This window comes from Trachypithecus francoisi, unplaced genomic scaffold, assembly GCF_009764315.1.
Source record: "Trachypithecus francoisi isolate TF-2019V2 unplaced genomic scaffold, Tfra_2.0 Lachesis_group6, whole genome shotgun sequence".
NCBI lineage: Eukaryota > Metazoa > Chordata > Mammalia > Primates > Cercopithecidae > Trachypithecus > Trachypithecus francoisi.
In genome coordinates, this window is record NW_022681471.1 from 121,394,084 (window position 1) to 121,466,172 (window position 72,089).

The 72,089-nt window shown below is 42.1% G+C and overlaps 1 protein-coding gene across 5 annotated transcripts; it reads left to right on the forward strand.

Annotated features, from left to right (window-relative positions):
* The first annotated feature begins 3,471 nt into the window (after window positions 1–3,471).
* Window positions 3,472–24,463, forward strand: GEMIN8 (gem nuclear organelle associated protein 8). 5 transcript variants are annotated; one of them, XM_033201149.1, is made up of 5 exons: window positions 3,472–3,618; window positions 7,172–7,345; window positions 11,678–11,725; window positions 12,348–12,804; window positions 23,925–24,463. In XM_033201149.1, exons 3-5 carry the CDS (start codon window positions 11,711–11,713, stop codon window positions 24,179–24,181), a joined length of 729 nt encoding a protein of 242 aa, XP_033057040.1. In that variant the 5' UTR covers window positions 3,472–3,618; window positions 7,172–7,345; window positions 11,678–11,710; the 3' UTR covers window positions 24,182–24,463. The 5 variants fall into 5 exon arrangements, with proteins under 5 accessions (XP_033057040.1, XP_033057039.1, XP_033057042.1 ...); XM_033201148.1 differs by having other exon boundaries at window positions 7,172–7,342; XM_033201151.1 differs by having other exon boundaries at window positions 7,172–7,254; window positions 12,303–12,804.
* The last annotated feature ends 47,626 nt before the right edge of the window (window positions 24,464–72,089 follow it).

Here is a 72,089-nt window from a genome sequence, read left to right on the forward strand (position 1 = left end):
TGGTTCCCAAGCTGTTTCTTCACAACACTTAGGTGGCAGATGGGTCCCAGCTGGGGAACAGGGGAGGATCCAAAAAGCCCCATGAGATTAGCTATGGCTTCCCATGGCTGGCAGGATTTTCACACCTGACACCTGAACTTTGGGTCCCCAGTACCTGAGTTTGAGATTCGTCTGTGCTACTTCCTGTGTTAGGTAATAACCTCTATATATTTCCTTACCATAGATCCTTTAAAGAAACTACATCCTCTAGCCATGCCTTTTGGCTTCTCTCCCTCAATCTCTACTTGGTTGAGATAAACAGGAGCGAAATTCTCCAAAGTGTAAACCAGAGGACATGTCGTGCTGCATCTGGTGCCGTTTTCTCCCAGCACTGCCTCCTCATACTTTCCAGACACACCAGGATACACTGATAGGGGTCTACTATGCCTTAACAGGCACTAGGATTTTAGATGCCTTGTTTCAAGGAGTGGTTCTCAACCAGAAGCCATTCCCCACACTCTCACCCTAGGGACATTTGTCAATGGCTGGAAACATTTTTGGTTGTCATAAATGGAGGCAGGGAGAGACATCCAGTGGGCAGAGGCCAAGAACGCTTCTAAATATCCTACAATGCACAGAATAGCCCCCATAATGAATTATGCAGCCCAAATGCCAATAGTGCCGAAAGTGAGAGATCATGTTTAGAGTTCCTCATCTGACAGGATTCTTTAAAGTTTTGCTATAATCCGTTTAAAATTTGAAGCGTGTGCCTGAGAAAAATTAAAGAAAATACCGAGGAATTGCCATTTGTAAATTTCCACCAGATGGCGCTAAACGACAAGTGAAAATCGAACCTCCGCTAGCCTCCATTTCAAAATTCACTTTCTCTCCCTGGTCAACCCCCTGGAGTAACAATCCCCATTCTTTTCAAATAGGATTGTCGTTCCTTAGGTGCTTAGTGTTCCTCACCACCAGTATTTTTATGCAAGTGAGTTAAAGTGAGTAATGACTAAAACTCAGACTTAAAGATGAAAAGAACAGGACTACCTCCTCAATCAGCTACAGAATTTCCCTTCCCTGTAGCAACAAGGGTATGGGAGAATCAGCTAGTTTCTTTTCTTCTTTAGTCAACTTTTAGCTGGGCACTTGGCCATCTGAAAAAGACAATTCCAAGCTCCTTTACCCTTAGGAGGGCTAAGTAATGAAGTTCAGGCCATTAGTAGGAAGTGATCAGAAGTGCTGTGGGCCACCTCTGGGTAGTACTCTTAAAGCAGTGGTTCTCAACTAGGGGTGACTTTGCCCCCCAACGCCAGCCCAGGAGACATCTGGCAATGTCTGAGAACATTTTTGCCTGTCACAACTGGGAGACAGTACTGGCATCTTGTGAGTAGAGACCAGAAATGCTACTAAAACTCCTACAATGCACAGGACAACCCCGAAAACACAGAATTATCCAACCCCAAATGTGAATAGTGCCAAGGTGGAGAAACCCTTAGAGGTAAAGGGCATGCCTCTGGCTTTCCCTTTCCCACTGGCTGAAAGGTGCAGTGGTGCACCATCTTGGACCACGTGGGCCAAGGCAAGAAACCAGGGAGAGTGGAGCTATGAGACAGGTAGAGCTGCCATACTCTGGACTCCTTACACCCAGACTGCCATTAGATAGAAATACACTTCTCAACAGTTTGAGCCACTCCTCTTCTGGGTCTCTGTGACAGCAGCCAACTAATATTCTATCTAATGCCATAGTATACCACATATATTGTATTTTTTCATTCATAGAACCAGGAATTGCTCTACCTGAACTATATCCACTCTAGGCCTGCATCCTTCTGCCTTTCCAGGAACCCCCTGAGCTCTTTCTCCCTATCTTACCCCTCTCCATCTTTCTTTCCTTCCTCTCTAGATGCTGACTTCTTCCTTCAGGTAGAGATTCCACCAGGCCCCAACTGACTTATCTCTCTCAATCCACACCTGACTTTTCCCACAAGACATCGCCCTCCTACCATCTCCTGCTACTATCCATCGATATCTCATTTCCTCCCACATCCATTTTCTGAGGTAGAGGAATCATCTTTTCTAAAATAATCCCCCTCTATATGCACATACTTTCTGGCCCTTACCCTGCTATACTGTCCTCATATAACTCACCACAACATACAATTCTATTTATCTACTTATTGTCTATGTTCTACACAAAAGATTTAATTTTATGAGCCCCAAAACTGTATTGTTTACTACTGTGTATCCAGTAAACAGAATATCACGGTACAATAGAAATACAAAGCATGCCACATATACAATTTTAAATGTTCTAGTAGCCACACTAATAAAGCAAAAATATAAAGATGAAATTTTAGTATTTAACCTCAATAGTCCTTCTCTAAGATGTTATCACTACAAAGAAATTGAGATATTTTACATTCTTTTTCTCATTCTTCTTCAAAATCTGTAGTGTAATTTATCTCAGTTCCGACTACTACAATTCAGGTTCTCACGGCCACATGTAGGGGTTACAACGGACAGTGCTAACACAGAATACTTGGCACATAATAGGCATCCAGTAAATATTTGTTCAAGTTAATGTTCTTCCATACCATTTAATTCTTTTATACTATAGGAATAATATAGTAATGTCACGTCATTAATATCACCCAATTGACTTAGCCATTTTCTTGTTGGGCATTTAAGTCATTTCCAATTTTCACTTTTTAAAATAATTCTGTAATAAACACCTGGTTCGTACCTGTTTTTCCTTGGAATAAATTCCCAGAAACTATTAAATATGGTTAATTGCCCCAGAAATGATATGTCACGTAAGACTTCTAATTGTTTATGCTTGGTTCTTATTAATGACTCTTGTGTTGTTAACAGGGTAGGTATTGCTGTGGTTATAATTACAAACATATTAGTAAGTACTAATGTTTTGTCTGCTGCAATGCATCAGGCACTGTGCATTAGGTTATGCATATGTTATTGACGAGAAACACGAGGCTTGGGGAGGTTTTACCTAGCACTGGAATCGCACTCAAACAGATCTGGGTTAATCTATTTTCAAAGCTTGGGTGTTTTCCCCTGGACAAATTAAAGAAAGAAACTAAAACTCTGTTTTAGTTACGAAAGAAAACAGAAAGGAAGAAAGAGAAGGCTAAGTAAAGACAAGGGAAGGAAAACGAAGAAAGCTGAGGAAAGGACAAAAAGTTAAAGGCTTGAGATCCAGGCCATGCAGAAGCGACCCTCATCTTCCCATCCCAACACACCCGCCGGTGGAGACAGCACCGTCCGACCCCCGGCGCGGCTGCCCGCCGCGGTCCCAGTGCCCTGCCGGGTGCAGAACCCTCTCCCCCAGCCCCGCCACCCGCACCCATTCCACGCCTGCCGCTCAGGCGATCCACTCTGGGTAGCCGATCAGCAGGCAGCTTCCGGCCTCCAGCACAGCACCGCCTGCGGTGCGAACGTGGCGTCCGCGACGCAGGGGGGACTTCCGGCGCGCCGCGCCACGTGTAGCGCACCGGAAGCGCGCTTCCAGTCGCCCCGGCAACAGCCGCCCCTCTCGTGTCCCCATTCCCCCTCCGTGTCTCCAAGGAAAACTAGGCCGCTGCTCGGCCAACGCCCAGGATCCGCAAGCTGCGCGCCCACGAGGTGACTTCGGGGACGGCTGGGTTTCCTTTGGGGAGTGAGGGAGGAGCTTAGAGGCCCCGGGCCCTGACTTCTTCTGATGCGCGGAGAGCCGAGGTCTTGGACATCACATTGCTATCATAATTATCTTAACCCCGCGACAAAAGGTGGGGCCAGAGGCCCATGAGATTCCTAAATCATTGCAGGTTAATTGTGAGAGGGGACCAGTCCAGAGGCTCTCAGCTCTACAGTGCTTCCGAATCACTGGACGACTCTTTTAAGAATTCTGATCCCCGGGCCCCCATCCCGGACCAATTAAATCCGAATCTCTAATAGTGGGGCCCTGGCCTCGGTGGTTTTTAAAGCTGCCCAGGTGATTCTGGCGTGCCGAGAACCACCGTGTTAAGGTCTGTAGGTGAATTTGGATTTTGCCCATCCAGCCCAGTATCTGAATCTAATTGCCCAGGACAGCCACATACTTGGAGTATGTCTAGGATATTGGCCTGTCTGCTCAAAAATTCGAGATTTCTTTCTTTTCTCTTGCACTTTAACCTCTACAGGAGGTCAGAGCTTTTGGTGGGAGTTATCATGAGACATCTGGCGCCTACAGTTTATGGGCTTTGTGTCTCTGCCCACTTATCAGTAATGAGCTGTAGTTGAACCAGTGGCCAATGAAGTGCATTTTAGCTCTGATATCTTGATGTTCCCTTAGTACAGATCAGATGGTTCTGAACACTTTTATTTTTTTCAGGAATGATGTTTTTAAACTCGTTTGACAGTCTAGGCTGTGTATTCAGCTGTTTTCATCTCAAATCAGAACAACATTACTTGAAAAATCTAGACTAAAGATTAGTAATGCAACACTTCTGGGATTATGTATGCTCACAGCTCCCATGAATTGTGGGATGAAAGCTACCTTTTAAAAATACTATTTTTGCTAGCATAATTTATCAGAATAACAGTCTCTTTGGAATTTCAGTGTGAACAGAAACCATATATTTTTAAAGACTGCTGGTTAGTAACTTTGAAAAAGCATAACTGAAATCAAGTTCACAGGTGTATAAATCCCCTCTGTGTTCATTGCTGTGCTGAGGAAGTATGCAAACTAAAGTTCCAGAGAGAAATGTTCATTCTGAAACTGTTCTATAGATGGTGATTAATCATTATGGGGTTTTTTTTAAAGGATAGGATGAGATGAGAATGATGGGGGAAAGTTTTGAACAATTAAGGCTAGAGTGTAAATTGGAGAGTTTGCAAAGTAGGTGCAGAACTTTTTTTGAACAACTTCTCTACAAGAGGAAATTCAGCCACGGAACAGCTGGACAAGTGAAAAAAGAATGTAGTTGATCAAATGTCAGATGAATTGAAAAGATCCTTGAAAACATAATGTACTTAAATATTTGCTTGCTGAAAAGATTTGGTGCTTTATAGTCAGTTTGTGAGTTACTAGGTCCTCAGTGATTTTGGGGAGTAGATGTAGCAGGAGAGAACATTATCAGGAAACAACAGACAAGCTCATCAACAATTTCAACAGCATCTAAGAGCGTGAAATATTAGCTCTTATTTTTATGCTCGAAGGAAAATAGGAAACTTAAAAGGAGTAGATTGTAGAATCCATGCCTACAGGTAATTGAGTAAGTGCCCAAGTGAACGAGGCATAGTGAGTGCCTGTAAATTCAGAAAAGAGAGATTAACGTGGAATTATCATGAATATGTTTATAGAAAAAAGTAAATTTGAAATAAGACTCCTGAAATGTACTGGTGATCTTAACTACTTTAAACTAGCTATGGTTTTTGCTGTTATGCTCTTAATTTGTAGTGACTGCCTATTTAACCCTATTCCCTTATGGTCACACTAGGTTTTGCTTATGAAGGACATGCTTGCTGTGAAACAAACTTATCTGTTTCTTCTTTTGAACTGTGTTATCATTATGTCATTCTCAGTCACCCCATTGCTTGTTGTGTTCCTGAGTCAGAGGGTAACTTTGTTCCTGGCCTCATATTTCACTTTTGATTCTGATATTAGTCACATGGGGATTCAGAGAACTTGCAAATAAATCCATTCACAAATTCATCACACTTGCTGACAAATTAAACAATGCCCTTCTGTGGGTGGAATGTCATTTATATGAAAAAAAGAATTGTTAACTACGTCCTTTCAGTCTTATTCCTTCCCCTTGCTATGCCTTCTTTGTGACAGTACTTATTACAACATCCAGAAGAGGGTAAATTGGGGTTGGGGATTGAGGGAATGAAAATAAAATAAAACTCAATTTTTTGACTCCCTTGCCCATCAGTTTTAACTGTAGCTATTATAGACGGGGAGGTGCAGGCTTTCTGAACACAGTGGCATGTGCCCTTGAATAGGCCTGTGTCCTGCCCGAGATGGAGCTTGGATGCCTGCAGGTGAAAGAAGTCCATTTGGACTTGAGCCATCTTTGATGTCCAAATCACTAAGCAGGGACCATGCAAAGACACAGGAGGGAGCCCATGAGGGCATCAAGCCAGATGAGCTTGCCAGCCTCAGCAACCAGCCAGGGATGGGGGCAGGGCTGCCCAAGTAGGTGGGGCAGGAAGCCCGGCCCTCAACAAAACCCTATTATATTCTTTGTCTTAGTGAGGAAGTTCTTACTGTTGTGTGTATTAGTGGAAGACATCTTCTGTGATAGGGTTATTATTGCACGTCCAGAGAGATTCCTTAGAACCGCATGTGACTCAATGTGTCTCACTCAGATTTCTCACCATACCTTCACTTATTTTGCTGCAGTGTCCAGCAGATCTCCTTGAAACAGTGTGTACTGAAGATCTGACTAAATCCTCCAAATTACCTGGTTGGCTCAGAGAACCAAATCACTGGAGCTTTGTAGGAAAGGTTTGACTTTCAGGGCTTTAGCCAGAGTAACTTATTTAATGATTGACTTTAATGCGTTTCTGTGCAAAGATCAAAGCAGATGAATTTTCATGTATTTTTAGAATTCTAGTAGAAAAGGAAGATAGGAAAATCTAGTTCAAGTATACACTCTAGTTTTTAGGGGAATTTGTGTTTTTATTTTACTTTTTTGGTTGCTACGATGTGTCCTATATTCTATATTTATAAGAACATAAATATGTAATTAAAAGAAAATATTTGATGGCACTACCTGTCAACAAAGCCACTTATTTGTGAAATTTTTTGGTAACTTGATGGAAATAGTCACATTTTATCCATTGAAAACTACAAAGTTCTTATCTATTGTTCTTTATGTATATTTATGCATTAAAAATACATCTTTCAGGGTAAGCGGATGTACTGAAGTATAAATCCATTTTTTACAAGAGGCTATATGGAAAAATATATCATTCAAGACTCAGTCTCTGCCTTGCCTGTAGGCCTCGTCAATGTTTAGTGAATGACCTCAACCCTGTTTTTTTCCTTCCTTCTTTGGTGATTGCGGACAGACAATGAATGGTCTCTGTACTTGCCTGGGCTCAGCTGGGTGGTGGCCATTATGCCATTGTACTCACTGGAGAGGGCTGCTGGGTTTGTAGAGCTGCGGATCCCGGCCTTCCCTGACATTGCCAATCTCTTTTCTTTCAGCTCCACCAGCCCATTCGGAGAAAAGTTACTGTTCAGTCCCTGAAGGCTTGTGCCATAAAAGAGTGGGAGACATTCCCAGGGAGGTGAGGAATGAAAGATCGAATTAAAGACCATCAAAGACCGAAGGGCATCTAAATCTGCAGCAACCATCAGCTCTCTTTTCTTTAAGAGATAGTAGTCTCTGAAGGTGTTGCTATAATGTCTATAATTATTTAAAAGTTGGCTTTCCAGAAACTCAGGCATTCTTCTTAGCTCCTTAAGTTCTCCATGTGTGAAGAAAATAACCAGCTTAAAAAAGCTAATCGGACCCATCTTTAGAAGAGGACCTCTTCTTCCCTTGGGAGCTAACTGATACGAACTGACTAACTGATTGCTTAGCAGAAAAGAATATATATTCCTTCCAGGGAATAGAGATTCAGAACTCTGTCTTGTTTGCTTTCTAAGCCCTGCCGATTGATACGGTTTTGCAGAATTTTTATTGTTGTTTTTAGTTAAGTCTTTAATGTTTATATGGATATTTAAGAAAAGATCCAATTTCCTTATTTAGTCATGGAGAGTGTTCTTTTGTCCCACATATTAGCAACCGGTCAACATGATTGCTATTGGTCATAGTCAGTTTTCTTGCCTCCACTAGTCTTTCTCCAAACCTAATCATTTATGAAACGTGGGAATCATGAAGTTCCTCTACTGATTCCCAAGTGGAAAATGAGGAACAATTAGGATGCTCAGTATATTCAGAGAGAATCTATACAACTTCAAAATGTGTTAACATAAAACAGGGGTGGACAAAATAAAAGCCCACAGCCTGTTTTTTGTACTTCCAGAAAGCTAAGAATTGCTTTTACATTTTTAAAGAGTTGTTTGGTGTGTTTTTTTGGTGTTTTTTTTTTTCTTTTAAAGGCAAAGAATATGAAGACTATGTGACAAAGACTGTATGTGGCCCACAAGCCTAAAATATTTATCTCGCCCTTTACTGAAAAAAATTGCTGGCATAAAGTGATAATACTGGAAAGACCTAGCTAAAAATAATTATAAAGCTCTATGCAAGTTGCTATTCCTTTAGACATGTTTTTCTATGCCTTATTTGACTTTTGAGAGACTAATGTGTAATTCTTCAAGTCAATTATTCAAATTGGTTAATTTGAATACAGGATTTTAGGAATCTTAAAAAGACTTAAAATGTAAAAGGATATTACAAGTACAAGTAGGTTTTGGGATTTAGGGAGAGAAAATAATAAAGCCAAGAATGAGATGAGCACAGTCTACATACAGCCTCAGGACTTTAAATTTGCTGGAAGATGGCAGCAAGTTTGATTACAAATATCCCAGTGGTCAAAACTGTGAGGAAAGCACAATCAAAGCAAAGCAAAATTGCCTACAGAGTTGCTTGCACTCCATCATTGACATAAATTCATCCTTTAATAATGTCCTGGGTCTTAAGAGTCTAGCCCCTTAGCTGATGAATTAATATATTTAATTAATGTAGATAGTGAGCACTCTGGGCTTATTCTGAACTGCCTCTAGTTCAGAAGCTGGAACTGGCTTTCTTCAGTCATCTCAGCTGATTCTCTTGGCTTCTTTCTTACGTAAGTGCTCAGGATGTACCTGGGTGATCTCTGAGGCTTTCTAACGTAGCAGCCCTTCTACCAGATGATTTGTTGGATCAGAGTTACCTCTCCTCAAACTAGTGCTCCTCCCTCTTCTTCTTTTTTTTTTTTTTTTTTTTTTTTTCCAGACTGAGTCTCTCTCTGTCACTCAGGCTGGAGTGCGGTAGCATGATCTCAGATCACTGCAACCTCCACTTCCCAGGTTCAAGCAATTCTTGTGCCTCAGCCTCCCAAGTAGCTGGGATTACAGATGTGCGCCACCAGACCCAGCTAATTTTTGTATTTTTAGTAGACATGGGATTTCACCATGTTGGCCAGGCTGGTCTTGAACTCCTGACCTCGGGTGATCCACCCACCTCAGACTCCCAAAGTGCTGGGATTATAGGCATGAGCCACAGTGTCTGGCCCCTCCCTCTAAATCACAGCCATTGACATTTGAGCAGCCTGGAGAACATCATCAATTACCCTTGAACTCCTTAAATGGTAGTCTACTTTATCCCACATGCCTAAACTTCCAGCTTTGCAAAATGGAGCCTCTCTTAGCCATCTGGTGGATTTTCAGAATATTGGTGCTACAACCTTTAATGCCACACTGGATTTTCCCAATTATAACTAAAAACAAGATTTTGTCTAAGTAGTGTTTGATCTCAATGGTGTTTATTCCATATTTGAGGCTGTCACACTTCCCAATTTGGAATAATTGATATTTTAGTTGACCTGGTTCTAAATGCCTTATGATGCGTAGAAAGAAGTGTAGATTCAAAACACTTAATTTCCAGAACACATGCAGATGTCTCCTAGACTTTTCTAATTTAATTCCTGTGCTGCTTGTTAATCTATGAAACAAATTTGATTAAGATACACAGCAGTTTGCGTTAATGTCATTATGTCCTGCAGGCTCTCAGAAAATTATTCAGATTTTAGTGATAGAAATATAAAACCTGGGCTGGACACAGTGGCTCACGCCTATAATTCCAGCACTTTGGGAGGCCAAGGCGGGCAGATCACGAGGTCAGGAGTTTGAGACCAGCCTGGCCAATATAGTGAAACCCCGTCTCAACTAAAAATACAAAAATTAACCAGGCATGGTGCCATGTGCCTGTAGTCCCAGCTACTCGGGAGGCTGAGGCAGGAAAGTTGATTGAACCCAGGAGGTGGAGGCTGCAGTGAGCCGAGATCACCCCCTGCACACCAGCCTGGGCGACGATGTGAGACGTCGGCTCAAAAAAAAGGAAGTATAAAACCTGGTTCTAGTGAATTAGCCACCTAAAGGCTGCACCTTACAGTTTTGCTCTTAAGTACATACTGATTTCTACATAATTTCGTTTATGTTTTACTTCTCTGAGTGGTAAGCCACCTAAGTATTAACTTTCATATTTCTTCAGTGGCCTGTAAAACACATAGCAGTTAGCTAGGTTTTCAGGTACTTGTTCATGTTTTAAACCTTTAAAACATTAAAATTATAGATTAAAAGTAATGTGAACTTAATTTACACTGCATTTGTTAACTTTTTCAGTTTATATTTGTTGCATGTATACATAGTATTGAATTTCAGACAAGGAACAGGAACTATGGACTGTGTTTAAGATAAATGTATGAAGGTTATGTCAGCCTCTTAGAAGTACCCTATTTGAAAATTATTATATTTAAAAAGAATGTGAATGATTCTCTTTCAGCTAAATCTTCAAATATAGAAGTGGTTGATTTAGCATCTCAGTTCTTAAAATAACCATAGCAAAACATCTGATAGAGATTATAAAACAAGTAAAGTTTGTTTCTTAAGAGTTGGGGAATTTTTTAATTCTACCCTGTAGTTAAGTGAAAAGGAAAAATAAGACTCCTTTGGTATCTGATTTCCAAAGTTTCAAAACTTAAGTAGTTGTTTGCTCAACATTACATTGTGTTAGTGGTTTTGTCTCACAGAAACTTAAATTCTCGTACATTTTTGGATATTTTTGTTTAACTTTTTTAAAAGTACATTCTGGTGTAGCTCTGAACCTCTGAATAGAAAAAAAACATTGAAAGTCTATTTTAAATAGATTGAAAAAGGTACAGCTGCAGATTAGCCATTACTTTTGGGCATTTCATGCGGCAAATCAGCAAATCACAACAGGTGGGTAGAGAGAAAAGGAGTAAATCTCAGCAGAGCAATGCTATTTGCCAAGGGCAGTCTATGTGGTGCCTCAGTAGAGACTCCATGGAGTGGTTTCTTCTCCTGTGAAGAGACAGGGTGGTTAGGCAAGGAGAATGTGATGTCACATGCTGGCTGAGAAATGCATATTGCAATCAAAATGAAAACAAAGCCCATTTGGGGAACTTAAAGCCCAGGACACAGCTGAGGCTGGAGAGATGTCTTATTCTTCAAGTCCCAGACCTAAGGCAAGACCCAACAGAGGTTTCTGGTCATTTGGAAAGATGTGTTCCACTCAAGCCTCAGGAAGACCAGGGTTAATTTAAGTAAGCATTAGCATGAGTTAAGGATTAGTAAATAAAGTAATAACTGTAAATTTTAGTTCATATTTTATATATTGTGTGTATATGTAGTGTGTATACACATACATATACACACACATATATGTACATATATATATACACACATATACACTAACTACTAAATATTTATATGGTCATTTTCATAGACTTTACTTCCTATAGGGAAACAAGTAATTGAACTATGCAGGATCTTTTGACTCACTTAATCATACCTAAGGGGATCCCTCCTTTTCAGACCACAAAGTCATAGCCCAGGAACCAACGTCTTACAGATAGGTTATATGAAATCAGGCATGGTCCTGGGAAGAGGCAGCTCCCAAGGAGCTGCCTCACAAACGACAAAATAGCCACAAATATCACACAGCCATACTGATCAGACATTTGCACTGTGATTCTTCTTTCCTAGTTTCGGCATCCATTTAGACTTCCACAATCAGAGATGGCAGCGGTGAAGGTAAGATTTTTATTTTTTAATTTTTTTGAGCTCGTAAGTAAAAAAGGTAAATTTTAGTCTTTAAAGTTTGGTATTCTCATTCCACGATGGAGAAGACCTAAGAAATAAAAAAGTATTGGGTACATTCCTGGACATCTCTTGCCCCAGGCATTTAGGGGTGGCCCAGGCCAGCAAGTTAGTTTAGGGGGGCAGAAGGGGAAAAACTAAAGTCTGTCATGCTCGTCAGTCTAGTGTGGTTCTTAGCAGGCCGTTGCTCACTTGGCACTAGACATTTAATTACAGTGGGTAGAGAGGGCCAAGATGATTAACATCCAGTCTTCTCTCTCCTTGCATCTCATCTAGAAACGATCACTAGCCTTCATCCCCACATTATAATGCTCCATACCTTTAATTGGCTTGTGCATACCTCATGTACATGGACTTAGCAAGTGTGCATACACTTGGTGTCCATTGTGGGCCTGGACCTGTCTCACACAATTTTGGGCCCAGTAGCTTCCTCATGTAGAGTAGGTACTTAGCAAATACTAAGTAAATACCTGTTGGGTAGCAGATTAAACATTTGAAGATTTCTCTTGAGGGTAAACACTTTGGTGTCCACCCTCCACCTCCTTTCATTTGATAGGCATCAACATCGAAAGCTACCAGGCCTTGGTATTCTCATCCGGTATATGCAAGATACTGGCAACATTATCATCAAGCAATGGCTTGGATGCAAAGCCATCACAATGCCTACAGGAAGGCCGTGGAATCCTGTTTCAGTCTTCCATGGTACTTCCCTCCTGCACTTCTTCCCCAAAGCTCTTACGATAACCAGGCTGCATATCCTCAGTCCTTCTATGACCATCATCTGGCCTGGCAGGACTACCCCTGCAGTTCTTCACATTTCGGAAGGTCTGGGCAGCATCCACATTACAGCAGTAGGATCCAGGCATCCACAAGGGAAGACCAAGCTTTGTCCAAAGAGGAAGAGATGGAGACCGAGTCAGATGCAGAGGTAGAATGTGACTTGAGCAATATGGAAATCACCGAAGAGCTCCGCCAATACTTTGCAGAGACTGAGAGGCACAGAGAAGAACGACGTAAGTTCAGGCCTCTGTCTCTTCATGCTTCCTTTCCTTGCCTTGCCTTTTACATTTTTTGTCTCTAATATATAAAGTAATTTTATAATTCTTCATTGGCTACAGGTAATATTCCAAATCCAGTCCTAAGCCTGGGAAAGCTATGGGGGATGCTGCACCTCGCTTATGTTAGTTTCTGGAGTTGTTTTACTATAAGACTTTTTTTTGTTCTAGAGCAAAGCTTATCCTAACATCGTTCTATTTATTAACCATTAGACACTCTACCAAATGGAGCGTGTATGTGTGCATGCTTGTGTGTGTGCATGCCCTAATCTACACAGCAGTCCCTCAGAGTATTAAACTCATTTTATATATGACAAAAGTGAACCTTAAAAAGGTTAACTGACTTGTTCCGTGGTACATAACTAGTAATTTGCTGTTGGGATCCAATCCAAATCTGCCTGACTCTACTTCCTGTACTGCTTTCTCTACACCAGGACTTGTCCCTGAGACTGCTAGGTTCCTAAAATACTTTTACCATTTCTGTGGGACACATCTTGGAGACGTCCTTGGTGCCAGAGGTCCCAGATCTTAAATAACATGAACCTAAACAGAATAACGAAATGCCTGGCACTTACAATTTTCCTGTTGTTTCTATGTTGAGGCCCTGTCCATGGGGTCAGAGAATTATGATAAAGGTCTTATATCTTCAGTCAAAAACAGGAATTTTCTTTTTTAAATTTCTTACCACCTTACTAGAAAGAACTAGAACAGATTTTGTGCTCTCCTATTGAAATTCACCAGACCATTTCTAAGTACCTCTAACTGAGATACAAATGCTTCTCCCCCATTATAACCAGTATTCAGTCCCAATTTTGTTTTAAGTGAGGCCTAATTGTATGACATTTTACCTATAATTTTCCAATGACACAGAAGCATAGAAACCTGGGAATGGGAGTTTCTTTCCTGTCTGTCATTGTCAGCATTTTCCTAATGGTGAATTAGCTTTTATTGATCCCCACTGGATGCCAAGAACTGAGCACTGGACTTTGTATAAAATATTATATCCTTTAGTATCTTTGTCTGTGATTCTTCACTAAACTACCTGTTCAGGTTTTTTTTACTTCCTTTCTTTGATTAAACTGTGTACTTCTTTAAGCATATTAGATATTAGTATATCCAGCCAGGTGTGGTGGCACATGCCTGTAGTCCCAGCAACTCGGGAGGATAGCTTGAGCCCAGGAGTTTGAGGCTGCAGTGAGCCATGATCACACCACTGTACTCCAGCCTGGGCGACAGAGCGAGACCCTGTCTCAAAAAAAAAAAAAAAGAAAGAAAAGAAAAGAAAGAAATATATCCAAACAAATACTTTTAAGACAGTACTTCCTATTACACATAGATACTTTTCCTTGATCTCCAGAAATAAATTTTACCCTTTTAAAAATATAGATATGAAACAACCATTAGTCTAATCTATACAACAAATGAGAGCAGACATTGGAGCGTGTCCACGTTTGGTTGCAATGCTGTTTGTTACAGCTTTTGACAGAGAAAATGGGATGGAGATCAGGTTTATTACTCTCGTCCTTACCAGAAAGTAGAATAACATGTTTTGCCCACTAGAGGTTGATACTTTTATGATGGAAATTGTAATTATGGATGGAAGCAAATCTCAGTCATCTAAAAGGTGACTTTGAATTATCTGCTGATTTGAAATAAACTTGAGTTAGTCAACAAAAAGTGGATATGAATAAAATAAAGAGAAAACAATGAAATGTGTCCTTGCACCAAACAAAAAAAAAAGGGGAACAGTTCTGTTACAGATATGGTTAACAACCATCCCTATTCCTCCCTCTTGCCATTGTTAGGTAGAACTCTAGGTAGGTAAACAAAGTCGTGAAAATCACCTGCTAAGTCATACTTGCCACTTAATATTATTTTGAATGAATAATTGAAGTCTTTCATTGTGAATTAGAAACCTTAAATCAGAGGTTGGCAAATCTTACCCATAGAGTGCTACACTTGCAGTGATTCTGTGGGACATTTTCCAGAATGAGCTGGGCCTTGTGTGCATTATAAACTTGATAAGCTTCATCTCTATGTTTCATATTATTTCCAAATCTGTCTAGGTTACTTTACGGCTTCAAACTGCACTTTCATCATCTGGGTTGAACTGTGTCTCCCCAAGAAAGATATAGTGGAGTCCTAACCCCCAGTTCCTCAGAATGTGACCTTATTTGAAGACAGGGTCTTTCCAGAGGTAATTGAGGTTAAATGAGGTCATTACGGGGGTCCTAATCCTATATGACTCAGGTCCTTATAAAAAGGGTAAAATCTGGGCCAGGTACTGTGGCTCACGCCTGTAACCCAGCACTTTGGGAGGCCGAGGCAGGCAGATCACAAGGTCAGGAGATCGAGACCATCCTGGCTAATGTGGTGAAACCCCGTCTCTACTAAAAACACAAAAAATTAGCCGGGCGTGGTGGCGGGCACCTATAGTCCCAGCTACTCGGGAGGCTGAGGCAAGAGAATGGCATGAACCCAGGGGGTGGAGCTTGCAGTGAGCCGAGATCACGCCACTGCACTCCAGCCTGGGCGACAGAGCAAGACTCCATCTCAAAAAAAAAAAAAAAAAAAAGGGTAAAATCTGGACACAGAGACAGACACACATGCAGTGAAAACACCATGTGAAGATTGACATTGTGTCGCCACAAGCCAAGGAACATCCAGAAGCTGGGAGAGGCCTGGAACAGATCCTTCCCTAGCACCTTTAGAGGGTTTATGGCCCTGCCAACACCTCGATTGCAGACTTCTGACCTCCAGATCCATGAGACAATACATTTCTGTTGTTTTAAACCACCCAGTGTATGGTACTTTGTTATGGCAGCCCTAGGAAAGGAGTACAATCACCCTGGGAGAATTTTCTTTGTTGCTAAATGCAATCTGTGACTGGGACATAAAGTAAACCCACAGTTCTTGTCATTGTCTGAAAAAACTATTACTTATTTGTTTTACCGTGATCTAGATAGCAAACCATCATAAAAGGAATTTTATGAAAACTCTTGCAACCTCCGTCTTGAGCCTCATTTTCCAGTATTCATATTATTGCTGGCAACAGCGTACGGAGGCAGCTGTGGCGGAACTGCTTGAATCACAGGGGTCCATCCTCACTCTACCACTCGCTGATTAGAGGTTCTCTTCCTCCTGTAAGCCCCCTGCCTTCACCATTCTGTGCCTCAGTTGCCTCGCCTGTGAAATAGGATCCTAATTAATGGGTAGTAATTATGAAGAATCCTTAATGGGTAGTAATTATGAAGAATCCATGAGATAATACGAGAAAAGTTATAGAATGGTGCTTGGTACCAAGTCGGTGCCCAATAAATGTTAGTTACAGTTAGTTGCTAGTAACCCATCCTTTAACATGGATTATTAACCATAAATTGGTCTTGCTCTGATACCATTTGCCTTGATTAGTGCTTGATTGAAATTCTGTACATATATATATATATATGTAGAGAGAGAGAGAGAGAGACAGAGTCTTACTCTGTCACCCAGACTAGAGTGCAGTGGCACCATCTCAGCTCCTGCAACCTATGCCTCCCGGATTCAAGCAATTCTCCTGCCTCGGCCTCCCAAGTAGCTGGAATTTCAGGCGCCAACCACTACATCCAGCTAGTTTTTGTATTATTAGTAGAGATGGGGTTTCACCATGTTGTCCAGGGTGGTCTTAAACTCCTGACCTCAGGTGATCCACCTGCCTCGGCCTCCCAAAGTGCTGGGATTGTAGGCATGAGCCACCGCGCCTGGCCAAGATTCTGCATATTTTTAATAAGGTGTTCTGTGACTTCAGAAAGGTCATATTTCTGCTCTGGGTGGCACCTTTCAGACTTTTAAACTGATTTAGAATATTAAAGACATGAAAGAATGAAAGTTTTGGTGTCAGATTTAGTCATTAACACAGTTTTTAGTTCTGTTTCAAGGATATTCTTGCTTGATAAAATTTAATACAGTAAAGTACATGGACTGGGAAAATGAACCCACTTCAGTATTACTAATAATGTCACTAAACAAGCTTTCAATTCTTTGTACTTTTAAAATGTGTAGTTATAGCATGATTCAAAACTACTTGTCTTAGCGTCTCTGTCATGCTCCTGCAGCCTTCCCTGAATGCATTAGCTGGTCCCAGGGAGATGTGGGAATTGTCTGGCGAGGGTGAGAACAGACTTTGGTATCAGACTGGAATCTAAAGACTTGGTCTGTATTAGAAGAAGCTGCCAGGGCCCGATCTTGCACCAGTAAGAAAATAATGGGAAACAGATCACTAGCATATTTTTTTCAACAGCACTTTTGGTGGGGACAGGATGAACAAGTGTTCCTTCAAGCGGTAATGAATGATGGAATTCATATGTAAGTAATCTGAGCGCCCATGGCGCTTTCCAATCATTACCTTCACTGGAAATTTTCGTGGAAGGTTAGTTACATACACTGTTGAAAAAAGCTTTAATAAGAGGTAAGGGACCTGGGTAGTATGAATAATTGGCTCAAGTTTTTTGTTTCATTTTGCTCTCGGAACCACTAGAAGCTACTTGTTCAATAAAGACATTTTCAGCTTTGAACATGAATGCTTTGAAGAACACAGGATTTTAGAAAATGTTACTAGCAAGAGAAAATGTCACTAAATTTGAAAGATTTAACTTTTCAGTATCATTCACTTCCACAGGAACATACAAGTTATGCAATTCATCATCGCCTGAGTCTTGTTTAATATTTTCTTAGGATAAAGGCCTTCAGATTGGACAGTATGTTCTTGTTTGTGATTGCTACTCAGATTCCAGATAGTGTCTACTTTAACATATTTCAAGGATAAAAACACCAAAAGCTTGACTAGGATAAGAACTCCTTTTGTACAGTGGGAACATGCATGCTTTTGATTATGTCTGTCATCATTTCCTAACAAGGTATTTCCGTTACTTAAAGCTTCAGTGGAAAATAACTTCTGAGAAAGTATACAGTTATGAAGTTTTGAAGGTCAGCTGTGTTTTCAGTTATTTCTTAGGAAAAATGTTTATTATTAGATTAAGAAAAATACCATTTTGTAGTCGTAAGTGACCACCAGTCGAGACTGCAAGGTTATATTGCTAATACTTAGAGGGAAAATGAGTGGAAGTCACCCTCAAAAGAGAGTAAGGCCCTCTGAAACAAACACCACCACTGTTTTCTCGGGTCTGAGCCAATCAGGTATTCATGACCTATGTTTTGAGGGTGTTGGATCAAAACAGGGACATATGCTAAAAGCTTAAACCCCATTGGGAAGAGGAGACAAAATCAAATGTAAAGTGACACATAGAAGAAGAGTATCTATGGTGTGGTTCATGGTTATACGTGCACATGAGGGGTAAAGCCAGTGACCCAGGCAGTCAAAGGAGGAGCACCCCGGGGCTGCTGTCAAGAAGCAGGGTATGCACTAGGCCAATTTGAGGGATAGGGTCAATTTGGAATGAGAGAAAAAAGGGCTTAGTTCACTCCCGGCTTAGACACTCAAAGTGCTGTTCTTACCAGAGGGCCCAGATGTGGTTTTCATACATTTGAAGGGAGACATCCGTTCCATTACGCTGTGTCCATCTGAGTGGGAAGGCTGAGACTGTAGTTTTCATAGTGAGCCTTTAGTCAGTCAAACCTAGAGAACCCGGCGAAGTGTATGGCCCAGTATTTAGCGAGCTGTTTTGCTTTAGTCAGTGAGGTTGAAGGATGAAATTGCAGTGATTGAGCACAATCCTGACATGCGTGTGTGTTTCATCTGGTGCAGATATTCACAAGTGCACAAAACCAATCAGTGAGATGATACGTGTTAATGGCTGTAGAAAAGTGGAAAGGAGCATGAAAATGCACTTCTATTGTAAAAGTTAAAATGGCGATTGTCCAGTAACTTCAGGATTACATTTGTCATGGGGCAAGGGATGTGCGATGAAGACAGACCAGTCTGAAATGGCTCCAGTTCTGCTGGCATGTACGTGTGTTCTGGGTGGTAGCTGACAAGCCAGAAATGGCATACACAAGTTTGTGCTTTCCCTCGGTTGTGCTACAATCATTAATTTTGTCAAAATAGCAGAAAATATAATCAGAAAGACGTACTAGTCCTAGGAAGTGAGGGAAAAAAATATTCTTTGCCACTTGCTGCCTCCATGCTTTATCCTCTAACATGTTCTGCTTTGGGCTCTGTGTGTGGGATAATCTTGGATGAATGGTTTCCTGCTATATAAGATTCTCTGAAGTCCTGGTAACTTTCCATGATTTTTTTTTTCCTTTATGGACTATTATTGATGTGACATTGGTCACATCATGTAGACAAATAGATTGATGTGAAAAATACCAGGATTATGTATCCTGAACCCAGATAGAATCCAGTAAAGTTCTTCCTTAATAATATATGACTATTGTTCTTGTTTTAACCTATATGCATATTAACCCTGTAATAGCCTCCCAGTGCTGCTGTGACAAATTAACACAACCTGGGTGGATTTTTTAAAAAAACATTTATTCTCTCACAGTTCTCAAATCAAGCCATCAAAAGGACCACATACCCTCTGAAGGCTGTAGTGCCTCACCTCTTCCAACTTCTGGTGTCTCCTGGCATTCCTTGGCTTGTGGCAGCATCATTCCATCTCTGCCTCCATCTTCACATGGCCTTTCCCCTGTGTCTCTGTGTCCTTTTCTGTCTCATACAAGGACTTTGTCATTGGAGTTAGGGTCTACCCTAATCCAGTATGATCTCATCTTGATCCTTTAATTACATCTACAAAGCCCTATTTCCAAATAAGGTCACATTCTGTGGTTCCAGGTGGACGTGGATTTGGGGTGACACTATTCAAGCCAGATAGAATCAAAAAGGTTTCTGATTCATATTAAAACAAATTATCTTGCCAAAATACCCTATAAAAGTGTATGGTAACATTGAGTCCTACAGCTGTTTCCGGTAAAAACGACCAAACCCTCCATGACAAGGCAGCTGTTCGGTGGCATCTAAAGTGTGATGTCCATACTGCTCTGCTTTGGTCAGATGATTTTCCATCTGGCTGACTGAGCCCTCACCTTGTTTTGACAGCAAGGAAAACTGCCAGTGATTGAGAGTCTTTTTTTTCATTGGAAGGAAGGAAGGAAACAATAAATAGAAAACAGAATGAGTGGATGCCTTCAAACTCTGATACTCCATTCTGAGGTTTACTTGGTCCCCTAAGTAAGTACACGCTAAAGTATTTTCATATGCTGGCTGTGACCATCAGTGCACTGCCTGTCTGCGGGTATTTGGTTTTAAACTGACTGGTTTTCAACTTATAGCCTAGCCTTAGAACTTTTTTAAAAATTGTGTGAGTAAGTAGAGGCAAAGCAACTCGATTGTAAGAGAACAGGGTCCGACCCCAACTCATTGGTGCCCCTCCCCTCTAGCCCCTGTGCCTGGGAAGCTCTGAGGAACCCACAGGGAAGGGAGTTCTGCCCAGCACCTTGTGAGATTTGAGCATCTGTTTCTCAATCCCCAGGCTGTCATCATTGTTCTTTAACAGCATCTGGAAGGAAAAGAGCTGTTTACAAAAAATCATGCATGGTCTTTGAGCATTCATTCCATAGTCACTTCCGGAGCACCTGCTTTGTGTCAGGCATTGTGTCCTCCCAGCACTGGGGGTACAGCTGTGAGTAAAGGTGACAGTGCCCTTCCACCATAAATGACCCCCCACAGGGTAGGTCACAGGTGACAGGCTTCTTGCCCTTTAGTTCAGTGTTTTAGGGCCACTGTTCACTGTGCAGGAAACCATTAAACCTCCAAATCTCTTGAGAGGCAAGGAGGGGATAAGGGTTGGGTCTTAAATTTTCATAAGGGGCTGGGCACGGTGGCTTCGCGCCTGTAATTCCAGCACTTTGGTAGGCCAGGGCAGGTGGATCACTTGAGTTCAGGAGTTCAAGACCAGCTTGGGCAACACGGCAAAACCCCAACTCTAAAAAATATATATATATAAATTATCCAGGTATGGTGGCATGCGCCTGTAGTCCCAGCTACTCAGGAAGCCAAGGTGGGAGGATCGCTTGAGCCCAGGAGGCAGAGGTTGCAGTGATCCAAGATTGCACCACTGCACTCCAGCCTGAGTGACAGAGCGAGGCCCTTTCTCAAAAAAAAAAAAAAAAAAAAAAAAAATTCATGAGGAAGCCTGAACAGGAATGAAAAACAAATCAAGAATCAAAAGCAGAGGGCTGTGTCTTTTATTCTTGCACCGTGTGAACTTTATTAAGAACTAAAAATCATGTGATGGTAACCCATGGGCACACGCTGAGTACAACTTGGAAAATTGTACCAGCATCATTAACTCAACTGGGGTTGCTTTGTGTTAACATTGTGTATCATTCACAGATGTCAACAATAGGAGAACACATCTCTCTATAAAATTGTTACAAACATTTTAAATTATAAGGAAAAGAAAAAAAAATGCAAAAGTACAAAGACTAAACTCACAACATCCTACCAGCAGAGAACACTTAGGATAGCTGAGATCCCAGTGTTTGTTCAAACTTCTACACTCAAAGAATCAGATTTACGCAGGAAGTTGAACATCTCTTGTGTCACCAGATCTGTCAGGGAAGCTGATTATAGTCTTGGGACAAATTTGAGAGTAATGTGACAGTGGTCTGGTAACTCACTGTTGGCTCTGCCCTCTGGATGCAGAGACTCCAAGGCACTCAGCAATGCCACCTGTGGGATCGTCTCCTCCAGATAGACAAAAAAAAAAAAAAAGCCAAAGGATTGGTAATGGGTACAAGGCTGCTCATAGATGGCAGAGGGACCATGTTGTGCTAATGTGGAAATGCCAAGCCTTCAGAAAAGTAGCCCCTGAATGAGAGATTCTTCAACTAAATTCTACCTTTCCTGGAAAGCCTTGGCAGTGCCATCAGCCCACCCACTGCCTACTCAAGGTTTATAGGAAGAGGCAAGTGGGAAAGGCCTGTGTGAACTTAGTGACTGAATATATCTCACTGGTCTGTACTGCCCATACCAAGACCCAGTGTCCTAGGTCACCCCCGCTCTTCCTTCTAAAAGCACAAAGCTAAGCTTTCCTTCAGAGTCAGGTTCAATCATCCCAGGACAGAGGCAGGAGAAAAACAGAGATGACCCCAGGGAGAAGCTAGTCCCCAGTGGGGCTTTCACCCTGACCTGAGTGCCAGGAACACACATAACTCTTGTGGAAATAAGAAGCTGTCATGGCAGTTGTCGAGTGCTTTCTCTAACCTACTGTTTGGCTCATCCACTCCCACACCACTCCAACACAACTCAGTTAGGGGGCATAGAATTTAAACACCTATGAGAACTGAACAGCTTATATGCTGATGTTTCAAACTTGGCAGAAAGACCAAAAATTAGAAACAAATGCTTGGTGGCCTCCATTCATTTGAATATTAGGCCAATATTTTGGTTTCATTCTGTATTGCCCAGTGAGTCAATCATATATTTTTTCCATGGGTGAGGTAGCAGTTATGCAGCTTTTATTGTGTTTGATAGTCATTGGGCTTATTCGTATAAGCCCTTAGGTAAAAATAAACTGCGGATGTTCCAAGACAGCAGTGGCCACATACATTTTTAATAATGTTTCCAAGTTTGTAAAACTCCTTTCCTCCAATGCCATGATGATGCTTATAAAGAGCAGGATTTATGCGAGCGACTATGCATGGCCTTATAAATATCTTCCCATTCACACTTGATTAGCTCACTACCGTGTTCTGTTCCATGTATTAGTGCAGGGAGGACCAACAATGGAAGAATGATTTATATGATTGTTTTATTTCCCTACAACCATCTTCACTCCTTATCTCATGACATTTCTCTTGGTAGTCATAGTAGCCATGAATGTGTGTTCTCTGCTATCAGTTTCTCTCTTGACAGAGTCGCTTACAAGAACTGTGGAAATTGGCTAAATTTTACCTTATGCAGCATTGTCTTACTGATATTTTTATGTTGTTGCAGTTTACATAAGAATAAAAGTTATGATATTGGGACTTGCCATAGTAAAAAACAGAGGGAAGAGTAAATTGAATAGCTATTTCTTGCTTTACAAGAATCCATTTAAATTAGTAGGATTAAAAGTATGTAACGATACCACTTGCAGTTTAACCTAGGCCAACCTGTGAAGTGGAAAGTCAAACCCCGTAGTGAGAAAATCAACCCACTATTGCAGATTTTTTGATATAGCAGGAAGATTAGAAGTCAGAGGGCTTAATTCCATTTGTAGAATTGCCCTTTCTTCACCCTTTTTCCTTCAGCAAGTGTGGACTCATTTAACCTTTCCTTGCTTGGTATGATTTGCGTTTTGAATCTGTGGAAGGATCATCAGTCATCCATCATCACTGCATACTGTGGTTGTTATTGCTAGCACTTGTTCTTTTCCAGGTTACCTAAAATCAATACCTCTTCCAGAGGAGTGATTTTTTTCCCCCACACCACCTCATTCATGGTGGTAAGCACTGCTTCCAACACTGGACTATCCAGGAACCTTTTCATTTCCATGCTGGCCTGGAGCAGTGTTTGAAACCAAGCAAGCTCTATCAGCCAGTCCTAGCTGGGCAGGTGGTGAGTGGGCCGTGCAGATGAAAAGAGAGAACCCCAGGTGGTTTCATTTCTCTCCTGTGTTTTCAGGGCTTGTTGCAGAGGTTTGGTAGTTTGGAGTGATGAGTTTCCTTGTGGCTGTTTACCATTTCTTTTTTTTTTTTTTTTTTTTGACACAGAGTCTGGCTTTGTTGCCCAGGCTGGAGTACAGTGGTACACTGCAACCTCTACCTCCTGGGCTCAAGCCATCCTCCCACCTCAGCCTCGCAAGTAGGTGGGACTCCAGGCTCTCAACTCTTTGCCATTTCTCTCAGTGTATAATAACCTCTTGGTAGCTGAATGATGAGCTTCAGAACTAAGTAGATGATAATAATCTGCAGGTCTTGCCTCAGAATCTGGTAAGCATCGCATCTGGAACAACTGGGCCTGGTTTCACAGTTGGAAAGGGAAAGATGAGGGACCTTAGGGGGCTGCAGACGGCATGGCCAGCAGCACTCACCAGGCTCCTGCAGTGCACACACGTGTTTATGTTCATGTTCACATTCATGTTTGTTCTCAGGGCGGCAGCAGCAGCTGGATGCAGAGCGCCTGGACAGCTACGTAAACGCTGATCACGACCTGTACTGCAACACCCGCCGGTCGATAGAAGCCCCGACTGAGAGGCCTGGTGAGCGGCGCCAGGCCGAGATGAAGCGTTTGTACGGGGACAGCGCTGCCAAGATCCAGGCCATGGAGGCTGCGGTGCAGCTGAGCTTTGACAAGCACTGTGACCGAAAACAACCCAAGTACTGGCCGGTCATCCCCCTGAAGTTCTGAGCTCGGGGCACAGGGCACCCAGCCTCTCCCTCTTGCTTTTGGGTGCATGCTCTTCATCTCTCCTTCTGTACATTTCTTAGGGAAAGGGGACTTTGTACTGGGGCACAGTCCCAGTGGGCCTGTCACGGGGTGGATGTACTATGCCAGCCACTTGGAGGTCTGCAGGACGTGTTCTGTTGCCAACATGATAAATTTTCTCCTGACATAAAAAAATTTTGTATATACTATACTGGTTTTTTATGTTGTCGGTAACAGTTCATTTCATTAAAGTTCTTGCCTAGAGATACTGCCTGGTGTTTTGCTTTTTTATCTTTTCTTGTCTTTAATCTGTCTGAACTACACAAATGCCTTTAAAAAACCAGATATCCTCTCTGACTCTAGCTCCATTAGCCCCCACTAAAACTGAGCCAAGTGTGTAGTGAGACAAATACCACTTCCTGTAGTGGAGAGGGATGCATGTTCTATAAAGGGCCAGAGAGTGAGTATCTTTAGCATTGCAGGCCACATGGTCAGTGTTGTGACTACTCAACTCTCCCTTTGTAGTGTGAAAGCAGCTGTAGACAGTAAGTAAACAAATGGGTGTAGCTGTGTTCTAATAAAACTTTATAAAAACAGGTGGCCAGGCGCATTGGTTCATGCATGTAATCCCAGCACTTTGGGAGGCCGAGGTGGGCAGATCAAGAGGTCAGGAGATTGAGACCATCCTGGCCAACATGGTGAAACCCCGTCGCTACTAAAATACAAAAAATAGCCGGGCATGGTGGTGTGTGCCTGTAATCCCAGCTACTTGGGAGGCTGAGGCAGGGGAATTGCTTGAACCCGGGAGGGGGAGGTTGCAGTAAGCTGAGATCGTGCCACTGCACTCCAGCCTAGCGACAGAGCAAGACCGTCTCAAAACAAAAACAAAAACAGGCTGCAGGCCAGATTTGGTCTACAGTTGGCCAACTGCAGTTCTCATGGAATGAAAATCATCTGCCTGACATTTTTATTCTTGTTATCTCATTATCTCTACAGAGCTTAGATGCCATACAGAATTGAGAGCAAAGAACAATAATTCCGGCCAGGCGCGGTGGCTCATGCCTGTAATCCCAGCACTTTGGGAGGCCAAGGCGGGCAGATCACGAGGTCAGGAGATCGAGACCATCCTGGCTAACATGGTGAAACCCCCATCTCTACTAAAAATACAAAAAATTAGCCGGGCATGGTGGCGGGCGCCTGTAGTCCCAGCTACTCAGGAGGCTGAGGCAGGAGAATGGCTAAACCCGGGAGGCGGAGCTTGCAATGAGCCGAGATCGCGCCACTGCAGTCCGGCCTGGGCAAAAGAGTGAGACTCCGTCTCAAAAAAAAAAAAAAAAGCAAACAGTAATTCCCAAACCTGGTCACTTCTGCAGTCACCTCTGTTGTAGAAAATGCACAGTTCTTACTATATACAGCAAATATTGATTTGATAAAGGAATACATTTCTGAAAATGAAATCTAAAAGCTGATGGAACAGGTCATTTATAAAAGCCAGCTGCCTTTTAAATAAGTTACTCCAGTACATTGGCAGGGTGAGCCCATGTTGACCTGAGAAGATTGGCACATCCATCAAAGGGTGGTGAAAAGATTTAGTATTGACATGTTTCTCTCTAAGAACAGTTGGCTTCACATTCAGCCCTTGCCCTGAGACAAAGGCATTCTTTTCATCAGCCCTGGGTGCTTATTTTTCTAAGCTCTCATTTTATTACTGGAGTCACAATTTGTGTGTAGGTGTTGCAGACAAAAATGATAATTAACTTTCCATTGAGGTGACACATAACTAAAATTTCAAATCTTTAGTATTTCTCCCTTTCATTTTAAATTCATATGCCTAACTATAAAATAACTGTGACTGAGATACAAGTACAAACCAAAGTCTGGAATTGCAGTAGGTGCTCAGGCATTTGAAAGTGAAATGTTTCTCTTCACAAAGAACTCTTATACCCTCCCCTAAAGAAATCACCAGGCCAGTCTCACCCCTACTGGCTTTGTGACCTAAGGCTTCACCTCTCAGTGCTTCTGGTTCTTTCTTTATCCTTGAAATGAGTGTTAATAACTCTCTCGTGGGATCATTATGAGGACCACATTGAGTAGTGCCTATAAAACAGTGCTGGCTACACGGTAAATACTCAATAAATGTTGACACGTTTATTCCCTGTCTTTAAAAGTGGCTGAAAAGTGCCAGTGGAAGTCTTGAGTATAAAATTTCCAAATACAGAGAAATGTTTCCCTGTCAGCTCTACGAATGGATGCGCTGGCTTCTGGACACCTCATGCCAGCCCATCCTTCCTTCTGCGTGTCTCAGATAATTTGTGATACAAGGCACACGTGACTCGTTTGTTCGTTTATCCAACAAATATTTGAATTTCTTCCATAGCAGTTAGTTAAACCACAGTCTCTTTCCTCAGGATTTTTTTTCCTCCCTTTTTTTCTTCTAAATCCTACTTTTGCTTCTCTCTGTTGGTGACAGTCTGATGGCTATTCTCCCTGTGTCCCTATGTATGTGAGAGTAGCTGGGCATGCAGAGCTAATTAAATGTCTCTAGCTCAGGCTGGGGGTGGTGGCTCACACCTGTATCCCAGCACTTTAGGAGGCCAAGGTGGGCAGATCGCCTGAAGTCAGGAGCTCGAGACCAGCCTGGCCAACATGGTGAATCCCTGTCTCTACTAAAAATACAAAAATTAGCCAGGTGTGGTGGTGCACCCCTATAGTCCCAGCTACTCGGGAGGCTGAGGCAGGAGAATTGCTTGAACCCGGGAGGTGGAGGTTGCAGTGAGCTGAGACAGTGCCACTGCACTCCAGCCTGGATGACAGAGTGAAAAAAGAAAAAAAAAGTGTCTCTAGCGCTTTGGCTTGTCACAGAAGAATCTGTGGATATCTTCTCTGATAGGATCACATGGCCTTTTAACAAGGCCACCTTTGCCACCGAAGGGAACATGTGTTGGAGGCACCAATGTCTGATGGGAAAAACAAACTTCTTTTTCTCTACTCTCACACCCAACACAACACAGAGCACTTCTGACACCAGATGTCAGGGGGCTTTTCCCCACACATCAAGCAATTTCTCCGTGGGCCACCACTGGGTGTCCTGTAATTCATTTCTGACACTATCTATCTGGAGGTAGCATCAGATCCCGCAAGTTAAAGGCCCAGTCCCACAGGATTGCCCCCAACTTCAGATACCAATCACAAGTAGTAGGCTGTCACCTATACTTTGACCGAACAGCTATCAGTTAGGGTTCCCACGACCTCCTCTTTGGGTTCGATTAACTTCCTAGGAAGGCTCACTGAACTCAGGCTCACACTTCTTGTGTTTACCTGCTTACTAAAGGATAGTACAAAAGATACAGACGAACAGTAAAGAGATGCATTGGGTAAGGTATTTGGAAAGGGGTGCAGAGCTTCTATGTCTCTCTGAGCACACAGCCCTTCAGGAACCTCCACATGTTCAGCAATCCAGAGGCTCTCCAAACCAGTTCTTCTGGGTTTTTTATGAAGGCTTCATTACATACTCATGATTGATTAAATCATTGGCCATTGGTGACCAACTCAACCATCAGCCCATCTCCCTTCCCTGGAGGCTAGGGGGTGGGCCTGAAAATTCCAACCTTCTAATCATGTGGTTGGTTCCCCTGGCAGCTGGCCCCCAACCCGAAGCTGTCTAAGAGCCCACCAAGAGTCACCTCATTAGAACAAGAGACTGCCATCACCCAGGAAATTCCAAAGCATTTAGGAGCTCTGTGTCAGGAACCAGGGTCAAAGACCAAATATTACAACAAAAGACTTTCCTAGTGCCTCTGTCTACAAGAGTTTCAGGGGGTCTATGTCAGAGACCAGATATATATTTTTTTTATTATCTCACAATATCACACAATGGGAGCAGGCAGACCACCTACAAGCCTATTGCAGAAAAGATGTTCAACCTCACTGGTAACCAGAGAACCACTAATTACAATAAGAGTGATTTTCCATCCCTTCAGATAGGCAAATGTCTAAAAAGAATAAAAATGCTGGCCAGTCACGGTGGCTCATATCTGTAATCCCAGCACTCTGGGAGGCCAAGGCAGGCAGATTGCTTGAGGCCAGGAGTTCAAGACCAGCCTGGCTAACATGGTGAAACCCCGTCTCTACTAAAAATACAAGAAAAAATTAGCCAGGCACGGTGCCATGTACCTGTAGTCCCAACTGCTTGGGAAGCTGAAGCAGGAGAATTACTTGAACCCAGGAGGCAGAGGTTGCAGTGAGCTGAGACCGTGCCAGCCTGGGCAACACAGAGTGAGACGCTGTCTCACAAAAGAAAAAAAAAAGAATAAAAATGCCAAGTGTGGCAAGGATGTAGAGAGAAGGGAACTCACATTGCTGTGGGAGTATAGGTTGATCCACCCTGTTGAAGGGCACGGTGGCATTTTTCTTGCAAAGTTAAAACAGGCACATATGATCCAGCAATCCTACTCTCAGGTGTATGCCCAAGAAACACTCTTCCATGCGGGCACAAGGAGGTGCACAAGAAAATGAGCACTGCCACATAATAATAGCAAACAATTGGAAACAAATTAAGTGTGCATCTATAGGATGTGGGTAAGTAAACTGTAAGGGCTCCTGGCATACTACAGGAGCCCTTAAGAGAAATGAGCTAGACTACATATATGAAAATGCTAGTGTCAAGGTGAAAAAGGAAGTTGTGTAGGTATGGCATGATAACATTTAGACATAACTTTAAAAAAATACACACTATGCACGCATATATGTACTAAAATCTAGAAACATGAATGGAAAAGATTCACACACATACACCCCAACTTCAGAATAGTGGTTAGTTCTGAGTAGGGAGAGGTTGAGACACCACTCAAAAGGGGTTTTTCTATCTGTCTAATGTTTAATTTCTGTAGAACAATAAAGCGATGGTAGTAACCTAGCTTTGATGGAGACCCCTACATTTATCAAACTATTCTAACAAAGTGGTTTATCTTTCACTTCATTTCTAGGGTTAACTGTTACAGGAAATGTTTACTTTATCAAACACAAATAGAGCTTACTATAAGCCTCACACTCTTCTAATTGCTTTACAAATAGTAATTTCTTTAGCAATCAATCTATGACAAACCTATGAGGTAGCTATTACAGGTACAAAACCTGTTTTCCAAAACCCTTAGATCATATATATTTCAGAATGTAGACATTTTCATACTTTTGAAAAGTAAAACAGCATATTCTAGAACTTGGCCCAATGGGCTAGGGTAGCCTGCCACCAAGATAGCTGGACTATAAAATGGAAGAATATTCTAAGTATGATAAATACAGACTATAAATATCCTCAATTCCATCCAGGTCAGGTTTTGTCATCAAATCATTAAAGTCAAGTCAGGTTGTGCTGCCAAACAAATTTTAAAATGAGAAAAACCCTTCCAGTTTTCAAAGCTTTGGGAATTTCAGAAATGTGTTGAAGGAATATTATTCTCATTTTGCAGATGAGGAGACTGAAGCACAGAGAAATTGACCAACATAACCAAATTCATTTCAAGTGATAGATGTGAGCTTCAAACCCAGATATTCTGACTCCTAACTTCCCTGCCGTTAGCTGCTCCAGCATGCTGAAATCTGGTTCGAACAACCACATTCACAGGAAGTAGAAGGTACATGTCTTCAAAGCACAGGAGCTGAGCTGAATCTGGAGCTGAGCATGAGGTTAGGGTCTAGTCCCTGCTGGGCTTGAGAACATGTGACTCTGGATAATGCGTTTGCATTCTTTGACTGAATTTTAGAACTGAGGCTAAGGCAGCAGAAAAGCGGACATGTTCCAGAGACACTGAAGAAATAGACATCCCGTGGCTTGGTGACTTGGGCCACGTGATGACCCAGCCTAGGATGGCTCAGGTGTCTGTCTTGGATGGAAGTTGTAGTCACTGAGGTAAAGCGAACAATGGGAAACAGGTTTGGGAAGGACAATCAATTCCATTTGGGACACAGTGAATTTGAGGAGGTCGAAAAACATCCAGTGACATCCTGCCACTCACTGGCTATTTGGGTCTGGAACTCAGTAGAGAGGGCCTGCATTAAAAATACAGATGTTGGCCGGGCCTGGTGGCTCACGCCTATAATCCCAGTACTTTGGGAGGTCAAGGCAAGTGGATCATCTGAGGTCAGGAGTTCTAGACCAGACTGGCCAAAATGGTAAAACTCCATCTCTACTAATAATACAAAAATTAACTGGGCGTGGTGGTGCACACCTGTAATCCCAGCTACTCCGAAAGCTGAAGCAGGAGAATCGCTTGTACCAGAGAGGCAGAGGTTGCGTGAGTGGAGGTTGCAGTGAGCCGAGATTGCACCATTGCACTCCAGCCTGGGCGACAAGAGCGAAACTCCGTCTCAAAATAAATAAATAAATAAATAAGTAAAATAAAATAAAAATACAGATGTTTCAGCCCTCGGCCTTAGGAATGTGGAAAAAGGGACAGTATGTAAACTAAGAGGAATTGATCTGTGACAGTGGGGCCCTGAAGACTCTATTATCTATCTATCTATCTATCTATCTATCTATCTATCTATCATCTATCTATCTATCATCTATCCATCTTATCTGTCTATCATCTATATTTGCAACCGAAATCTACTCAAGACTCTGTGTCTAATTACCAGTCACAGAAGTTCAGGGAGAAGACCAACATGTTTAAAGACACTGAAGATCTCATCAGCCAAATCCAGAATGTGAGAAATGTCATAGGATGGAAGACCCAGTTTCTTTAACAAATGGACTTTTTTTTTCTTGGCTGGAGTACAGTGGCGTGATCTTGGCTCACTGCAACCTTTGCCTCCCGGGTTTAAGGGATTCTCCCACCTCAACCTCCAGAGTAGCTGGGATTGCTGGGATTACAGGTGCCACCACCATGCCTGGCTAATTTTTGTATTTTTAGTACAGATGGGGTTTCACCATGTTGGCCAGGCTGGTCTTCAACTCCTGATCGCAGGTGATCCGCCCACCTCGGCCTCCCAAACTGCTGGGATTACAGGCGTGAGCCACCAAGCCAGGCCACAAATGGACTTTTAAGAAGCACATGTTGGGGCTGGGCACGGTGGCTTATGCCTGTAATCCCAGCATTCTGGGAAGCCAAAGCAGGTGGATCACGAGGTCAAGAGATGGAGACCATCCTGGCCAACATGGTGAAACCCCCAAAAATACAAAAATTAGCTGGGTGTGGTGGCACGTGCCTGTAATCCCAGCTACTTGGGAGGCTGAGGTGAGAGGATCACTTGAACCCAGAAGGGGGAGGTTGCAGTGAGCCCAGATTGCACCACTGCACTCTAGCCTGGTGACAGAGTGAGACTCCATCTCTGGTGACAGAGAAGCGCATGTTGGAGAAAGAGTGATGGTGAGGGCGAGGAGGTGTTATGGGATATGGTGTGGAACTTGTATGGGTCCTAACTTGGACAAATTGATTATTAAAACACTTTTAGATCATTGGAGAAATTTGAGTATGGACCAAGTGTTAGAAGATATTCAAGACTTATTAACATTGTTAGGTATAATAATTGTTTTATGGTTATGGTTTTTTGTTTTTTTGTTTTTGTTTTGTTTTTTGTTTTTGTCTGTTAAAGACACTGAACTATTTCAAGTTGAGCTGATGTGATATCTGGGGTTTTCCTTAAAGTGCTCCAGTGACAGGACATGAGAGAGGCAACAGTTGAAATCAGATCAGCAAAATAATGAGAATTACCAAAGCCAAGTGATGGACACGTGGAGATGCAGTATGCTATTCGCTCTAGTTTTGTTTTTGTTTGAAAATTTCACAGTAAATTTTTCAAGTGAAATAGAATTTGAAGGAAAGAAGTTTACGGTATTAAATGTGATGGAGAGGTCTGATAAATTAAAGAAAGAAAAGTAGACAATCTAGAAACTATTGTCATCTGAAGGACCTTAAAGCAATTTCAGTGGATAGATGGGGGAGAAAACCAAGTTTTACATCAAAGCTAATACACTCAAAACAAAATAAAAGGATGGCGGCATTTCAAAGGGGCACAGAAGCCACTCCCGAAAGAGCTCCCAGTGGCCAAACTGGACAACCTGAGCAACAAAATAAATAATATGGTGTTGGATTGTAACCCAAAGTATAACATAAAAATACTTGAGTCTATACTGATAAACAATTGACTAATAAATAAATAAATAAATAGAGAGAAGAGACAAATCTTCCTTACAAAATAATTCCAAATAATATCTATAGATACTACCCCCTCCAGGATGTGGGAGCTTTACTCACCCTCCGTCTCCATCTTTTTTAATTTCTTTTTGAGAGACAAGGTCTTGCTCTATTGCCCAGGCTGGAGTACAGTGGTGTGATCTTGGCTCACTGGAGCCTCAAACTCCTGGGCTCAAGCAATTCTCCCACCTCAACACTTCCGAGTAGCTAGGACTACAGGCATGAACCACCATACCCAGCTAATTTTTTTTTTTCAAGAGATGGGGCCTCACTATATTGCCCAGGTTGATCTCAAACTCCTGGGCTCAAGCAATCCTCCTGCCTCAGCCTATCAAAGTGCTGGGATTACAGGTGTGAGCCACCATGCCTCGCTCTCCCTCCCCCATTTGAGTGTGGGCTAGACTAGTGACTCACTTCCAAAGAACAAAGTACACAAAGGGGAAAATAACAACTTTCAGAAGAACCAGGCAGATACCATATTATCCAAGTGATCAAGGTCAACATCACCAGTGGTAAGTTCTGCTGATGTTATGGACAACCTGATATGAGGTGATGAGAAGGAGCTTTACCTCTGTGGGATTCTCAAACCATAACCCCAATTTAAACATGAGAAAAATATCAGATAAGCCCAAATTGGGGACATTTGACAAAATACCTGACCAATATGAGTCAAAATCCTCAAGGTCACAAAAGGCAAAGAAAGACTGAGAAACTGTCACAGAGGAGACTAAGGGGACATGACAACTAAATGCAATGTGGGATCTTGGAGGAGAAAAAGGATATTAGTGGAAAATCTGGTAAAATCTAGATACAGCCTGTAGTTTTATTAATAGGAATGTGCCAATGTAAATTTCTTGGTTTTGACACATGTACCATAGTTATGTATAATGTTAACAACAAGGGTAACTGAGTAAGGGTATATGGGAACTCTGCACTGTCTGTATAACTTTTCTATTTGAAAATAATTCCAAAATAAAAATGCTTTAAAAATAAAAACAAAAATTTAATATCGATTTTTGCAAGTTGTGTTTATATCAGTTATACTTGTTCCACTTTTCAAAGGGAGGAGATATATTTTTGTCTGTCTAAAAAAAGACTTTACAAAGCCTTTTTTCTTTGAGTGCTATAGAATTTGACAGCGACACCAGAATCACAAGTCTGAAGGGAAAGTGAAGGATTCAGCCTTTACGAGGTATGTAATGTGTGTTATCGTGCTAGACAACTTACACACATTACCTGCCTTGTTTTCTCCTAACCACCTTATGAAGCATGAGCCCCAATTTACTGATGAACAAGTTGATTCCAAGTGAGTATAAGAAGCCAGGTGCAGTGGCTCATGCCTGTAATCCTAACACTTTGGGAGGTCGAGGCAAGTGGATCTCTTGAGCCCAGGAGTTTGAGACCAGCCTGGGCAACACAGGGAGGCCCCCTGTATTAGTCTATTTTCACACTGCTATAAAGACATACCTGAGACTGGGTAATTTATTAAAAAAAAAAAAAGAAAGAAAGATGTTTAATTGACTCACAGTTTCACATGGCTGGGGAAGCCTCAGGAAATTTACAATCATGGCGGAAGGCAAAGGGAAAGCAAGCACGTCTTTACCATGGTGGAGCAGGAGAGAGAGTAAGAGCATAAAGGGAGAAGCGATACTTTTAAACCATCAGATCTTGTGAGAACTCATTCACTACCACAAGAACAGCAAGGAGGAGATCTGCCCCCATGATCAAATCACCTCCCACCAGGTCCCTTCCTTGACGTGTGGGGATTGCAATTTGAGGTGAAATTCGGGTGGGGACACAAAGCCAAACCATATCACCCCTCTCTACAAAAAAATTTTAAAAATTAGCCAGGTGTGGTTGCATGTACCTGTAATCCTAGCTACTTGGGGTACCGAGGTGGGAGAAACACCTGAGCTTGGGAGGTCAAGCTGCAGAGAGCCATGATTGCACCACTGCACTCTAGCCAGAATGACGGTGCAAGAATCTATCTCAAAAAAAGAAGGAAAGAAGGAAGGAAGGAAGGAAGGAAGGAAGGAAGGAAGGAAGGAAGGAAGGAAGGAAAGAAAGAAAGAAAGAAAGAAAAGAAAAGAAAGGAAGAAAGGAAGGAAGGAAGGAAGGAAGAAAGAAAGAAAGAAAGAAAGAAAGAAAGAAAGAAAGAAAGAAAGAAGAAAGAAAGAAAGAAAGAGGAAGGAAGGAAAGAAATGAAAAGGATAAGTAACATACCTAGGGTCAGATTAGCTGAAGTGTGGATTTTCCTTCATAGAGGTTAAATTTTCCCCTAATTTTAAAAATACGTCATGACTATTAATCTATTCTTGCCTCTAGGATTTTTAAAATACATCACTTCTATGATTTTTTGTTTTTCAGACAGAGTCTTGCTCTGCAACCCCCACCTCTTGGGTTCAAGAAATTCTCATGCCTCAAACCCCCAAGTAGCTTGGATTGTATGCGTGCATCACCACACCTGGCTAATAATTTTTGTATTTTTAGTAGAGACGGGGTTTTGCCATGTTGGCCAGGCTGGTCTAGAACTCCTGACCTCAGGTGATCCACCCGCCTCAGCTTCCCGAAGTGCTGAGATTACAGGTGTGAGCTGCTGCACCCGGCCTCTATGATTCTCTTGATCAGAAAACTTGCCCTTTGTGTAAGTTAGCTTTTGTTACTTAACAACTCGTCCCCAAACTTAGTGACTTAACCATTTATTAACTCATCATTCTGTGGGTTGGCAACTTAGGCTGGGCTCAGCTGGTGGGTCTTCTACCGGTCTCACCTGGGCTCACTCTTGTAGCTGCAGTCAGCTGATGGGTCAGCCAGGGGCTGGTCGGTCTAGCATGGCCTCAATCACAAATCTGGGGTTTGGAGCTGGCTGTCTTATGGTTATCTGTTAAAGTAATAGGAGCAACTGGGCCACACGTCTCCAGCAAGCTAGCCTGGGTTTGTTCACATAGTAGTAATAACAAGGGTCCCAAAAGCAACAAAAGAGGACAAGCCAGCCGGGCACGGTGGCTCACGCCTGTAATCCCAGCACTGTGGGAGGCCAAGGTCGGCAGATCACGAGGTCAGGAGATTGAGACCATCCTGGCCAACATGGTGAAACCCCATCTCTACTAAAAATGCAAAAATTAGCAAGGCGCAGTAGCACGCACCTATAGTCCTAGCTACTCCAGAGGCTGAGGCAGGAGAATCGCTTGAACCCAGGAGGTGGAGGCTGTAGTGAGCTGAGATCTCGCCACCGCACTCCAGCCTGGCAACAGAGCAAGACTCTGTCTCAAAAAAAAAAGAAGAAGAAGAAAAAAAGAAAAAGAAAAGAGGACAAGCCACAGCATGCAAGGATTTTATAAGCCTCTGCTTTCTTCACGTTTTCTGATGTCCCATTGCCCAAAGCAGATCACGTGGCCAAGCCCAGAATCGAGGGGTGGAAAAATAGACTCCACCTCTTGATGGGAAGAGCTTTGAGTCCCATTGCAAGAGGATGTGCATACAGGGATGGGAGAAATTATTGCAGCCTTTTTTGCAAGTAATCTACTGCACCCCTTTTGTGTTCCTTTCCACATGCTAGCTTATAGAATTTTACTGCTTAGAGTATAGGATTAAGATTCTAGTTCTTTGCCAAGCTCCTATGTAACTATGGATATTGATATGGTTTGGCTGTGTCCTCACCCAAATCTCATCTTGAATTCCCATGTGTTGTGGGAAGCACCTGGTGGGAGGTAATTGAATCATGGGGGTAGGTCTTTCCCATGCTGTTCTCATGATAGTGAATAAGTCTCACAAGTCTGCTGTCATGTGAGACAGGCCTTTCACCTTCTGCCATGATTGCAAGGCCTCCCCAGTCACGTGGAATTGTAAGTCCATTAAATCTTTTTCTTTTGTAAATTGCCCAGTCTTGGGTATGTCTTTATCAGCAGCATGAAAACAAACTAATACAGATATACAATTAGCCCTTGTCTTCTGACTTTGAGAATAACAGAGTTGGAATGGCATTTAATGGCTAGTCAACTCAATATCATACTTAATAGAGGACCATCTTGTGAACACAGAAGCACAAGATTGCATCCATGTGGTAGGCCTTCAAATCCTTAAAAATAGTAGGTTATATGATTTCTCTTTTCCAGTTTAACTATTCCAAATGTTGTAATGTCCCCATTTTATATAATGGACATACAAGACAAGCATTACAGATTTACCAGATATGCTGATCTTCAGACTGCTTTTCCTCACTGCCAGCTAGATTTGACTGAGCTTCACATTAGCCTTGAATAGAGTGGGAAGTTAGAAAATGACAGGGTAGGCGTGGATGTTGACCTATGTGGGTCCTTGAGATGGTGTGATAGGCCCTCCCAATGTGTCCACATTCCACAATGTGGAACCTGTGAATACATTCCTTTGCATCCCCAAAGATTTTGCAGATGTAACCAAGTTAAGGAGCTTGCCAGGGAGAGAGCATCCTGGGTCCTCCAAGTGGGCCCAATGTCATCACAAGGGTCCTTATAAAAGGGAGGTAGGTTGGAGTAATGAAAGGAAGGGGCTATATATCAAAGAATGCCGGCAGTCTCTAGAAACCGGAAAAATCAAGAAAACAGATTCTCCCCTAGAACTTCCAGAAGACATGCTGCCCTGCCAACACCTTGATTTTAGCCCAGTAAGACCTCTTTCAGATTTCTGCCCTCCAGAATCATAAGAGGACATATTCGTGTGCTTTAAGTCACTAAGTTTGCGGTAATTTGTCATAGCAGCAACAGGAAACCAATAGAGATGGGAAATGTGTGATTGGTTGGTGATGAGTGTAATAATACGAGCTTGCTGTGCACTGAACACTTTACATATGCTACCTTATTTCATCCCAGCACAATACTGGGAGTATCAATTTCTCATTTCCAAGATACAGAAATGAACTTAGATTAAGTAACTTGTTCAAAGCCAGCAAGCTAGAAAACGTCATAGAGGGGTGAAGATTGAACCCAGGTTTCAAGTCTTTCTGAGCCCTTGCCTCTGTGCTATACTTTACCACCCTGATAGGGAGGTGAGCCCCTGGCTTGGGAGACTGGGGGGAATGTCACCATTGAGTGAGCTAGCAAACCCAAGAAGAGAAAAGGAGAAGAGGAGATTTTCCTATAATTGCAGGTGACAGAACCAGAGTAGTCCAGTGGGCACTTAAGTACACAGCTTTGGATCCAGGAGAAAAATTTGGGCCAGGAGCAGACACAGAGCAATTGTGGGTCTAATTGTAGTAGTAGATTCTACAGAAATAGAGTAAACCATTTAGGGAGGCCACAAAGATTAAAAGAAAAGAAAGCTAAGGGTAGAACTTTGAGAAAACCCAGTATATGAGGGATAAGTAGGGGAAAAAAAAGTGGCTGTAAACACATACTGAGAAGCCTCAAAAACATTATGCTCTAAGAAAGAAGCCAGATATAAAAGGCCACATATTGCATGATTCCATATACATAAAATGACGTCCAGGCTGGGCGCTGGGGCTCATGCCTGTAATCTCAACATTTTGGGAAGCTGAGTTGGGCAGATCACTTAAGGTCAGGAGTTCGAGATGAGCCTGGCCAACATGGTGAAACACTGCCTCTACTAAAAATACAAAAATTAGCTGGGCTTGGTGGCAGGGACCTGTAATATTAGCTACTCAGGAGGTTGAGTCAGGAGAATCGCTTAAACCTGGGAGGCGGAGGTTGTAGCGAGCCAAGATCGTGCCACTATACTCCAGCCTGGGTGATAGAGTGAGACTCCATCTCAAAAAACAAATAAAATAATGTCTAGAATAGGCAAATCCACAGAGACAGAAAGCAGATTAGTAATTGCCAGGGGCTGAGAGTTGGTGAAATTGGGGAATGACTGCTTGTGGGTAGTTTCCTTTTGGGGTGATAAAAATGTTTTGGAACTAGATAGAGGTGGCAGTTACACAACATGGTGAATGTACTAGATGCCACTGAACTGTTCACTTTCAAATGGTTACTTTTATGTTATGTGAATTTCTGCTCTGTGGAAAGAAAAGTGATAATAAGAAGAAAGACTAAGAAGCTCTGTGGTCTGGGGATGGTAGGAAAAGCTAAAGAGTGATGTGCAGTGTGATGACTAATATTGAGTGTCAACTTGATTGGATTGAAGGATGCAAAGTATCGTTCCTCAGTGTGTCTGTGAGGGTGTTGCCAAAGGAGATTGACATTTGAGTCAGTGGGCCAGGAGAGGCACACCTACCCTCAATCTGGGTGGGCACCATCTAATCAGCTGCCAGCACAGCTAGGATAAAAGCAGGCAGAGGAACATGATAGGACTAGACTGGCTTGAGTCTTCCTGCCTTCATCTTTCTCCCGTGCTGGATGCTTCCTGCCCTCAAATAGCAGACTCCAAGTTCTTCAGCTTTTGGACTCTTGGACTTACACCAGTGGTTTGCCAGGGACTCTTGGGCCATAGGCTGAAGGCTGCACTGTTGGCTTCCCTACTTTTGAGGTTTTGGGACTCCGACTGATCCACCACTGGCTTCCTTGTTCCTCAGCTTGCAGACAGCCTGTTGTGGGACTTAACCTTGTGATTGTGTGAGTCAATTCTTCGTAATAAACTCCCTTTCATATAGACATCTATCCTATTAGTCCTGTCCCTCTAGAGAACCCTGACTAATACATGCAGAAATTGTGTGGTTTGTAATATTTCTTAATTTTTATTTTCTGGTCAAAGAACAATTGTTCTTTAGAATAGTATTTGTATATGCTGGCCACAGATTCTCCATGGGACACAGTTTGAGGAACGGTTTTTCATGGAATGAGGCCTCATTTTAACAGAGTACAATGTAAGGGTCACATTCGGCCACAAGTGCCATAGCGGCCACTCATGAGGTTTCAATAAAATGTGAATTCTCTCTGATGCTACTTGAACTATTCTTTCGCAACAAACATTTGTTAAGCATCCATCCACCATTTTCTAGGTCACTGCAAAGATATAAAAGAGATCAGAAATGGATATTACACCAAACATTATGTAGTAAGAGATTTTTAAAGTAACAAAAGTGAGTAACAAATGTGACAAAGGTAGTAGAGACTTTGGTTAGTGAGGAAAGTGCAGCTCAGATGCAGCAGTAACTGAGGGGAGGAGAAGCTCGGGGGCCAATGCATGCAGGAGGTGAGTCTGGGCTCAGATTCCCAGAACGAGTAGAGTTGGCAACATGGAGATGGCATGAACAAGCACTCCAGGAAGAGAGAACAGTGCAAAGCGGAAAATACAGCTGTGTGTGGGAAACAGAACGGAGATCCGTCTGCCAGCTTGCAAGGTTCTCAGACCTGGCTGCATGTTAGAATCACTTGGATCCCACCCTACATCAATTAAAGCAGAATCGCTGGTCATGGGGGGCCCAGCCATTGCTGGTTTTAGTTTTGTTTTTTAAAGCTCCCCTGGTGATTCTTGTACAGCCAAAGTTGTACCCACTAGGCTAAGTTGGCTGTTCTCAAATATGGTGTGGGGCCTACTGATGTTCAATTTGAGGTATGATAGGCACTACTTCTCAAACTTTAATATGTGTTAGAATATCCTGGGGAGCTCATTAAAACACAGATTCCCAGGCCCTGCTGTCAGAGATTCTCATTCAGTAGGTCTGGGGTGGGGTCCATGAACGTATATTTCTATCAAGCTCCCAGGTGATGCTGCTGGTCTATAGACGCCACACTGAGTAGCACAGATGTGAATAATTTGATAGAATGATAAAAGAAAAGTAAAGGAAAGTTTGCAAATGGCTTGCTTTCTTAAAGGATATACATCCAGGCCAGGCATGGTGGCTCACACCTGTAATCCCAGCAGTTTAAGAGGCCAAAGTGGGAGGATTGCTAGAGGCCTGGAGTTCCTAGACCAGCCTGGGCAACATGATGAGACCTCATCTCTAAAAAAAAAAATTTTTTTGTTTAATTAGCCAGGCATGGTGGTGCATGCCTGTAGTCCCAGCTGCTCAAGAGGCTGATGTGGGAGGATCACTTGAGCCCAGGAGGTCACATCACTTCACTACAACAGAATGAGATCCTGTCTCTTTTTCTTTTTCTTTCTTTTTTTCTTTTTTTTTTTTTGCAAGACAGAGTCTTGCTCTGTCGCCCAGGCTGGAGTGCAGTGGCGCAATCTCGGCTCACTGCAAGCTCCGCCCCCCGGGTTCAAACGATTCTCCTGCCTCAGCCTCCCGTGTAGCTGGGACTACAGGCACCCGCCACCATGCCTGGCTAATTTTTTTTTTGTAGTTTTAGTAGAGACGGGGTTTCACTGTGTTAGCCAGGATGGTCTCGATCTCCTGACGTCGTGATCTGCCCGTCTCGGCCTCCCAAAGTGCTGGGATTACAGGCGTGAGCCACCACGCCCAGCCGAGATCCTGTCTCTTTAAAAAACAAAAAAAAAGTATACACAACCAAAATGGATTAAAGCTTTTGACTGGGAGACAACATGGTGGCCTTAGGGTGACTGTGCCAGTGTTTACAAATATCTCACAGCTCAACACCCTCTATATCCTTTGCATCATGATAGGGAGACAGTCATGAAGCTCTGGGCTAGAACAATTAGTTCATGAAGCAGAGTGATGACACAGAAGCATGGAGAAGAGCCAGTTCATGAAGGGTCCTCCCTGCTAAACCATGGATGCTATGAGCAACCGCAAGGTCTTTACAAAGGTTGGGACTGAACAAAGCCATTTCTCAAGACAAATATGTTTATATCATCTGTTCAAAGGCGATGACAGTAATGCGAATTGATGGGGCCTAACCTGGAGAAGTGGCAGTGGAACTGGAAAGAGAAAACAGATGTGAGAGATGGGGCAGAAATGGCAACTCCACTCTTCCAGGTGCTCAAGCAACTCCTTTTTCATGCCTCCAACCAACCTATCAGAAAGCCTGCTGGCTCTCCCCACTTCTTCCATCCCATCACCTCCTCCCAGTCCAAAGCATCACCATCTCTTACCTGGATTAGTTCCATAGCTTCCTAACTGCCTTTGCCCTCCTACAATCTATTCTAAAACATAAGCCAGAACAAGTCACTTTTCTGCTTCTGTATCACTTGCAATATGAGCTCAAGCCCTTGCAGTGGCCTACAAGCATGGCACCATCTGGCCCCCTATTATCTTTCTGTCATCGGTTCATTCTACCCGCCCATTTCTCTCATTCTGCTCCAGTCTCATTGACTTCCTAACTTTTTCTAGGACCTTCCAAATGTGGTCCCTAGACCAGTATTTCAGCATCAACTGGTAGCTCAATAGAAATGTAGAGTCTCAGGTCCCACTCTGGCCCCACTGAATGAGAGTCTGCATTTCATCAAGACCCTCAGGGGATTCCTCTACCCTTCTATGTGAGGAACACTGATCCAGAACAGCCCAGAACACTCCCACCCCTGGACTTGTCATTTCTCTACCTATACAGCTTACCTGCTGGATATCCATGTAAATCACTCCCTGCATCCTTTTCTCAAATGTCACTTTCTCAATGTTATACTTAAAACTGCAATGCCTTCACAGCAGGGCACTCCTTAACCCCTCTGATGCCTTTATTTCTCCCACAGCGTTTGTCACCACCTGAAAATGGTGGCCTCTGAGAGTCAGAATAAGGTGTGGAGAGGTGAGGCACAGGACTACTACTTTTTTAAGTCTTAAGCTTATGCAGGATTATTTGACGTTTACATTGTGTACATGTGTGTCTTTCACTTGTTCGCTTGTAGAGATTAAAAACTGCCAGAGAATAAAGTCTGAGTTCCCATCAGGCTTCATGAGTTAGAATGTTGAGGTCAGCCTCAGCTTCATGGCCAATGGATGAGTACTGTGGGCAAGAAATAAATCTTTGCTGTTTCAAGCCACTGACATTTTGGAGTCATTTCCACAGCCAACTTCAAGCTTCTCTTGACTGCTGCAGGAAGGGACAATTGAAATGGAAGAACACGGTTTCTGAAAGCGTCAATAGGGATGAGGTTCAGTAAACAGTCACAACAGAGCCACCTCCTTTCCATGGAGGTTATAACTCAAATTTATAGGATGTCACCTCTTGCTGAAAGGCTGCAAGTAGTCCACAGATGTGGTTTATCTGGTTAGGATAGTATTTGCTTAAATGTTCAAACAGGGGAGATGGGAAATATGCGTGTATGCATGTATGTAATTTATTCTCCTCTTAGCTATAGTCTCCACTACTCCCCATTACTTACAACAGCCTCAGTTGACTCAGGCAAGTTTACTTGCCTGAATAGCCTGAAGACATTTAGATTTGCAACACTGGTCTGTCCATGCATCAAACCCATTGAGAGGAGGTAGAACAGGCATTAGCATACTCACCTAATAGACAAGAAAACAGAGGTCCCAAAAGTTCAAGAGGCTTCAAAAATGACACAAGTCAATGGCAGAGCTGGGACCCCAACTCGGGACTTCTGATGCCTCTGTTCAGAACAAGCTGAGGATGTCCCCCCTCGGAGACAGCTGCCGTCTGCTACTGCAGTCATCCTAGGAGGTTAATGCATTGATTGCATGCTCTGTTGTCTAATCAGCCCACACACTGCTTGAGTTTATCACCAAGCAAATTCTCATTTGTTTTTAACAGGAAAATCACTCCATCCCAAAATGCCTTAAACCGAACTCTGCAATCTCAACAAACAGCTTGCCTTTTAAATCCATAAGCTAAACACAAGGCTCTTTGCATTCTTTCAGCCAAGCCATTGCAGCTCTTTTCTCTTTCAGTCTGAACTTGTTTTTAATAAGTACAGCCAAGAAAAGGAATTAAAGAAATGACTCCAACAGAGAATCTCCAAGGTATATTTTTAAGTGCAAAAAGCAAAGTGCAGGCCAGGCACAGTGGCTCACACCTATAATCCCAGCACTTTGCTGGGCCGAGGTGGAAGGATTGCTTGAGCCCAGGGGTTTGAGACCAGCCTGGGCAACATAGTGAGACCCCGTCTCTACAAAAGATAATAAATTAGCTAGGCATGGTGGCACATGCCTGTAGACCTAGCTACTTAGGGAGTTGAGGCAGGAGGATGGCTTGAGGCCAGGAGGTTGAGGCTACAGTGAGCCATGATGACCCCACTGCACTCCAGCTCTGGACTCCAGAGACCCTGTCTCAGCAAAAACAAAAAAGCAAAGTGTAGAAGAGTATATATGGAATAAACCCATTTGGATAAATGAAAAAAATACATCTATTTACATATATGCATTTATACTTATGTTTGCAAAAATGTCTCCAAGGATGCACATGATACATTATGGCCATGCCTGGAGAGCAGCCCAGGGGTCAGGAGTGAAGGGGGCAGGCACTGTGGGTGACTCGTGCACTCAAGCCCTGCCAACTCCAACAATTCTCTTCTGTGACTCTGCCTGAAGGTAAAAGTGCTGAGAAGCCACACACCCTGGGGCAGCCATCAATCAATGATCAGCAGGAATTAGTAGAGAAATATACCAACTCCTTCACCTCTTGGGTGGGATGATTCTGAGGTACATGCTGTACGTCAGTTCCCAGAGTTCCTCAGCATGACTCAGCTCCAGTTGCCCCCAAAGCAGATGTGCTCAACAACACAGCCTTTCTGGCTGACTTCGTTTTCTGTATCCCTTTCCCACTCCCTTAATCTTCCAATGAATTTCAAGTCCTGTCTCAGGACTGGTTTCTGGAGGAATAATGCTGTCCAATAGAAATTTCCTCAATGATGGAAATGTTCAATGTCTGCGCTGTCCAATACAGTAACAACTAGCCACATTTGGCATTTAAATTTAACTTGATTAAAATGAATAAAATTTAAAATGTAATTCCCTGGCCACATAGCCACATTTCAGGTGCTCAACAGCCACTTGGACAGCACATAATAGTCCTTTTTCATCATCGCAGATGGTTCTATTGGACAGTACTGGTTTGCAGTGCCTTGGAGCAAATGAGTGTAGACTTGTACCATATGTGTCAAGAAGCAAGAGGATGTTTCTAAAGGGGAAAAGGATATAATATACTTCTATGAGTGTCTCTGAAATCTGTGTGTGGAGTCTGTGTGTGAAACCTGACTCTGACTCAAGTACTCCTCTAAATCTATTATCTAAACCTTAACCCTTTCTGTTCTCAGCTAACGGCCAGGCTGTTTCAAACCCCTGTGGCATCTTTGTGCAAATAAGACCAAGATGCCTCTCCCTCCCAGAGGAAGCAATCCCATGTCAGTGCACACTGGATCTGAGCAGTGCCACTAAATAGGGTCCACCTAACAACACTGCACAAGTCTGGCCTAAGGGCCAAGATTTGAAATTTAAAAGGCAGAAAGAGGTTCTTCATTGCTCTATGTTCTGCATCTCAATACTTCTTTTAGCAATGAGTGCAGACAGAATGGCAGGGCTTGAGTTTGTGAGTTGGCAGGAAGGCCACAGGATAAAGGAAATACCAAGAACAACACTTTTTAGAAAAACACTAATAATACTACAAGTCAAAAATATGGTCTTTGCTGGGCACAGTGGCTCATGCCTGTAATTCCAACACTTTGGAAGACTGAGGCAGGAGGATAGCTTGAGCCCAGGAATTTTAGACCAACCTGGGCAACATGGCAGACTTCATCTCTACCAAAAAAAAAAAAAATTTAAATTTAAAAATTAGCCAGGGTTGGTGGCACACACCTGTAGTCCCAGCTACTCAGGAGGCTGAGGCGGGAGGATCCATTTAGCCCAGGAGTTTGAGGCTGCAGTGATCCCTGATTGTGCCATTGCATTCCAGCCTAGGCAACAGAGCAGGACTCTCCCTCGAAAAATTAATTAAAAAGAGAAGAGCTTTGCTCCTCATAGGTAAGCTTTAACTGTCACCTGCTCTTACTCAAAGTATAACAATTTGCATTAATTCAAGTTGTATAACCCAGTTCTACCATTTTTCTGTGAGCACCATAGCACTCACTGCAGAAAATCCCTTCCATCTTGAACATTTTCCAACTTTTACCCTTTCTTTCCATTCCCTTTCTGTGAAACAGGCATGACTTCTTAACCTTGTATTGACGTGGAATGATACTCTAGTCATCTTGGCTTGATCTAGTGTGCCTCATTGTCCTGATCAGAAAAATCAGAAACTTTGGGGACCTGAAACATCACCTCTCTGGACTTGTTGCAAAGGTTAGTGTTCAATCTGTTAATTTATTTAATAGCTCCCTTTCCTGCTCCTAGGAGAGGTTCTTTATCTTTTTAGTTTTGTGACAAGTTTGGCCACTTGCTAAGTGTCAGGTGCTGGGGATACAAGGGCAAGCTTCTGCCCTCAAGGAACTGCGGTCTACCTGGTGGTACAGATGAGTGTGATGAGAAAATACTCTGCCCTGTAACGCTGCCCCTGCTCAGTTGTTCATTAACTCAGAGAAAGAATGAGATCTGGAAACAGTGGAAATACGATTCACCTCTGGGCTTTTGAATTCCGAAAGCCTCATGCTCAGGAGAGGCAAATAGAACTCATATGTGGAAATACCATCAATATTGAAGAATATAAAACAATACTTTGCCACTTTCTTCCAGTCACTCCTCTCTACCAGATGACTCCCTGTGGGAGAGAGGTTGCCAGAGGGGCAGTTGTACACGCACAAGTATGTTTTTAGTCCTAGCATTGCTATGCCCGCATCCCCACCCCCCCAGAAAACTCTAAGGTAAGGAGAGGACAGAAAGAATCTGTGGCAGACACTATTGGCTGTCCTGAACCCTGATAGCATTCAGACAGTGGGTAACAATGTACTGAGCCCCAGGGAATGAATCATGATTGCCATGGTAAACCAGCCATGGTAAACTAGCCATGGTAATCCAATGACCCAGTCCTGCCCAATGACTTGTGAAGGGAAAGGGTATTGTAAAGATTTTCCTTCTTGAAAGAAAGTGAAATACCATTTCTTGCTGCTTTGGGTGTGATCAGGAGAAAACATGGTGCTTGGCATCACAGCAAGTATGTTATAACTAAGGGGGAAGCCAAGAGAATGGCTGAGAAAGCTTAACAGAGCTGACTACCTTAATTAGCCTGTCTACTTCCAACCTTCTTGCCATATAAAATGATTCAATCCATACTTTCAAGCCATTTGACTTGCAAGCAAAAGCCTTCCACAACATGGGCCTATGGTCTCTGGAAGAGGGGTCTCACGCAGCCATGCATGAGCATACCAGGGTGTTCCCCATACATTAGAGGCTGGCAGAAGAGGACAGTGTCTTAGGGAGCTCCACAGAAGTTCCTGTGACCAAGCACAGTGAGAACATATATGTTTATTCCCATGTCTCCCAGTGGAACTGAGAGCTGAGAGAAAGCCTGGCTACATAGGCCCTTGACAATGGGATGAGGAACAGAGCCATGGGGAAGGGTGACAAAGAGCCAGGCAAGAAGAGGAACACCTCAGGTGATGCAGAAGTGAACAGAGGACCCAAAGCCCAGATCGCTACCTCCACTCCCCCAACTCCAAATTTAGACCCAATGCCACAGAAAAGGGAAGAGTCACGATTTTAGCAAATTTACATTTCCCCCACTCTGCTGAATGACAGGTTGAAATAGAAATTAACATCAAATGCAGAAAAATAAGGTTTTATTTCTGCACATTAGAGCTTGAAGACCAAGATCTGAACCCACTACCCAAGTCAACAGGCCATTACACCATCATGGGAAAAGAGACTTGAGAGCACTCAAGTGTGGTGCCTGTCAAAGACTGAGGAAGGGGCTCCCTGAAGTGAGTGCAGTAGAATGCCTAGAACACAAGTAGATGAGGAGTAAGGACACAGGGTAGCCAACGACAACCACATATTCCGATCCTGATTTCAAAAACAACATTTTAACATTAAAAATTCCATGAGACATGAAGGCAAGACAAAGGCAGAATGAAAGACAGTTCCTTAAATAAGACTATTAAAAAATCTGTACTTTGCACAAATTTGTTTACATTTCAATAGAGCCCAGTGAATACTTTCTTGTTGGTTGGCACCAGTCCTTGGAATCAGCATTTGGGAACAACATTTGGAGGGTACACCCCAGTGAACAATTTCTGGCCCATTGTGGTCATCCCCAATATCTAAGTCCCTTTTTCCATAGTAGTAGAAACCTTGGTTTTCAGCCAGGTACATGGAAAGACTACATTTCTCAGCCCCTGTTGCTGCTAGTTGCGGCCATGTGGCTATGTTCTGACCAATGAGGTATGAGCAAAAGAGCCCTGTGGCTGCTGCCAGGCACCTCCTTTAAAAGACAGCTGGTGCATGCCCATTGCACAGTTTTCTTCTTCATCCTTTCTCTCTCCTGCTGCCCAGAATTCTGACATAGTGGCTGACCTTCATTCTCTACCATAAATGGAAGGTAACACCCTGGGATGGTAGAGCATTGAGATGAGAAGAGTGTGGGTCCTTGAAGACTTCATGAAACACAGCAGCCACACACCAGCTCTGGACTGCCCCACTCTGACTTTGACATTGGAGAAGTAAACTTCATTTTCTTGAGCTACTGTGATTTGAAGTCTTTGTTACCTACAGCTGGGGCTAATCCTTTCTGATACACGTGGCCACCAGCCATAATATGAGAAAGCCCCATGTCAAGACAGTGAGGATCTGGGCTATTCAAGATGTGAGACAGGCATGGCAAATCTCATCCATCACTCACTCCCAACTCACATCCTCTGTCCACCTCAACCACATTTATAACACGCTTAGTCTAACTTTTCCATTTCCTTAGTCAATTTTCTTTCTTTCTGTTAGGGCCATTTCATAAGATGTTTCCAGTTTTTTTGATGTTGTTGTTGTTTGTTTTTAGCACAGTAGAAATAGCAGTAGTTACTAAATAGAAACAACACAAGTAGCAGAGAATCTCATTATGCATGAATCTCATTATGCATGAAGTAAAAAAGAAACTTGATAAGAATCAAGTTTCAAAAGAGAAACCATAAAAGGCATTACTGTTCGCTCATATATGGCTTCCTTCTGCTTTCCCTGGGGGTAAATGGCACTCCCTGTGCAAGTCTCTTTTTATGGTAGACATGCATGTCTGGTATTTCTGTTTTAGGATATAGTGTGTCTCTCTAGGTCACAAAAGGCCGTTGTTGATCAAGTTATGAAGAGAAGAGTATTAATACATCATGAGCATTTTTCAATACACAGCACTTTTCTGTCATCTTTCCAGAAAAACAGTATTGTGTACTAATTGGAAAAGTAGGTTTCTAATACAACATTTAGTACTCTGTACTCAGTTTTGTTTTGTATAAAGAAACAAACTATACTGAGCAATATAGCCACAAGACATCCATTCCACAAATTGGGCACTGGTAGAGTTTTTCACAGTAATTTGTTAGGTTATATTAAGAACCTAAGGAAGTCAGTACATAAAAATAATAATTATCTGTGGAGTTTAAAAGCCTAACAAATTGCATCCCTCTTTTCTGCCCAAGTTCAGGACCAATTGAGAAGTCCAACCAGTGGAGAAGGAAATAATCAACTTTGTTACTAATAAGATGATTAAGGAGCATGGTTTTAAATCCAGCTCCAAATGGACTTCCCAATGTAGTCCCATTGACTTGAACTTAACTATGGGCTCCCCTGTTTCTGGGGCAGTGCTTACCCCATAAGCTCCTTTCATAGTAGAGAGCAAACCAGAATGGACCCTTTATGTGGGCAGGCAAATTTGGAAGAGAAATAACCCACAAAACCCTAAACCAAGCATGCTCATCTCCTTCTACCAATTGACTAAGTAGAGGTGTCACACCTTTTTCTCTGGTGAGAGGTTGTTAGAGAGGTGAGGCAATGGAGAGAAGTTAGACTTGTCCTCAGGTCCCTTTCCTCCTGTAGCAGATCCTGTCCCTGTTCCACCGCTATCCACCAGCTTTAATTTTGCCAATTAAAGCTGGTTTCCAACTGCCTGTCATCATCTTTTTGCCCAAAGGCCTTCTTCAAAGCCATGGAAGCAGCAGTCCTCAACCAATGACTGACCCAAGTTGATAAATAAACACCCCAACTCCCTTGCCCTAGTGGCTATAGAACTCTGAGGTGCATATTCCATACTGTTTCCCAGAGCTTTCTGGCAAAACTAAGCCCCAGACACACACAATGATAGTAAGCTCAATAATGCACCCTTCGTTGGCTTCCTTCCTTTACCTGTCTCATCTTCCCACTTCCCTAGTGTGTCCTGGAATCACCACTCAGTATTTACTAGAGTAAATCCCTGCTCTCAAATACTTATCTCAAGGTCTTCTTTTAGAGCAGGGGTCAGCAAATTTTTTCTAGAAAGAGCCAGATACTAAATATTTTAGGCATTGCAACTGCACAACTCTAGCATTGCAATGTGAAAGCAGTCATAGACAATATGAAAAGAAATGGGCATGGGCTGTGTTCCAACAAAACTGTATTTACAAAATAAGGTGGTAGGCTGGATTGGTATCTGAGCCAGACCACAGTATGCTGACCCTTTTTCTGGAAGAATTTGAGATAAATCATTCCCTGAATTTGTATTTTTATAGCTGTGTAACAAATTATCACAAACTTGGCAGCTTAAAACAACACAAATATATTATCTCACAGTTTCCATGGGTCAGAAGTCCAAGCACTATATAACTGTGTTCTCTGTTCAGGGTCTCACAAGGCTGAAATAAAGCTTCCAGTTGAGCCATGTTCCCATCTAAGGCTCAGAGTTGTCTTCTAACCTCACATAATTGTTGGCAGAATTTAGTTCCTTGCAGTTGTAGGACTCAGGTCCCAGTCTTCTTGCTAGCTGTCAGCCAGGGACCATTTTCAGCTCCTAAAGGCCACCATTACCTGACACACAGCTCTCTGCAACATTACAGTTTGCTTTTATTTTTTTACTTCCTTTTAATTTTTTAGAAAAAGATTTATAGACAAAAAAGGGAAGTGAGGCACAGAAATCGGAAGTGAGGTACAGAAACAACTGGTTTGGTTACAAGTTGGTGTTTACCTTATTTGAACACAGTTTGAACACTCAGCAGTGGTTGAAGTATGGCTGCTGGGATTGGCCAAGACTCAGCTATTGTTACAGGCACATACCCCTAAGTTAGGTTTTCAGTCCTGTCTACCTGTTAAGTTAGGTTGCAGTTTGTCCACAAGGACTCAAATACAGAATTATGGTGTCCTTCTCAGGCCATATTAGTTTGCTTTAACAATTCCCCTGTTTTTGGTCATTTTCTCAATTTTGAAAGATTGACCAAAACTTTAGTCATTGATATCACTATTTGGTCTTGAAACCCACTGGGAAACAGTAGAACAGTGAGTTTTTAAGGTAGGAACAAGGACTGAGTAGAGGGCACCCCCTCATGCTAGAACATCCTGTTTACAGGAGAAAAACAAAATCTGGTCTGTTACAGGATCTATGTGTTTCCTTAAAGTATTAGTTTGGTTATATCACATTTAGCATGAGCAACTCCATTTTGGTTTGGTTTTGTGTGCTGGGGCATAGTGCATAAGTTCAGTCCAAAACAGTGGCCTCCCATAAAGTTGTTTTTTAAAAAAATTCCCCCTTTTTGGTCAGGTTCTGGCTTAGGTGAGAGTGTAACAAAACTTAGGGCCTTAGTGCCACTCTCAGTTACCATCATTTTGGGTTTCCGGTCTCAGCATGACATTCATAAGTTACGGTGACCTCATGGTCATACATTTCTTTCAGCTGTTGTCATTCCAGTTGAAGAGAGGCCATTTGGCATTTTAGAGGTGGCTGTATGCAAACATTTAAAAACTTGGAGAGAATTTGGCACACGAGGGTGACTATTATTATGACTATCAGGAGGATAATACCAAGAGTTTGGAGTATGCTCCCAAAGAATGAGCTAGGTAAAGAGTCTATTCACTTTACTAAGCAGTCTTATTGTTAATCCCCTGCAACTGAATCTCTATAATACCTGATGTTTTCTCCATAGGCCATAAGTGCCAGCAGCTGCACAGATACTTCTCTGTTTAGCCAATTCTATTATTTAGCATAACTTTCACAAGATAATTTAAGGTCTGTTGTGTAACCATAGCCTTTATAGTGGAATCTCCTATAAAGCCTATCACGAGGGATACATTTCTAATCATTGCCTCTTTTATTCCAAACCATGGAAAAAGGACCTAACAAATGATGCCCTTCTAGAAGAGTGAAGGCTTCCTGGCATTTTTTTTTTAACTCATGATGTTGGTTAAGAGGAGTGAATCAATGTTCTATATTTGACTGATTATGAGGCAACGTATGTACCATTAAAGTTCTCACATACATTGGGCTTCATCTTTTATCTATCAAAGTATAAGGTTATCCATGTATAACGCTGGTTGCAAAATCCTTCACAAATAAAAGTATACCCCATAAGTGCACATAACAGTCCCCCTTTTCATTTCTGTTGTTCATAGAGGCATAAACAAGGAAAAATATTCAAAGATAAGAGTCTCATGATAGCAGAGAAGTCTACTCCATGAACTTGGGAAAAGCTGTTCACATTAAGAATGCCATCTTCTGGGGGTAAACTTCCCTGGTTAGCTTTACCTTAAGGGTTCCAATGGGTGTACAGTTCCAAGAGTGTGGAGGGACCCTTCTCAGTTTCTTTAAAACCAGCGAGATAATTATTTTAAAGAATTCACTTGATTAGTTCAGACCTTCCCAGGATTATCTCTCTTTTGATTGACTCAAAGTCAACTGATTAGGAACTGTAATTATGCCTTTAAAATATTTTCACCTTTGAGTTATAGTGTAACCCAGTCACAGAGCTAGTCTGCAGTGAGGTAATAGTTAAACCCAGAATCCTGACTCCATAGCTCATGCTGTTAACCACTTTTTCATACTGCTTTGCCTCTGAGAGTTTACATACAATTCCCCACATACCCAACACAAGCCATCTAAATCAGACACTATTATGCTGCATAGCTTTCTTAATATTTAAAAGTTGGCCAAGCAATCCTTCAGTCTTTTTAAAAAAGTCAAACAATACTTGCACAAATTGGGCTTTGGACAAACCTTTCCTTAAACTAGAATTAATCAACTATGTCAGATATGAATGAAAACTCAAGACTTGAGTTGGAAGAAATGATATAATCATATTGCCTTCATTATTGCTTGCTTTCTCAGATGAAACAATGACTGTGAAAGTCAATTTTAAAAAGGGAAGAGGAAGGAATCAAGTATTAACAGAGCACTGCATTCATTATTTCATTTGAGTCTGACATCACCCCCAGAAAGCCTATTATTATTGCAGATGAAACTAACCTTAAAGAGTAGAAAAAGGCTTCAAATTGTTGCATAATGTCCAATCTCCCCTTCTTCATGAGTAACAGAGGGCTGGATTTATTCAGGGTAATGATGTCATCAGCTAAAAGACCACATTTTCCAGGCTCCCTTGTGGCTAGGTGTGATTATGTGACAAGTATTTGGCTAATAAGAGCTAAACAAAAGTGTGTGGCCCTCTTGGGAGGTTGCTTAAAGAAAGCTAAATCAATCAAGAGTTGACTTTTTTGTCCTTTCTTCCTTATACCTTCCTGCTATTTGGAACTCTGGCATGATGGCTAGAGCTCCAGCTGCCACCTTGAATCTTCAGGCAACCTTGAGATGGAAGCAATTTGCTAAGACATGGAATGGGAAAGTACAAGGAACTTATATCCCTGATGATCATGGAACTAGAGCCATCATACCAACCCTGGGGTTCCCAGCTTTGGAATGATTGTTTTGCAAGAGAGGGAAAAAAAAATTCTACCACTTTTAAAACACTGTTATTTAGAGTTTACCTTACACAGAGCTTAATAACTGATGGAGATGACCTAAATAACCCCTCCCTAGGTCACCCCTTAGTAAGAAGATGCATAATGCAAACCTCACTCTCTCAGACTACAGTACGCTTGGGGCTAATCATCTATATGTTTTGTTTGGAAAGTGGGGATGTTACTTTGGTTGGGAGATAAAGATAACCTTATCTGACTTCATGGACTTCAGTCAAGTTACTATATCTTTTATTTATTTATCTATTTATTTGTTTGTTTATTGAGACAGAGTTTCACTCTTGTCGCCTAGGCTGGAGTGCAATGAGGTGATCTTGGCTCACTGCAACCTCCACTTCCTGGGTTCAAGTGATTCTCCTGTCTCAGCCTCCTAAGTAGCTGGGATTACAGGCGCCTGCCACCATGCCTGGCTAATTTTTGTATTTTTAGTAGAGAAGGGGTTTCACCATGTTGTCCAGGCTGGTCTGAAACTCCTGACCTCAGGTGATCCGCCCACCTCAGCCTCCCAGAGAGCTGGGATTACAGGCGTGAGCCACCACGCCCTTGAATCCAGCTTCCAGCCTCTGCAAAGTTCCTTTTATTATTGCTGACAAAGATAATATGAATACATACAATTTATAACTACCTTCCACAGTTGAACCTTAGTCTTCTACAATTAGAACCATGTTTAGAGTATAATTTAACCTGTTTTTAGGTTGTTATAATAAACCTAACACATGCACATTGAAAAAATGAGAACCAGGTCAGGTGTGGTGGCTTACACCGGTAATACCAACATTTTGGAGGCCAAGGTGGGCGGATGACTTGAGCCCAGGAGTTTGAGACCAGCCTGGGCAACATGGCAAAACCCTGTCTCTACCAAAAAAAAAAAAAAAAAAACAGCAGGGCAGGGTGTGGTGGCACGTGCCTGTAGTCTCAGCTACTCTAAAGGGTGAGGTGGGAGGATCACCTGAACTCAGGAGGCTAAGCCTGGGTAACAGAGTGAGACCCTGTCAAAAAAAGAAAAGAAAAGAAGAGAGAGAGAGAGAGAGAGAAAGAAAGAAAGAAAGAAGAAAGAAAGAAAGAAAGAAGTAAAGTTTTTCCTCCCCAAATCTAGACTCAAGTCCCACTACCCAGAGGTAACATAATGAATCTTTCCAGAAAGTTTTGTACATATACAATAATATATATTGATATCCATTATATTACAAATGAAAATACACTACATGCATGGTTTGCATTTACTGGGTATTGTATCATATAAACACATATAAGCCCCCGGGTCATTTATTATATGACTATAGAGCATTCCATTGTATGGGTGCAGAATAGTTTATTTAACCAGTATTTCCTTATTACTGGACAGTTAGGTTTGTATATATTATTTATTTATTTTAAGAAAGGATCTCACTCTGTCACCCAGGCTAAAGTGCAGGGGTGCAATCTTGGCTCACTGCAACAACCTCTGCCTCCCGGGTTCAAGTGATTCTCTTGCCTCAGCCTCCCGAGTGCCTGGGATTACAGACACATGCCACCACATCCAGCTAATTTTTGTATTTTTTGTAGAAACAGGGTTTTGCCAGCCCCAGATTTGATGTGCAACTCAAAGATCTAGAAAAATGGCAGAATAATCCATTTCCATCCCGCCACTTTGGTTTCATTGTACTGACAACCTCAGCTGGCATCATGGACCATGAAGAAGCAAGACAAAAACACACAGGACGGAAAATCCTGGGATTCTTTTTCTAGGGATGTAATACATATATTTACAAATAAAATGCCTCATGGACTCTGGTACTTCCAAAAAAAAAAAAAAGAAACAGGGTTTCGCCATGTTGCCCAGGCTGGTCTCGAACTACCGATCTCAAGTGATCTGCCTGTCTCAGCCTCCCAAAGTGCTGGGATTGCAGGTGTGAGCCACCACGCCTGGCCAGTATTTTCTAGTGTAAATAATGCTACCATATACATCCCCGAACATGAATCTTTTTTGCACACTTTTGTCTCTGTAGGATAAATTCCTAGAAGTGGAATTGCTGTATCAAAGAGCATGTCTAGCTTTGAATTTCACAGTTATTGCCAAAGTGCTCTGCAGAGATTGCTCAAAATTGCACTGCCCCCGACAAGTGGATGAGTGTGTCTATCTCTCTTCCCTGCCCATACTGGCTATTAACAAATCACTGGATCTTTGTCAATCTGAAATTCTTTTAATGTACTTTCTTGATATTTAATTTTCTTTTTAAAATTATACATGAAAGTAAGCATTGTCACTATTTACTGACCATTGAGATTTCTTGTTCTGAGAACTGTTTACTCATGTCCTATCCCATTTTTCTGTTAGGTTCTTTATCTTTTTCTTATACATTTATATGAAATTTTTGTAATTTTAGGAAATTAATTCTAAGTCATATATGTTGCAAAGTCTTCACTAGTATGCGTTGTTTTCTAACTCTGTTTATGATGATTTCTCTGCAGAAGCTTATTTATTTTTAGTGAAATTTATTAATCTTTTCCAGATTCCTGACCTCAGGATACCTTCTTAGTTTTATGTCACGCCTCGAAAGACTGTTTCCAAGTTAACTGCTTCGAATTTTAGTCTTGGATTTTTCTGTGTGTTTTATTTTTAATTTTTATTTTTGTTATTATATTTTTTGAGACAGAGTCCCACTCTGTTGCCCAGGCTGGAGTACAGTGGTGCAGTCTCGGCTCACTGCAACCTCTGTCTCCCAGGTTCAAGTGATTCTCCTGCCTCAGCCTCCCGAGGAGCTGGGATTACAGGTGCCTGCCACCACACCCAGCTAATTTTTGTGTTTTTAGTAGAGATAGGGTTTCACCATGTTGGTCAGGCTGGTCTTGAACTCCTGCCCTCAGGTGATCCGCCTACCTCGGCCTTCCAAAGTGCTGGGATTACAGGTGTGAGCCACCGTGCCCGGCCTATTTTTTTACATGTATATTATTGGTCCCTCTATTTAAGGAGAGATGTAGTGACTTCATTTTGTTTTTCTCCATATAACTAGAGAGGTATTCCAAAGCTATTTATTGGATAACCCATCTGTTTAGATTTGATATGCGACTTGCATTATATTTTAAACTATCATACGGATTTGGGTCTATTTATGAACTCTTTGTTCTATTTTTTTCTACTCAATTTATTCTTGGTCCAGAAACAAAACTATGTCACTTTATAACATATTTTACCAGCTAGTCAAGCTAATAACCACTCTTTACCCATTAATCACTTTCCCCCAGAGTTCCCTAGCCATTCTCACTTGTTTATTTAAATCCATAAATGTTGACTGAGCACTTGTGAAGTACCAGGCAGTGGGCTAAGCACTTAGGATACAGCAGTGAACAGAACAGGGAAGATCCTGGTCCACAGGGTGCTTACATTCCACCTGGAAGAGAAAGACATAAACAAATCAGTCAGATTGGTACAGTATCTGAGGGTGGCAAATGATATGGAGAAAGACAAAACAGGGAATGAAGATAGGAAGTAGGGGAAGTAGAGAACCAGGTAGTTAGAGCAGACTTCATTGAGAATCTGGCAGTTGATGTGAAGGAATAAGCTGCGCCATATCTAGGGGAAGACTGGTGGGAACAGCACATGCAAAGGCCCTGAGGCGGGAAGTCAGTGTACCTGGTGGAAAGTGAGTGAGAAGAACGTGAGGGCAGAGAAGTAACAAGGAGTGACGTCAAGGAGGGCCTCGCAGGCAAATGTAAAGACTTGGGCTGTTTCTCTCTGAGCAAGGTGAAAAGCCATTGGTGAGCAGAGGTGCATCATGAGCTAACTTAAAGTTCCAGAAATTGATGCTATCGGTATTTTGGTTGTGATCACGTTGAAATATTTCATTCATTTATGGAGGATTGATATCTTTATAATCCTGTGTCCTCCTATCCAAAAATCAGGCATGTGGCAATATTATAAATGTATAAAATGACAAAAAGATCCACTTCTAACAATGTATTCTACAGATAGACTTGCATATGTGCAAAGTAACTTATGGAGAAGCATCATTTATGATGAGAAAATACTGGAAATAATGCAGACATCCAGACATCCACCCATAGGGATAAAGTCAATTATGAGGCATGCACATGACAGAATAATATGCCACTACAAAAACAGTAAGAACTTTTAGGTACTGATATAGAATCATCTCCTTGATAAACTAAGAATAAAAACAAGGTACAGAATGGTGTGCATAGTACACTATCATGTGAGCAAAAAAGGGAAAAATTATATTATATATGAGTTTGCTTTCGTATGGATAAAATATCTCCATAAGAATACATATGAAACTGCTAACAGGACTGATCAGTAGGGAGGGAAACTGAGTAGCTTGAAGACAAGAATACAAATGAAATGTTTCACGTATACCTTTTTCTATCTTTGGACTATTGAGCCATGTGAATATACCACCCATTAAAAAACAAATAAATATACATTTTAATGAAATGAAGTATGCCTTTATCTGAGGGCCATTTTGGAAATGTATCCAACAACAGCTGAAACAGAATTAGCAGAGACCTAAATCATATAGTAAAGATGACCTATATGATGTATCTTTACATGTCAGTTTTTTTTTTTTTTTTGAGACGGAGTCTTGCTCTGTCGCCCAGGCTGGAGTGCAGTGGCCGGATCTCAGCTCACTGCAAGCTCCGCCTCCCGGGTTTACGCCATTCTCCTGCCTCAGCCTCCGGAGTAGCTGGGATTACAGGCGCCCGCCACCTCGCCCGGCTAGTTTTTTGTATTTTTAGTAGAGACGGGGTTTCACCATGTTAGCCAGGATGGTCTCGATCTCCTGACCTCATGATCCGCCCGTCTCGGACTCCCAAAGTGCTGGGATTACAGCTTGAGCCACCGCGCCCGGCCACATGTCAGTTTTAATAAATGTGCAATAAATATACAAATCAATAAATAGACAAATGTAAGGCTGAATACATAAATGTGCTCATTTCTCTGCCAAAATAAAAGTGTTTTGGAAGAGGACGAATGACACAAAACGAAATTTGCACATTATCATTGTGCAAGTGAGCTAGGAGAGCTCAATCTCTTGGCCAGCCAATTGCAGATTAAGGCCTGTGATGAAGAAGGGTGCTGTATAGTCTGCCCAAGGTAATTTATAGATTCAATGCCATCCCCATTAAGCTACTAATGACTTTCTTCACAGAACTGGAAAAAATTACTTTAAAGTTCATATGAAACAAAAAAGAGCCTGCATTGCCAAGACAATCCTAAGCCAAAAGAACAAAGCTGGAGGCATCACACTACCTGACTTCAAACTATACTACAAGGCTACAGTAACCAAAACAGCATGGTACCAAAACAGAGATATAGACCAATGGAACAGAACAGAGCCCTCAGAAATAATACCACACATCTACAACCAGCTGATTTTTGACAAATCTGACAAAAACAAGAAATGGGGAAAGAATTCCCTATTTAATAAATGGTGTTGGGAAAACTGGCTAGCCACAGGTAGAAAGCTGAAATTGGATCCCTTCCTTACACCTTATACAAAAATTAATTCAAGATGGATTAAAGACTTAACTGTTAGACTCAAAACCATAAAAATCCTAGAAGAAAACCTAGGCAACACCATTCAGGCTATAGGCATGGGCAAGGACTTCATGTCTAAAACACCAAAAGCAATGGCAACAAAAGCCAAAATTGACAAATGGGATCTAATTAAACTAAAGAGCTTCTGCACAGCAAAAGAAACTACTGTCAGAGTGAACAGGCAACCTACAAAATGGGAGAAAATTTTTATAATCTACCTATCTGACAAAAGGCTAATATCCAGAATCTACAAATAACTTAAACAAATTTATAAGAAAAAATCAAACAACCCCATCAAAAAGTGGGCAAAGGATATGAGCACACACTTCTCAAAAGAAAACATTTATGCAGCCAACAGACACATGAAAAAAATGCTCATCACTGGCCATCAGAGAAATGCAGATCAAAACCACAATGAGATACCACCTCACACCAGTTAGAATGGTGATCATCAAAAAGTCAGGAAACAACAGGTGCTGGAGAGGATGTGGAGAAATAGGAACACTTTTACACTGTTGGTGGGACTATAAACTAGTTCAACCATTGTAGAAGACAATGTAGTGACTCCTCAAGGATCTAGAACTAGAAATACTATTTGACCCAGCCATCCCATTACTGGGTATACACCCAAAGGATTATAAATAAATCATGCTGCTATAAAGACACATGCACACGTATGTTTATTGCGGCACTATTCACAATAGCAAAGACTTGGAACCAACCCAAATGTCCATCAGTGATAGACTGGATTAAGAAAATGTGGCACTTATGTACCACGGAATACTATGCAGCCATAAAAAAGGATGAGTTCATGTCCTTTGTAGGGACATGGATGAAGCTGGAAACCATCATTCTGAGCAAACTATTGCAAGGAAAGAAAACCAAACACCGCATGTTCTCACTCATAGTTGGGAATTGAACAATGAGAACGCTTGGACACAGGACGAGGAACCCTACACACCGGGGCCTGTCGTGGGTTCGGGGGAGGGGGGAGGGATAGTATTAGGAGATATACCTAATGTAAAGGACGAGTTAATGGGTGCAGCACACCAACATGGCACATGTATACATATGTAACAAACCTGCACGTTGTGCACATGTACCCTAGAACTTAAAGTATAATAAAAAAAAATAATAAAATAATAATTTAAAAGGGTGCTGTATAGTATATTAAAAGATGAAGCATCCTACAGGTTTAAAGAAATGAGTCTAATAAGAGGGTTAGCGATTGTGGGATGGATATTGAGATTGAGAATGGGCTGTACAGATCTGTATTGGTTGGTTAGGGAAGATTCACTGAGAATGTGATATCTGGGGAAAAACATGAAGATGGAGAGGAGCAGCCATGTCTGCGAGAAAAGCATTCTCTGTAGAGGAAACAGACAGTGCAAAGGCCCTGAGGCAGGAGCATGCCTGGCCTATAGAAAGGACAGCAAGGAGGCCAGTGTGACTGGAGCAGATGGAGTGGGAAAGCATAAGTGGTTAGGAGGGGATCTCACAGGGCTCTGTCAGCTGTCCTAAAGGCAGTGCCTTAATGAGATGGGAAACCCCTGGAGAGGAGGGAAATTGACTCTTTATGTTATATACATATATGGGTGTTTTTTGGTTTTGTTTTGTTTTTTTGAGACAGGGTCTCACTCTGTTGCCCAGGTTGGAGTACAGGTCATGATCATAGCTCACTGCAGCCTCAAACTCCTTGGCTCAAGCAATCCTCCCACCTCAGCCTCCTGAGTAGCTAAGATTATGGGTGTGAGCCACCACACTTGGCTATTTTTCAAAATTGTTTTGTAGAGACAGGGGTCTCACTTTCCTGCCCAGGCTGGGCTCAAACTCCTGGGCTCAAGCGATCCACCCGCCTCAGCAACCCAAAGTGTTGGGATTACAGGCATGAGCCACCACGCCTGGCCAAAAATTCACTCTTATATTTTAAGAACATCCCTCTGGCTGCTGTGTTGAGAATGGGTCACAGGAAGTCAGAAGTAGAAGCAGGGGGCCAGTGCCAAGATGATTTCCAGTTACTCCTCACGTGACTGCCCTCTGAAGCACATTCTTAGAACTATTCAAAGTAAATATGTGTAAAGAACCCACATTTAGGCCGGGCGCAGTGGCTCACGCCTGTAATCCCAGTATTTTGGGAGGCTGAGGCGGGCAGATCACCAGGTCAGGAGATCGAGACCATCCTGACTAACACGATGAAACTCTGTCTCTACTAAAAATACAAAAAATTAGCCGGGCATGGTGGTGGGAGCCTGTAGTGCCAGCTACTCGGGAGGCTGAGGCAGGAGAATGGCGTGAACCCGGGAGGCGGAGCTTGCAGTGAGCTGAGATCGTGCCACTGCACTCTAGCCTGGGAGACAGAGCAAGACTCCGTCTCAAAACACACACATACACACACACACACACACACACATTTAGTACACAAGCAGTCTTTAAAACACAATCCTTCTCCTGATTATAAAAATAATATATAGTCAGGGCAGAAGCCAGAAGCATATTAATAGATAAGAAAAAAATTTACCAGTAGAATACCTCCCAGATACAACTACCTTTAACGTTTTGGTGTATTTCCCTCTCAGTTATCTGGTTTTACATAGCTAGATTCATAAAACACATACACTGTGGTATGCCACTTAATCGCTCAACCTAATATAATTAGCTTTTTATCACTAAAGAATTACTTATTCTAATGGAAACATAATATTCTATTTTATGACTATATAAAATTTAACTCAACCAGTCCACTAAATTATTAGTCTTCTAGGTTATTTCCACTCTTTCACTACTATGGATAATGCTTTGTTATTTATAAATAATGCTTCAATGAAGATTTTTATGCATAAATTTTGGTCTGCATTTTAGATTTGTTTTCCTTAGAACAGATTCCAGAGGTGGAATTAGCAAGTCAAACAGAGAATATATTTTAGGTTTTTGATACTCACTATCAAATTGCTCTTCAAAAAGGTCATGCCCATATAAATCCCCATAATTTTACTAAAGTCATAGACAACTTTTAAGGAAAAAAAAAAATCCCTAATTAGTATCATCCTCCTTTAAAAAGATTTTTTAAATGAGAGCAAGCCATAATTTCACACATCATATGCATAGCAGAGAGAGTGAAAAATAAGATTCTGAATATGAAGGAGTCATTAGAGTTTTAAACCAAAGCTGCAGTTAAATTATGATCCTCCTCGAGGAGTACATATGAGACCCAGTGCACATTGGACATGCTTTATAGGCATCAAAGTAGTCATTACTAAATATATGTGGTTGCTAAGATACAAAACTGAGAACTAAGAATTAAATTTAACACATTCTCCTCAAATTGAGTTATTTCAGGACTAGCCTTCTCTTTTTATAAATGGCATAATATGGAGACGTTTGTGACAAATTGGTGTTCGGTCAGAAGAAAAGAAATGGGCAGAATTAGGAGGAAATAAGAAGTAGGAAGATGTGGGTTCCAGAACAAGGCCTTACTTCCTAATTTCATGTCAGTCATTTGACCCTTTGGATCAAGTATAGTGGGAATAATATTGCCCGTCTTGTCTCGTCTGCCTCACAAAGCTTTTATGAAGACCAAATATACTAATAAATGGCAAAGTGACATACGACGAGAGGGTGTTATTACCACATTGAAGTCTTAGGCCCACTGCTTTGGAAACTTATGTGTAATGAGGTTCTTTCATTGTTTTTGCTGGGTTTCTCTTGCATTCAATTACAGACGATTCAATGATCTGTTTTGGGGGAAATCCATTCAAAAAGGAAAGAATGGTAATGCAGGCCATAATACTGAGCCCCCGATTAGACTGAAGCTTCCTAAAGGACAAGGATTGTATCTCATTCTCTCATCCGGACAAGTGTCCAAAACCCCGTTAGGACAAAGTAAGATTATACACTCCTGCTTTGCCTTGTTTCTCAATGGTGTATTATAGATGAGGACAAGAAGGAGGCTCATGAACTAATTTCTTTCCTACCCCACCCCCACTTGCTTTTCCATATTCACCCTGAGCTGCCAGGCAAGCTACTGCTCATCACTCAAGTCAGCTCTTTCCCTGATCCCATCAATCCAGTCCCAGTCTTCCATTAGTGCCCGGTTCAACTGGTCACAACACCGTCTCATTGGATGCTATGATGCTTTCTTCCCCACTGGCTGGCCTGGCTCCACGGACCTGCCCTGCCATCTTATGCTCCTTTGTATCTGCTTCGGTGCCTAGCACAGGCTCAACACGTGTCCTCCCAGTAAATGAATGGCTGGGTTTTCAAAGGCCTGGGCCACAAAAAAAGGCAAATGCCCACATGATGAAAAGGAAGTCATTATGTATCTTGGTTCCAGAAACATAGCCATGAGCCAACCTCTCTACATAGATAAATTACTATATACTTACATGTGTTATGTATACATACATCCAGGATTCTCTTGGTAACACAAAATGTTGAGAATGAGGATAGTAACAAGTTGAGGTTACTGAGGCCTGATACTAATCATGTTGAGGTCTTATATGTAAATAGAATTGGAGTATACTCAGAAGGGCAGAGGATTTTTATCTGGTTCTTCTCAATTCTCTATCAGAAACCTAATTCAGTGGTTCTCAGTCATCTGATGATTCTATATAGAGGTGGAAACTAATAAATACTGATGTCTGCGATTCAGGTGTAATTGATCTTGGGTAGGACTTGGGCGTCTGTACCTTTCAAAAGCTCCCCAGGGGATTCTAACATGTAGTCAAGCTTGAGAACCATTGTTCTAAAGTGTCTGGGGTGGAGATGACTCATCGAACTAATTAAACCTTCGGGCTGAACACACTGGGCTTCCTGGGCATCTGTATAAAGTCTCTTGATCGCTTCCACACTCTCCCTCTTTCACTCCCTCACTCTCTCACTCTTTCTTCTATTTATCCAATAAATTGCTTTGGAATGAGTCTGCTGCTTTTCAATTCAATCAGGAAGAGCCCAGATCCTGATGGTTCAAATTGAATGACCTGGGATCTTTAAGGCCCAGGACATAATGGTATAAATCATGGACTATGAAGGGATGAGACAATGCCATTGGCTCCCTCTCCTACTTCAGCTTGTGTTATATGGGTGGCCTTACTGATGGGAGGGCATTGGAGAAGCCCAGAGTAAACATTGATATGCTGGGATTTACCAAACCTTCGAAAAATTTCACCCTTGGAATCAGGCACAGACTATGTGAAATACCATCTGACTCCCATGTGATGAATACTATGTGGCCAATAAGTATCCTAAGATTCTCTCAAGCAGGCAGTTCCTGCGATTTTCTTTTGAGTCCCATGACTCTGGGTAGGGTGGAGGATGGATGGAGATATGTGTCTCAGTATCAGTGAAACAAAAGCACGCTACGTAATTCATCCTTGCACAGGGGAGTCAATCGTGGCCAATCTCTGTCTGTAAGTTCCCAGAGGGCTGGGTTCTTTTTTCCCATAGTTCTGATCATCACTGCCTCTCACGGAGAGATGATCACCCAGCAGAGGCTCAATGAATATCTACAGAACAAATGCCCTCTAGCTCCTCGGTATTTCAATAAACCATTGACGCCCCATGATTTGCTTGTTCTCAAGTCAGAAATGGTTAATTTAGAGACACACAGGCCCTGAGGTTTCTTCCACTGGCCTTTTTAGAGGTGTAAGGTATGAACCACAAAGGTACAAGAGGCATGACTGAAATAACATGGGTACCTTCCTGGTGCCATGTCTCTCTGGGGCCGGGGGGTGCTCTCCTGGGGTGTATTGATGAACCAAGAGGTCACAAAAGACTGGGCTGCAGGCTCGCTGGCAGTCACCTGGCTGGGTCTTGTCCCACGATCCTACATGGATCATCTCCCTGACAACCAGCATCTCAGCATGATTCAGATGAATATTACTTCTAAAACCCTGAGCTTCACAATTCTCCCAAAAAATTGCATTATCCCGGGAGCTGATTCAACTGACGCTCCACTCAAATTTGATTGCTATAATCAGAGTCTCAACCATCATGAGGATTAAAGAAGTAAAAATCCATTCAGATCATGATACTTTTCAGAAAACATCAAATGGCAATTGTGCCATGTCTTTTATCTCAGTGTGTTGCTTCTTTTTTTGGCCCATTATTTCTTTTTTTGTTATTACGTCACAGAATCAAGGATTTTTTTTTTTTTTTCTAAAAGAAATGATACAAAAGATTGCTGTTTCCGCTGCCTATGAAAACAGAGGAAGCTAGTCCTAAGGCTTCTGCTGGAAGAAAGCCCTATTTCTATTTTCATTGGAAGATTCTCAAAGCAAGTTAATGAGGATTTCTCAGGGCCACGATGTTTGCCTCTTGCCCTCCATAATGTCAGCCAATTATCATGCAGATATAGTTCATGAAATTCCATGGAATAGATACATTTCATAGAGTTTTTTCCTACAGCATTTTTTTTTTTCAAATCCTGGAACAGGCCATTCCCCTGACAGATAGCACGACTTTTAATTACACCGGACAGCCTGACTCCAAGCCACGAGTGCCAGGGCTGAGCTACAAGAATGCCAGCAGAGGCCTCTTGACATTCACACTCATTTCTGAATCGGATATTGCACCAGTTTTCCAGCTCCTAATTCCTCTTGTAGTATCAGATTTTGGTTTTAATTGGCTGCCAGAAATAAGCAAGCATTTTTACAGGGTAGGAGGCTGTGAAGTTTTAGGCAACTCTGCCATGATGAGTTTAGAAAAACTGTCAGACAAAGCAATGTATTGTTTCCTTTCTGTCTGATGTTGAATTTAATTCCTAGATTTATAGGCTATTAAATCGGCCTACCTGAAACTGGTTTGCAGATATTGCTAATTGTGATAATAGTAGCATTTCTCAAGCATTCCTTCCTTATGAACTAGGCATTCATATGCCTAAAAATCCCGTGCCTTGGGCAGAGGTGAACCTGCTGGATGGGGAGTCATGAGACCCAGGCTGTAGCCTTGATCCTGCCACTCCTTGGTTGTGCTATTTTGGGCAGGCACTTTCCTGAACCTCCTTTTCTTTTTTTTCTTTAAACTTCTCTAAATCTCTGTTTCTTCATTATAAAGTTATGTGTTGGCTACATGGTCTATTTCAAGTCCCTTCCAACATCTACAGTACTAAGTAGATACAAATTCCTAAAACCTCACTCAGCCTAATTTTTAAAACTGAAAGACACAAGAAGAGAAAAAGAAAAAAAAAATTAAAAGAACCAAAGAAATAACTTGGGTCTTTTTTGCTCTTGCTAAGCTTTTAGTTTTGTGAGTACCAGTTTTTCCTATTATGTTAGAGAGAAGGATAGAAGGATTTAAAAAGAAGAAAAGAAAAAGGCAGAAATAGAAAGCAGAGGCGCCGAGAAGGGAAGAGGCAAAGAGAAAGAGCCAAGTAGCATGGGGACAGAAGTTGCATCCCCCGGGCCTGCTGTTCCCCTCTTCTGCCAGTAGCCCTGAGGACTGCGACAAAGCACAACAGCGCGAGATGCTGGAAGCATTTCTCACTCTTATGGGTCATAATATAACTCGCTTCAACAAATAATGAGAGATCCCCTCTTCATATTTGAGGAATGGCAGTCTTAGGCCTCCAGAACTTGTAAGGAGATTGGGGAGACAAGATGTTCACAGAGAAAACAATTTCAGGAGACAGAGAATTCAATCCAAGGTTGTGTGGTAGAGACAGGATGTTGTGGAGCAGTAGGAGAACAAGGGGACCTGTGTGGACTGAGGAGGTCTGAGAATGTAGGGGAGAGGTGGAACTTGATTGAACTTGAGAGTTGTTTGCAAGCTAGAAAGAACAGGAAGGACCTTCTAGATCCATCCATTCTTTCTCCTGCCGCTGCTCCATCATGTGGCAGGGGCCTTTGGGGCACAGCTTCCCTACTTTTCTTCAGGTACTCAGCTATTGTTTTAAATCAACCTGCATGTATCTGTTATTAATGAAAGAATCAGCACTTTTCTTCAGAAAGAACCATTTGTCCAACACATTAAACATTTCTATTTCCTGCTAATGTGGGGCTAATTTCCTGAAAATTTTTATTATTTATGTTTTTCCATTAGGACCTCATTCTGCAGTGGATTTCACCAGGCTCAATTGATGGACTCATCCTCTCATTTGAGGTTTTACATTGTTATTTGCAAGATGGTCCTACTAAAGTGTGAATGATTTATTACCTCTTTTTTCCATTCCTCCATCTCTGGAGATCTGTGTTTAGGTAGGGAAGCTAGGGGGCACCAAAGAGAGAAAATAAACTCTCCTTTTTACAGTTGGTTCAGTTTCACTCACTTTAAGAATCAGACCCTCAGACTCAGGCAAAAAATGGTCCGATTTCTGCTCTAGGAGCCCATTTCTAAAAGATGCCTAATGTCTGGATTTCACACACACAAGCACACACACATGCATGCACGCATATCAGAAAGCTATGGCTTAGAAAAAGACCAAACCTAGATCTAGAATATATAAAGAACTCTTGCAACTCAATAATAATAAGACAAATAACTAAAACAATGGGCAAAGGACTGGAATAGATGTTTGTTCAAAGAAGATATACAAATGACCAAAAAACAATGAAAGCTGTTCAATAACATTAGCTATCAGGGAAATGCAAATCAAACTCACAATCAGATATCACTTCACACCCACTAGGATGGCTATAACAAGACAGACAAGAACGAGTGCTGGTGAGAATGTGGAGAAGATGGAACCCTCATACACTGCTGGTGTGAATGTAAAAGTATACAGCTGCTTTGGAAAAGACTTTGGCAGTTTCTCAAAAAGTCAAACACAAAATTATCATGCCACCCAGCAATTCTACTCCTAGGTATATACCCAAGAGAAATGAAAACATATGTTCACACAAAAACTTGTACATAAATGCCTATAGCAGCATTATACATAATAGCCAAAAAATGGAAACAACTCAAATGTCCATGAACCAATGAATGGATAAATAAAATGTGGTCTATCCCTAGAAGGGATATATTATTCGGAATGGAATATTATTCAGCCATGAAAATAATGAAGTACTGATTTATGCTACAACATGGATGAACCTTGACAACAATATGCTAAGTGGAAGAAGCCAGTCACAAAAGGCCACATAATGTGTGATTCCCATTTACATGAAATGTACAGAATAGGCAAATCTATAGCGGCCGAAAACAGATTAGTGGTTGCCTGGTGTAGGGAGAGAGGGGGTGGCAGATAGGTTGGTGGATAATTAGAAGTGACTGCTAACTAGCCTAATGTTTCTTTTAGAGGTGATGAAAATGGTCTAAAATTGATAACGGTGATGACTGGTACTGAAAACCATTGAAATTGTAAACTTTAAGAAAAAATGTTCCAGAAAAAATAAATTCCAAACATTTGTCCCACTTTTGCTTGCTGACAGGCATGAAAAATGAAGGGACAGAAATCAAGCGACAATGATTCAACTGCTGTTACTTTCTAACACAATGCGCCAAAACAGTTAAAACTGGTGCCCATATATTTCAATGAACCAGTCCTGTTGGCATAAATGGTTATAGGGCACATCTCAGAACCTACTTTGTAGTAGGGAATGCCAATGACCGAGGACATCGTCCTGGAAGAAAAGATTTCTGTGCTCAGAAAAACAAGTTCCCAGTTTAGACACACTTCCAGACAATGTAGCACTGATTTCTTAAAATGTTCTTTTTTGAATGTTTATTACCAGGAACCCAGCAATTCCGCTTTTGGAAATCCATTCTAAGAAAATCTTAAATTAAAAAAACTATGTGCGCTAAGATATTTATCACAATATTGTTTACATTAGTGAACAATTGCCCAAAAATTGGGGAAAGGTGAAATGAGCCATTCCACAATCACAACGCCATTGAAGTAATGGTGGCAAAACTGTGATTTTAAGACAATGTTCATTGAAAAAGCATTTTAAAGGAATGGACAGTGTGATGTGGATGTACAATATACATATATGAAAATACCCATTATAAATATAGTGGTTACATTAAAGTCTTAGGAAAGAAGGTGATATTTTTCTTTTTTATCTTCTCCATTTTTCTATAGTGAGATTTGATTACTTTTAGGATAAAACAATTAATTTTTTAATCATTGGAAGAATTAAAATTGTACTTTTTCCTTTTAGAAAGCAATTATAGGCCTGGCACAGTGGCTCACACCTATAATCCCAGCACTTTGGGAGGCCCCAGTGGGAGGATTGCTTGAGGCCAGAAGTTCGAGACCAGCCTGGGCAACATAGGGAGACTCTGTGTCTGCAAAAAAATACAAAAATTAGCTGGACGTGGTAGTACATGCCTGTAGTACCAGCTACATGGGTGGCTGAGGTGAGAGGATCACATGAGCCCAGGAGGTTGAGGCTGCAGTGAGCCATGATCATGCCCCTGTACTCCTGCCTGGGCAATAGAGCAAGACCCTGTCTCAAAAATATATATATGTAAAATAACAAAAAATAAAAATGAAAGCAATTATGGCTATGAAATACTGTCTGTATTTTCTGGTTGTCCAGAACAGGACTTTTTTTTGTTTTGTTTTGTTTTTGAGACCAGGCTAGAGTGCAGTGGCACAATCTCCGTTCACTGGAACCTCTGCCTCCCAGGTTCAAGCAATTATCCTGCCTCAGCCTCCCGAGTAGCTGGGACTACAGGCACCCACCACCATACCCTGCTAATTTTTGTATTTTTAGTAGAGATGGGGTTTCTTAAGCTTTAATGCGTGTGCAAATCACCTGGGATCTTGTTCAAATGCGGGTTTCGACTCAGCAGGTCTGGGGACATGAGATTCTGCATTTCTAATAAGCTTCCAGGGCTGCTGCTGTTGCCCCATGTTCTTGGTCCATGCAGCACTCTTGGAGTAGCAAAGGGCCTAAGAGTTTCTTGAGAGAAATTGTCTACAAAACAAAAACAGACAAAAATAACACTGGAAATCATTAAATTCAGGAAACGGTTTCTATAAAATTAGTAGCATGGACATCCAGGTAGCCAAACTTGCCCCTAGGTTTTTAAACTGAAAGGCCAGTTTTTGTCCCCATTCAGTGACTTGAGTTTAGTTCAGAGATCCTTGGAAGCAATCCATGATTCATTCCTTCCCTCTCTACAAATTGACCCCCAGCTGTTGGCTTTCCAAGAATAAGCAATCAAAAGTTGGGAGACCTTTTCCGTGAAACATTGTACAATATTCACTTTTCCCCTAGGGTTTTCACTGGGTCACTGGGCAATAACTTGCCTGAACTTTCTCCAATCTGCCTACTATCCTAAAAAGTAGTAGAGACACTTTTCTGCTCTGCATCCCTCAGGTACAAAGGCTCGTAGCCTTTACATGCTGCTGCTCATGGTGTTGCCACAGTATTCAGATAGTGGTCTTATTAGTTTCCTGCTTCTGCTATAACAAATTACCACAAACAGAAATGTATTTTCTTATAGTCCTGGAGTTCAGAAACTTAAAATCAAGTTGTTGGCAGGGCCATATTCCTTCTGGAGGCTTCAGGGGAGAATCTTTCCTCCACTGGCAAAATGCATCATTCCAACCTCTGATTTCCTTGTCTATTGTCACATCTCCTTTTTTCTACTTCTCACCCTCCTGCCTCTCTCTCTTTTTTTATTTTTATTTTTTATTTTTGAGACAGAGCCTCACTTTATTGCCCAGGCTGGAGTGCAGTGGTGTGATCTTTGTTCACTGTAACCTCCGCCTCCCAGGTTCAAGCGATTCTCATGCCTCAGCCTCCGGAGTAGCTGGGACTACAGGCACAGGCCACTACATCCAGCTAATTTTTGTAATTTTTGGTAAAGATAGGGTCTCGCCATGTTGACCAGGCTGGTCTTGAACTCCTCGCCTCAAATGATCTGGCTGCCTCAGCCTCCCATAGTGCTGCGATTACAGGTGTGAGCCACTGTGCTTGGCCCCGCTTCCCTCTTATAAGGACCCTTGTGATGACATTGGCCCCTCCCGGATAATCCAATATAATCTCCCTCCTCAACATCGTTAACTTAATCACATCTACAAAATCCCTTTTACCATATAATCTAATATATTCAAAGGTTCCAGGAATTAGGATATGGATATTTTTGGGGGGTGATATTGTTCAGCCTATCACAGCTGTCTAAATGCAGCCCGTAGCTACTTGCCCTTTGTTGAGTATGTTTCCTTCTTTCTATGAATAGTTTGGTTGACACCCAGGGTTAGCCATAGCTCACTATATGTAAGCTCAAGTAAGCACACTGAGTTAGTTTTGTATTACTACATAACAAATTACCCCAAATTTAGTGGCTTAAAACAATGCAAATTTATTACCTCATAGTTTCCATAGGTCAGGAGTCTAGGCATGGCATGGCTGGATTCTCTGCTCAGGGTCTCTTCAGTCTGAAATAAAAATGTTGGTAGGCCTACATGACTTTTTGGAGGCTCTGGGGAAGAATGTTCTTCCAAGTCCACTCAGGTTGTTGGCAGAATTCATTTCCTTATGGTTGTAGGACTGAGGCCCCCAATCTCGGCTGGCTGTCAGCTGAGAGCCCCTCTCTCAGGTCGTTAAGCTGCCCTGTATTCATTTCATTATTGTGTAGCTCCCTTCAATCCTCAAGCCAGCAATGGTGGGGCTTCGAATCTCTCCAGCTTCTTTTCTGCCTTCCTCTTGTCCCACCGGCCAGAGAAATGTATCTGCTTTTAAGAGGTCATATTAGATAAGACTATCCAGATAATGTCTTTTTTTTTTTTTTTTTTTTGTGTGTGTGTGTGAGATGGAGTCTTGCTCTGTCGCCCAGGCTGGAGTGCAGTGGTGCGATCTTGCCTCACTGCATGCTCCACCTCCCGGGTTCACGCCATTCTCCTGCCTTAGCCTCCCAAGTAGCTGGGACTACAGGTGCAGTAATGTCCCTTTTAAAACTCAGCTATACCACATAGCATAACACAATCACAGGAGTAGTAGCTCATCACATTCACGGTTCTGGGGATTAGGGAATATAAAATCTTAGGAGAGTCATTTTTAGAATTCTGTCTATTTTACTTATGTACACGTAACTCTGCAGCTTCCCATCCCTACATTTTGTAGGTGACAAGAGAAAGCCTCAGTGAGGTAGAGTGACTTACTGTAAAAGATACTGTTGGTGCCCCACCTATATCACTGGGGGTCTTACTTCCTCAATGGTACCTGCCAGCCAATGTCTAACTGCCAGTGTCCACATCTCTTTGCCTAAAGTCTTTCCCCAAAGCCAATAAAGGTGACTCAGCCTGAATTGCTGAGGAATTATAACCCTCTGGAGCAGACCTCAACTAAGACAGAGTAGCTGGTAGATAAATATCCCAGCTCCCTCGCTCTTGGGTTACCCTGAGACATGCATTTTATACCAGAGCAGATTGGTTATGGCACTAGCAGCATCAGCATCAAGGAAGTTTGCCTTAAATGTATATCCATGGGCCTCACTCCAGACCCGCTGAATCGAAAACTGTGGAAGTGCAGCCCAGGAATTTTACAAGCTTTCCTGGTGATCTGATGCTTGCCAAAGTTTGACCAAGTGACTAGAGGAGCATCAGTTCTTTTGAAGTGAGGAGGTTCTTAGAGTTCA

Coding starts and splice junctions, on each gene's coding strand:
- GEMIN8 (XM_033201147.1), top strand. CDS start 3,695: ATGCGCGGAGAGCCGAGGTCTTGGACATCACATTGCTATCATAATTAT. Junction 7,255..11,677: donor TGGGAGACATTCCCAGGGAG/GTGAGGAATGAA, acceptor CTTCTTTCCTAG/TTTCGGCATCCATTTAGACT. Junction 11,726..12,347: donor CAGAGATGGCAGCGGTGAAG/GTAAGATTTTTA, acceptor TTCATTTGATAG/GCATCAACATCGAAAGCTAC.